At 34.9% G+C, this 72,089-nt stretch overlaps 3 protein-coding genes and 1 long non-coding RNA gene across 11 annotated transcripts; 1 reads left to right on the top strand and 3 right to left on the bottom strand.

Moving 5' to 3' along the window:
- Positions 1-8,050: 8,050 nt before the first annotated feature.
- Positions 8,051-10,555, bottom strand: LOC136213053 (uncharacterized). 3 transcript variants are annotated; one of them, XR_010680202.1, is made up of 4 exons: positions 10,417-10,473; positions 10,220-10,288; positions 9,339-9,392; positions 8,051-8,766 (listed from the first exon to the last, which is right to left on the bottom strand). It is a non-coding gene; the product is annotated as an uncharacterized lncRNA (long non-coding RNA). The 3 variants fall into 3 exon arrangements; XR_010680196.1 differs by having other exon boundaries at positions 10,220-10,555; XR_010680190.1 differs by having other exon boundaries at positions 8,051-8,757; positions 10,220-10,555.
- Positions 10,556-27,736: 17,181 nt separating this feature from the next.
- Positions 27,737-31,429, bottom strand: LOC136213037 (WAT1-related protein At5g47470). The gene is made up of 8 exons (XM_066002805.1): positions 30,850-31,429; positions 30,694-30,759; positions 29,850-29,966; positions 29,547-29,760; positions 28,467-28,628; positions 28,221-28,372; positions 28,046-28,143; positions 27,737-27,953 (listed from the first exon to the last, which is right to left on the bottom strand). Exons 1-8 carry the CDS (start codon positions 31,041-31,043, stop codon positions 27,895-27,897), a joined length of 1,062 nt encoding a protein of 353 aa, XP_065858877.1. The 5' UTR covers positions 31,044-31,429; the 3' UTR covers positions 27,737-27,894.
- A 25,875-nt stretch (positions 31,430-57,304) lies between these two features.
- On the top strand, positions 57,305-59,992 carry LOC136210511 (putative pentatricopeptide repeat-containing protein At5g47460). Its single transcript, XM_066001793.1, has one exon. The coding sequence runs from the start codon at positions 57,529-57,531 to the stop codon at positions 59,350-59,352; it is 1,824 nt and encodes a 607-aa protein (XP_065857865.1). The 5' UTR covers positions 57,305-57,528; the 3' UTR covers positions 59,353-59,992.
- Positions 59,993-60,589: 597 nt separating this feature from the next.
- Positions 60,590-63,070, bottom strand: LOC136210510 (protein NONRESPONDING TO OXYLIPINS 2, mitochondrial-like). 6 transcript variants are annotated; one of them, XR_010678097.1, is made up of 4 exons: positions 62,776-63,069; positions 62,516-62,689; positions 61,887-61,939; positions 60,590-60,903 (listed from the first exon to the last, which is right to left on the bottom strand). XR_010678097.1 is itself a non-coding variant. In XM_066001790.1 (4 exons), exons 1-3 carry the CDS (start codon positions 62,970-62,972, stop codon positions 61,197-61,199), a joined length of 333 nt encoding a protein of 110 aa, XP_065857862.1. In that variant the 5' UTR covers positions 62,973-63,070; the 3' UTR covers positions 60,590-60,903; positions 61,149-61,196. The 6 variants fall into 6 exon arrangements, 5 of the variants coding, with proteins under 5 accessions (XP_065857862.1, XP_065857863.1, XP_065857860.1 ...); XM_066001790.1 differs by lacking the exon at positions 61,887-61,939 and adding an exon at positions 61,149-61,216 and having other exon boundaries at positions 62,574-62,689; positions 62,776-63,070; XM_066001791.1 differs by having other exon boundaries at positions 62,574-62,689.
- Positions 63,071-72,089: the final 9,019 nt, after the last annotated feature.

The raw sequence follows: 72,089 nt of genomic DNA, 5'->3' as shown, positions 1-72,089 counted from the left end.
CATCACTGTCACTCCACGTGGCCACCATTGCCTTTTTGCTTCCATCCTTATCTTTCTTCAGATTAGGACAGCTTGACTTAATATGCCCAGTTTGATGGCATTCATAACATGTGACAGGCTTGGAGCTGTCCTTTTTGTATCTGGTGTCACTGGACTCAGCTTTATATCTGTCTCCTCTCTTGTATGGCCGCTTACTATTTCTTTCATTTCTTCTGAACAGCTTTTTCATTTTTCTAGTAAACATGGCCATTTCTTCATCATCAGTTGACTCACCTTCTGTGGAGTCAACTTTCATCACTAGTGATTTCTGTTTCTCATCCTCAGATTTTTCTTTAGCTTCAAAGTTTTTCATAGAGATTTCATTGGTCAGCAAGGAACCGATCAGCTCATCATATTTGTATGTGGTCAGGTCCTGAGCTTCCTCTACAGCTGTCTTCTTGGCTTGCCAGCTTTTGGGAAGACTTCGTAAGATCTTCTACACTTGTTCTTCTTCAGTGAAATTCTTACCGAGTCTTTTAAGCTCATTTATTATGTTGGTGAACCTGGCATTCATTGCCGAGATGTCCTCATTGTCAGTCATCTCGAATAGCTCATACAATCTCATGTGTTGGTTCACTTTGGATTCCTTGACCTTGCTGGTGCCTTCATAAGTTACTTCCAGCTTTTTCCAGATCTCCTGTGCTGACTCACAACCTGAAATCTTATTGTATTCTGCAGCATCTTGAGCACAGTGAAGCATATTGATAGCCGAAGCATTATTTTGTAATTTTCTGAGGTCATCCTCTGTCCACTCAGTTTCACTCTTGATAACTTTCTCATTATCAACAGTTTTATAAGGTATATGTGGACCTTGAACTATTGCAAGCCATGCACTCATGTTTGTGGCTTGAATAAAGTTCTTCATCCTATTCTTCCAGAATGTATAATTAGATCCAAAGAATAGGGGAGGTCTAGTGATTGATAATCCCTCACGGAGTATCTGTGTTGTTTGGTTTCCTGGGAGGAAACGAGTGCTATTCTCACCCATTTTCGGGATCAGCTCAAGATTGTTAGATCTTTGAGTAGTGAGCTTAGGCTCTGATACCACTTGTTGGTCCCTAGTGATTAGTTCCAAGGGGGGGGGGGTTAGGAACTAATGTAACTTTTTCGCTTTTAATTATGCTGACTTAATGTTATTTTAAGAGTTTGATAACTCAGTGTGTTGGTCAGCATGGGCGATTGATTAGTCAGACAGTTTTAGTTCTATGCTGACTAAGACTGCTTGACTTGAGAGTTGGGAATTGACACTTGAAAGGTCAGCTTCCAACTTAGCACTCAGATTTACTCAGTTTCAGTTTTAACAATTTATAAGTTGAGTAAATACAACAAGCAACACATGCACATATATATATATATATATATATATATATATATATATATATTGAGAGAAAGAGTTTAGAAGTTACTCAGAACGACTTATCCTGGTTCGGCCTCTCTGCCTACGTCCAGTCCCCAGTTCCTTCTGGGATTTTCAATCCAATACTGAGCTCTTTCAAGGTAGAGCACAAACCCTTTACAAGGCAGTGAGTATGCAAGAGTACGTCCTCTATTCGTCTACTCAGCTCCTACTAAGTACTACAGCCCATCACTTAGATTTTTCTACCACTGAATACTTATAGCCAAGTACTCAGCTCAACACTCTCAATATTCCTATTGATCACACACTTGTTCTTTTTCAACTAAAGAACACTTTAGATGATTACAAAACAATCAATCTAGCATTTACACAGAGAATAGAAAAGTTGGTGTAAGATCTTTTTGTATTTGAGTGCTTTCAAGATTTTCTCTCTTGTATTTTTCTTTTGTTACTTCGGCAAATGATCCAAGAACTACCATTGTCCTTTTATAGATGAAATTCTGAAGATTGGATCATTTGAGATTATTTAGCCGTTAAGTCCAAAACGGCTCTTTTAGCAGACAACTTCTGGTCAGCTTCAGTCTGTTCCGCCATTCCCTTCCTCTATTTTCTTCAGGCGTCAGGTTTTGTCTGCTTGCATCAGACTTGTCTTTTTGTGCAGTTGTCTTTTACCAATAATCCATTGACCCATGATTCTTGGAATTAGTCTTCTTTGTATTTTCGAGGCTTTAATTATTGGTGCAGAAGATTGGCAGACTTTGTCCTTTAGTAAACGGATCCTTCATGCTGTCCTGACTGTCACTCAGCTTCATTCGTTATCTTCGAATGTTCAACTTCCATGCTGAGTTCCTTCTTAGTCAGCTTCATTATGTTTGTATAAGTCTGAAGGAGTCTTCTAATTTAGTCAGCTTCGTTCTGGCAACTTTGAAGGAAGCTTCTGATGCTAAGTTCCACTCCACTCAGCTTCAATTCTTTCATGCTGAGTTCCATACAACTCAGCTTTAGGCTTGTGCTGACTTTTGACCTGTCTAACTTTATATATATTTTTGCACTCAATTTTGAACAAACACATTAGTACAATTAAATCAAAGCATTTAAATTTAATTGCCTCTTAATCATGGATGATTTTGTCAAATCAAAATCTTGTGGAAAGGTGTTTCAACAGTAGCCAGCTCCAGGAACCGTTGGTCGGTTTGCCTCTGCCGCTCATGGCTGGCCTGGATCTGCTCCGCGAGGTGCTCCCTCAGCTCCTCATACCTCCGGTCACTGGTTTCTATGGAATCTTACGGTTGTCGGGGTTGAACCATTGCCAAAAGAAGTTTCGGGTCAGGAAACGATCGGCTCTGATACCAACTGATACAGATTGAAAGCGATAAATGAAGGTTTTAATCGTAAACCAACAAAGAGTTTCTTCTCTAGCTAAACTAGAAGGAGTGAATCCCAATAACAAGGTATAAACCTCAGTTCTCGAAGAGAATAATGTTTGATTGATAAAAGTTGGTTTATCCTTACAAAAATGGGGGTTTAAATACTTCCCCTAAAGATAAGAGAAAGGACGGGGACTACCCCTACTAGGGTTACAATAAGGCTAACAGCAAAAGGGTAAAATAGGTAATACGCACCGACAATCAGTACAATGGTACAGGTACGGATTGTCAGGGTTGTTAGGTGAATTACTTCGGAAGGAAGTAAATAGAGATCCGCCTAGGGGAAATTGTGGATTCGCCTCCTTGTGTACTCCTAGATCCGCTCCGCTCGATGTCCTGGGGATCCGCCCTCCTAGGTACAACCTCCGTGGGTCTGATGTCTGAGGATCCGCCAGAGCGCGTGTGATCAGCGATCCCAGTTAGGATGTCCGCATCAAGAAATCCTTCTGATGGCGGGTGTCAAGCCACGCAACCAGCAGATGAACTATTTTCTACTACTGTATTTCCGATCTGCTGTTCTCTCGTACCAGTATGATTCCTCAAGACATTTGCTTCTGACCAATCATTAAGTACCGTGCAAGCATGAGCCACTATTTGATCTGTTGTGCGAATCTCATACTATCAAAGACGGATATTTCTAGCATGCCATAAACTCCAGAGGTGCATCAAAAATGTTTTCACAATTTAATTTAGTAAATATGAAGTTAATAGGACAAATGATTAGAATTTGACATATTAAAATAAAAAAAATTAAAGACACAATTCATAAAAATGAGAAGGATTATTTATCTTGAAATGTTTTTACCTAATTCTAAATGAACAAGTTCTAGATTATTATTTTCATGGAAGAAAAGAAACTTCATAATTATAAATTAATTAATCCTTAGTGATGTGCATATGAAACTTGTGTTTATGTTTTATCTTTTTCATAAATCGGAATTATTTAATTTTAAGCATGGCCTTGTTGGCCAGATCGAAGTTGGTAAAACTGAATACGTGGCTTACTTGTCCAAGTCAACTAACCAGGTTAGTTTGTTTGTTGTAGTTAAAGCTTAAAACTAAATTTGACAGTTGTCTTTTCCAAGGTAATCCCACGTGCCACGTGTTCAAACGGTATTTTCAGCTTCTTCTTTTTCTTTTCCTTCAATTTTATTTATTTTGTATGTCTCCTGTATCTTAGGAATAAATTTCACTTGTGCGCCTCCAATTAGACGTTTTTTACACTATGATACTTGTACTTCATAAAAGAGGCTGTTTGATACTATTATTAAAATTAAAATTAACATATTAACTGTATTAATTTTTAGTTCATTTGTGTTGAAATTATATTCAGGTTTAAATTGGTATCCGCCTATAACTAACATGGATCAGGTAAGATTTGAAAAGTAATTAGATTAAGAACGAAGTACGTATTAGATAAAATCAAAGCAAAATTCCCCTTAATATATGAGCATGAATTATGTATTTGGGGGTTAACAAACAAGAAGCTAGCCCAGGGTCGGTAGCACAGCCGAGAAGGTGACAGATTCTCTGCCCCTGCAAGGATGGAGTGACAAAAGTTTTGAGAATTCAAGAGCAGGTCACGACGAGACGAGCTGTTTATTATTACGATAGATGTCAAGTGAAAGTACAGTAATGTATGCAGCTGATATGGTGTATAATTAAGTTTGGGCCCAGATGGTTCTCAAAAGCCCATTTCCATACTTTTGGCCAGCCCACTCAGGGTCTCAAGGGTTTTTGATAGAAACAACAAGGATAAAGGCCTTGGACCTCAAACACATGCCAAAGCCACTTGGTGTGAGAATTTAGATTCCAAACCAATACGGTGATGACATATGTAACCAAGCTCAAGTTCAAATATTTATAAATAGGAGCCAAGTTCACGGTTGACCCGGCCGGTTCACACGATTCAGTCTAGTTTGTTCAGTCTCCTAATAACCAGTCTCAACCGGACCGGACACCTGACCGGTTTGCGGTCGAACCGACCGGTCCGGTTTTCACAACATTGCTAAAAATCATACATATGATCTATGCGTTCAATTAAATCGAAAGTAAAGATGGGACTAACAACCGATATCCACACGAATGAAAATGACGTATATATAGCGTGCTAGCACCACGTCGAATGTCAATAAAAGCCCCCAAATTCGAACTGCCTACTAGTATTTCTAAATATTTTTATATTAAAAAATAGTTAATCATAATTAAATATCAAATATTTAAATCTTATTATTTAGAAATTCAAATCTAAGTATAATTTATTTAAATTTGAAATTCTTATATTTTATTTAATTCAAAATACACAATCCAGATATTATGAATATGGATATTTTCTGTACATCTTAATTCAGTCTTTGTGTGTTACCTGTAGGTTCATATAATGTTGGCAGTAATGCAGATACCATTTTGTCCTACAAGTCATAAGCGGTCACTATCACGACATTATGATTATCCAATTTATAGGATGAAGATAATCCAATATAACTTATTTGATAATTTAGGTCATAATTCCTTTCTTTCATGATATCTAGATTGAACACAAAGCATGATCCTTGTCATACTTATCTTATTCATTCATATAGTTCTCGATATCAAAGTAGAATGTATAACAAATTAATTGATATCCATATAAATTTATTTGAGCACGACCATGCATTTTCCAATCTCACTCACGTCCACTATCTCAACATAGGAAGCTGACGGTTGGAAGCCGCACGATCAAGGACGTGGAGGAATTCGTGCTCATAAGCCTAAACTTGCACAACAATAGCATATGATGAGCAAACAAGCACTAATAGTCAATTTAATGAAAGTAAAGAGAAATGGGAACTTACAAAGACGATCCATAATCATATCATTTCCCTTTGGTTCTCTCGAGCACATAGGTCTATGGCATAATACATCTAAGCCGATCCAGATCTTCCCGAATCAAATGAGTTCACCTTATCCAGGCCGCTCCAAGCATAAAGGAAATTCATATTCATATCACCCGCTCTAGTAGGAAATAGGACACAACTCAACAAGCCCAGTAAAAATTCCTGAGCATACTGCTCCACTGCTAGAGGGGTGAGGATCACATACTTGTCTCGCCGCATCCAATAGTTCATAACAAAGATCACACTAATACAAGGTGAACTAGATACCATACATATGACATATGGTAGAATATCCAAGGAAGGATCGCTGATAGAGAATATGCAATTTATCACTAGCTTCCCACTAAACCTCAACCGAGTGATAACGGCAAAGGCACTAGGGGGTAATAGTGATCTCTCTGATAGGAAAATGGAAGGTGTGGATGGTGCCCATCCACCTCTCCACAATGGATAACAATACCCCTCTAAAAGTACGAGGAGTGATGTACCAAGAAGCTCAACTAGCCTGTTCATTCTTGTGGAATCTACTCTCGCCTTTATAGAAAAGGGAAAGTTGCGGTACCAATCTCATAGGGTGGTCAAATTCCTCGCACCCCTAGTCATAAACCGATCCTTCGTTTCAAAAGTCAAAAGCATTAAGGCACAATAATTATTCTAGTAAAACATGCATGTCTAATTTAATCTGGTGCACGTATTCATCAATTCACCATTCATATAAATTTTTAACCCCTAATTGTTCGATTTTCTGAAAATTCAATCATTCACTTCCTCGATTTCTCATCTAAAAAATTCATTCATTAATAATATTAGTTTCATCCTTTAGCACTCCATTTTCCACAAAAATAATACCGTAAAAAAATAATAATTCCCCTTCCTTCCAATAAATAATGCACCAAAATTCGGGAAATTTCACTTTTACATGTCATTTTAGTCTCCTAAATCCCTGAAAATTCTCCAAAAAAAAATTAAATCTAAAACCTGAGAATCTTATTGTTCCCAGCTTGAAACATCAGTAAAAAGAGGTGGGGTTGGTGCTTCAATATGATTAAATAAACATCCTTGAAAATGTTGGTTAACTAAGCTTTCCATAGCAAGAAATTTGATGGGGTGAGTTTTACGGGCACATTGTGTAAGTAGGGATGGCAACGGGTAGGATACCCGTGGGTAGTGCCAATCTTAAACCTTACCCTTTTATTTTTTAATTACCCGTACCCTTCCCATTACCCTAACGGGTATATGTTTTGCATCCCATACCCTTCCCATTTAATTTGCGGGTACCCGCGGGTACCCTTACCCGTTAAGAATCAATAAATAAAATAAAAAATATTACAAATTTAACAAAGTATAAATTTAATAAATCATCAATTTAAAAATTGAACAAATTGAACCTTAATCAATAAAAATAAAATAGTTTAGTGGTATCACTTAATGGTTAAAGAACAAAAGTTTAGTATTCAAATCTCACATCTTACATCCAAAACACAATAGTAATTTTTAATATATAAAAAATTTAAGACGGGTAATGGGTATCGGGTACCCTGGGGGGTCTTCCCATACCCGTCCCATTACCCTAACGGGTAATGATTTTGATCTCATACCCATCCCATACCCTTTTATACAGGGTACGGGTAGTCCTATTAGGGTCGGGTAGTGCCGGGTACCCGCGGGTAGAGTACCAGTTGCCATCCCTATGTGTGAGAGATTGGGTTAAGAGAATTGAACTGAGGACGAGGAGGAAGAAAAAGTTGACATAGTAGAGGATTGGATTGAGAAGGTTGACATTCTTTGGTGATTTACGCCCTAAAAGGCTATGATGTCATATAATAATAAATATAACTAAATATTCACACTATATATTAACATCAATGAATCTCCTATATAATCAATAGATGGCCGAACCTTCGAGAGAGACAATTCCTTGTCTAACTCTCGAATTCCAAATATATATTAACTAGAAAAAAAAGTTTGGTCTATACTGTTAGTCTAAGACACAGTCCTATACAAACTGCATAGTCCGACTGTAGTGACAATTACCACAAGACATACTATTAATCAAGGTGAGATATTTGACATAATCCTAATCGAATAGGGACTGTAGTGACCACTCAATTTCACTCATTTTCTCGATATGACCATTAAATTTCAAAACATAATACTAAAGTCATTCAATTTATACTTTCTAGTATTACTAGTAGAAGGCCCGTGCAATGCACGTATTGCATATTTTTTATTTAAAATAATTACATTTAAAGAATATATATTTTGAATTAATAAAATTCATAAAATATTTTTAAAATTATAATATATATATATATATATATATATATATATATATTTGTTGAGATCCATATTTAATAATTGTTTATTTTAATCTTTTAGACTTTCAAGTTCTATATTTTTCAAATATACCTATTTGATGTATACAATTGTGTTTACATGTATTCAGTAAATGAATTTGGTTTCTAGAGATTAAAATCATTTTAAAATTTAGATTTAATAAACTTAAACCTAAAGGACTAAATTCATTTGTTTATTCAAGGTCATTCATCCTACAAATTTTGAAGCTAATGTAAATGAATACCCATAACTTAGACAGATCTCCCAGGTTTTTGTGTTCAATAAGCATGAAGCATATTGAACTTTATTCTGAAATGAATAGTCTTAGTTAGATGAACCATATAATAAATTAATTTCACTGCATTGCATAAGGTTTGATCTAATTTACACGGGTTATTAAAAGTTAAAAAGCTAATTTAAAGGAAAATCAAAACCAATCAAGTGATTATGGGAAAAATGATAAACCACTTTATAGAATTCATAATGTAGCAATGATTAAAGAATATTATAGCTCCAAAATTCCATCAGTATATTTCAATTCTAAAAAGAGAAGCATTTGAGAAACTATAATATCTAAATTTGAATTTCAATCAATGATGAACAACTTGCCTTCAGGACTTAAGGCGTATGACCCATGTGTGCAGGTAGAAATGGTCTAGTGGAGGATCATTTGGTTTCAAGAACGAAATGATGAAAATGGCACTATGACCTGCCAGTTACACTGCAAAAACTGTTATTATAATTCAGAATATCTACAAAGGAAGAAAATTAGATTTAGATTGATCGCATTATAGCAGACACATGATTCTAAAATTCCACGTACATAATTTAAAATTGAAACCTAAACGGTATTAATATTAAGCACAACATTTATTACCATAAACTGAATACTTTAAGCTACAACTTACAAATGACACATATTTGCAGCTCGTAGTAACTTGGAAATTATGAGATTGGTAAAATCTCCAACTATATATCAATAACTCATTATGGTTCATGTGTCAATTTCGCTGTAAAAGGTTGCATGCTTTAGGAGCCTATAAGAGGCTGTATCTAAAAGTTGACCCTTGTCCCCTTCTCCATTAAGACCGAAACCAAACCGATTAGACTAAAAAACTGAACCAAATAGATTGAAAAACCGAATCAAAAAAAAAATTCATCAATTCGATCAGTTAATTCGGTCAGATTCGGTTTTTGAACACTTTTACTTGAGGGTTTCAGACCAACCCATAGTAGTAGAATGAATTAAAATGTACTTCCTATGTGGTATTGAAATTTAAAGGACATAAATTGGAAGCTCACCTCAAACTGTTGGCTCTCACCCCTAGGCATGAGATCTAAGATATTGCAAATCTGCTGTAAAAATGTAAAAAGAAGTGTAAGTTTTCACAAAAATTTGACCCTCATCCCTAATGTGAACTGTTAACCATAAGTTTCTACAAAAATTTGACCCTCATCTGTAACATAAATTGTTAACTTTAAGTTTCCGCAAAGCAAACATAGAATAAAGAACTTGAATTGAAGCCAAAAATAAAATCAAAGGAAAATAAAATAAAAACCTGAACAATTAGAAATAGGATTAAAATCAGGATACTAAAACTGGCGAGTTGAATTAGAAAAAAAAAGACAATGAAATAGAAAAGAGTTGTGAATACTTGGAAACAATAGGAATGCAAAATTAATTAGTAAGCAATATATGAACACCAAAGCAACATGTTCTACGATCGCATATTTCTACGATCCTGCACACATATCCTATATTGAAGATTTAAACCGGAGAAACAAAGATTAAATAAATAAATTCAAAACTAAAATTAACAAACTTTAATGGGAAAGGTCTTAAAAATCTACAAACAATAAAGAGGCATTTACCTTATAGCAGTCTTATCGGTGGTAGTTTCACAGTTTGATTACTCAAACCCCAGGAAAAGGCAGCAGCTAAATTCACATTATCACCATGTTTTCACTTCTCAATCAAACCATACGGTTCAACTACCACCATAATATAGCAATAACCAATTGCAAATTCACTTAATCACATTATATGAATCAAAAACCAAAGTTTGATCAAAATTAAACTTTCTAAACCATCCATAAGATGCAAATCTAAGGCAACAAATCTTTGATCTGAACATGCAGGACCAAAATAGATAATCAACGATTTAAATGGAATTGAAAAATACCTAGCAAAACCGATGTTGTTGATTCCATTGATTGTATTCTGCAATTAACCCAATTTGAATTAACTGCATCTTTAGATCGTTACATGTAGATAAAAGTTAATTAAACATTCATCCCAAAAAAAGATCGACAGAGAACATCACATGCAGGAATAAAATAATAAAAAAATCAAATGAATAAATAATTAAAGGATCTCAACTGAGGTAGGGAGAAGAATGTGAGTAGTTGATAAAGAGAAATGTAGAATATGGGTAAGAATGAGCGAGCGATTTTGAAGGAGGGGTTGAGATTACAGGTAAGTATCACAAAGATTGACTCTTTTTGAAATTTGAATTTCTTTTTTGTTAGTTTTTTCGAGTGGTTTTGGTTTGGTTAAAATAAAGGATTTTGCTTTTATTAACACAAAATCTCACATAATTACACATCAGCATTAGGATATCTCAGAGGATGACACATATGCTTTTTTTAGTTCCTGCTTTATATATAGTAATGATGATCACTAAACTTTAATTAACATTTCAAAATAATTATTAATGATCTTAAAATGAAAATGTTTAAGAATTAAAACTGTTTAGAACGTTAGTTACCATAAAATTATATTTTTTATTTTCTAAAATCACAATTTCTAGATCTTTCTCTCTCCAAAAATTCAATTTCTCCCTCATAATCGAACAATACCTAAGTGACATTAAAATATAAATTTTGAAGAATTAAAGTTATTTAAAATATTATAAATTTTTTTTGAGACCGCCAACGATCATTTTGAGCCGTTGATTGAAATTTAGTGGCCATAATATTAAAAATGTAAAATTGAATGATTCTTATATTGTCTTTTGAAGTTAAGTAACCATACTGTAAAAATGAGTAAATTTTAGAGGCCATGGTTGTAATTTACCCCCATAAATGAATATCAGTTACTATTATCATTCTTTTCTCGAATTGGTCATTGGAAAATTATATCATAAACGTCAGAATTTATTAGTAGAATTAAAATATTTAATATCTTAAAATACGACCATGATTGCTTATAATAGAATAGATATGTTAGAATGTAAAACCAAAAGTATATATATATATATTTCGTTATAAAAATAATTAAATGATAGCAATATTTTTTCATATAATTAGATTTTAATCATTTACATCAAATATTAACTAGTAATCCTCAATCATTTGAAAAAATAAAATAAAATAATAATAATAAATTCAGGTATTTGATGTTATAGTGAGTTCTCATCATTGCAGTAAAATAGTATAAAATTATGAGACTATATAACTCATGATTATTCAAATTTAATCAATTTCGTTAAAAAAAACAATTTGGAAGTTCCAAGTGATTAATAAATAAATCAACAATCATGCATATGCATACTTTATTTGAATTGGAATTTGGAGCTTCCTTTCAAAAAAAATAAAAAATGTAAATATCATTCATCTTTTCATATAATTCTTGGTAAAAAGTATCACGGGCTCACGGTGGACAAGGCCAGTCCTGAGCATAGGTTTGAATTATGGCCGTCCAAGGTCAAAAAGGTCTAAATTTTTATTTCTATTGTATATATAGTTTTTATTTTTTGTGTGTTATAAATGTAGTTATAATATTCATTTAGGCTTAAAATGAGACAAAATAATATGATATTTTAGGTATAAAACGGATCCAAATTTCTATTTTAAACTTTTAACTATATATATATTATATCAAAAGTCCATTATCTCTTATTTCACCCATGGTTGGTGGATTAAATCTTTCGTTGCGATTAATGACTTTTTTTATTTATATAATTTAAAGTTTATAATAATAATAAAATTCATCTTTTAACATAAAATTTGATTAACATATGGTTAACAAGCATTTGAAATTTATATTTTTAATAGTTTGAAAATAATTTTTTGTGTGTGATTTGGTTATACATATATTGTAAAAACATTACTTCAAAATGATAACACTCTTTTAACATAATTATATTTACAGCTAGTAGCGGATCTAGAGTGCCCTCTGCCTCCCTATCTCGTGGTTTTGTCACTGTTAAAAGGTCACTCCCATTTCCTAGTTGGTATTTCATTATTAGCTTTCAAACTTGCTTAAAGTGATATATTATTAACCTGATTTTATTTAAAGTAACATATTTGCGCTCTAAACTGTTTCATTAATTAATCCTTAGTGATGTATATATGAAACTTCTGTTTATGTTTTATCTTTTTCATTATTCAGAATTATTTAGTCTTAGGGGGTGTTTGTTTCAATTTTCTAGAACAACGTTTAACATTATACTCCAAACTGCAAAAAATGTAGTGTTTGGTTAGGTTTAAACAACAATAAGATTTAACATTTTTTATGGAAAAAACAACGGTTTGGAGCTTTTCGTAAAAATTTATTTGTATATATTTAATGTTGATAAAATTATCCTTCTAATTTTCAAACATATTTCTTCTTTAATATTGTTCATCTTTCTATAACATTATTGCCGAAAGAATAAGGTTTTACCCCATTAAATAAAATTATTATTTAGCTATTTAGATTATTTTATTAATTTGGGTTATATTTTTTTGAGGAAAATTCTAACCCTGTGTTTTGCCGATTTACAAATGGGCGTTTATGATTTTTTATTGCTAAAAAAGGAATAAGATCTTCCTGTTAGCAAAAACCAAGAACTTTTAGATTGACACTATCAGTTTTGACATGAAACTACGTTTTCGATTTCCCCATAAATGTTTTCGATTTAATAATGGCTCTCATCATTAAAATATTTCCCCATAAATGAGCCATAAAAGCGCAAGATTCCACATCAAATGGGAGACACACACGTCAGCAAGAATGCCAAAGCCAAGTGAAATAATTATAGCATAATGGGGACAATTCGAAAGGGTTAACTGTAAAAAAGGTCATCTTCTAAATATCTTTTACAAAAATAAATCTTCGAAGAATGTCTAAAAGTCAAGAAGGGGAGACATCTGATATCATTCAAAATGACATCACATGGATGATGTCAGCTCCACCCCCTTTGAGATTAAAAGGCACGTGCGAAGGAGCTTGCACAAAGGCTACAATCAGAGCTCCGGCCTCCGTAGACTGAGGAATCTTCTAGAATCCTACATGATAAAAGATTCCTCCCACGACTTAGATTCCTTGAGGGACACACACACACACACACACATATATATATATATATATATGAGAGATCAGGTGTGACACATTTCTTATGGTGTGACAATGACCAATTTTGTAATTAACCAGGGGAATGTGGTAAATTTGTAAATAAAAGGAAAGAGAAAATTGTTTTATTTCTTTTCTTTAAAATGCATTTTTCCGACTTTTCCAACCTCGTTTTTTAAAAACTTTTATACCGTTGGACTCGTCTTAATTAGACGGTCATTTTAAGATCCCAGAAGCTCATGTAAAAAAATTCCGGTGAATAGAATCCGGCGATTTATTTTTCTGTGAGAAAAAAATATCCAGAAAATTATTAAAAAATTCCAAAAAATGTAAAAAATAATTCTGAGAAACTTTAATTCTTGACTCAAAGTGAGATTCCTTACGGTTTAGTTCCAAATCAACGGAATTCGGCGATTAGGTGGGCGTTTTCCGACGAGAAAACGGAAAGTACCCAGAAAATTCCAAAAAATGTAAAACATTATTTTGAGAAACTTTAATTCTTGGGTCGAAGTAGGATTTATTACGGTTTAGTCCCAATAAAACAATTTTCTTAATTTTATCCATTTTACATGCTTCAATAATTTATTGGGTCAAAACCGTAAGAAATCTAGTTTTGAGCCAAAAATTAAAGTTTCTTAAAATGATGTTTTACATATTTTAGAATTTTTTGATAATTTTCTGGGCACTTTTTGGTCTTATCTTTCAGCAATATGTGTTGCAATATTTTGTTGAAACAATATAACAATTCGGTTGGAACAATATAAGTATTATGTTGGAACAATATAATTATTCTATTGGAAGAATATAAGAATTAAAATTATTTTCTAAATAATATAACTAATATAAATTTGAAGATACTATATTAAATACTAAGAAACAAAAATGAAATTTAAGACATAGATAATAAAATTGATTTCGAACAATTGGTAAACTGATTTATTATGTTGGAACAATATAAGTATTATGTTGGAATAATAGAACAATTTTGTTGGAAAAATTGGTACGCTGATTTATTCTGTTGGAACAATATAAGTATTATGTTGGAACAAATGGTACACTAATTTGGAACAATTTCGTACACTGTCGGAACAATGTAAGTATGACAAAAAATGTGCCCATAAAATTATCAAAAAATTCCAAAATATGTAAAACATTATTTTAAGAAACTTTAACTATTGGCTCAAATGAGATTCCTTACGTTTTTTACCCAACAAATTGTTGAAGCATGTAAAATGGATAAAATTAAGGAACAAGTTTTATTGGGACTAAACCATAAGAAATCCTGCTTCATCCCAAGAATTAAAGTTTCTCAGAATAATATTTTACATTTTCTAAAATTTTTTGAGAATTTTCTGGGCACTTTGTTTTTTGCCAGAAAACGCCCACCCAAATTCTATTCACCGGAATTTTTTTTACTTGACCTTCAGGGATCTTAAGATGACCGTCTAATTTAGACGAGTCTAATAGTATAAAAATTTTCAAAAAACGAGGTTAGAAATGTCGGGAAAATTTATTTTAAAGAAAAGAAATAAAACAATTTTTTTTATCATCTCTTTCATTTTATTTACAAATTTGTCACCTTGCCCTTTTCAATTATTATCAAAACTACGTAGTTTTGTTATGTCACACAATAAGTTCCTTGTCACAACCTAACAGCTTGTATATATATATATATAGATACTGCTTACTAGGGGGTTCAAACCTAGGACATGTTCATCCACACTTCATGTTGTTTACCACTGAGCCAATTGCTCTTTTTATATATTATTTCGCGCGCTGATTAATATACCATCTCTCTTTTAGCTTCTATTGTTTTTTTTGTTTAATATTTGACGCATGCACTTATTAATATCGATTAAATATGCATAATAATGAATTATTAATAGAAAAAAGGAAATGTGCATAATAATGAATTATTAATAGAAAAAAAGAGAAATGTGTATAATAATGAATTATTAATAAAAAAAAAATTCAAGAACATGCTCTAATTTCTTATTTATTTAATTCCTTTATATTTTTGTAATTTATGTTACATAGGAAAATATATTTTTTAAAACATACGTTAGGACATATATTTTAACTTTTAAAACACGAACTATGAAGTTTAGAACGTACGACATATTTTTTAGAACATATGTTATGTTTTTTAGAACATGTGTTATGTTTTTTCGAACATGAGTTATTAATTATATTATAGAACAAATGAAAAAACGATCCAGATATCTACTGATTTTTTAGAACATTATACTTAATTTTTAGAACACAAACTATATATTTTTTAAAACATACGTTATAACATATATTTTAACATTTAAAACACGAACTATGAAGTTAGAACGTACGACATATTTTTTAGAACATACGTTATGTTTTTTAGAACACGTGTTATGTTTTTTCGAACATGAGTTATAAATTATATTATAGAACAAGTGAAAAAACGATCGAAATATCTACTGATTTTTTTAGAACATTATACTTAATTTTTGGAACACAAACTATATATTTTTTAAAACAAACGTTAGAACATATATTTTAACTTTTAAAACACGAACTATGAAATTTAGAACGTACGACATATTTTTTAGAACATACGTTATGTTTTTTAGAACACGTGTTATGTTTTTTCGAACATGAGTTATAAATTATATTATAGAACAAATGAAAAACCGATCGAGATATCTACTGATTTTTTTAGAACATTATACTTAATTTTTGGAACACAAAATATAAACTTTAGAACATGCGTTATGTTTTTTAGAACATACATTATGTTATTTAGAATATGAGTGTTATAAATTATATTATAGAACAAATGTAAAAATAGTCCATATATTTACTATTTTTTTAAACATTATACTTAATTTTTAGAACACAAATTATAAAGTTTAGAATATATGTAACAATATTTAGAACATCGTCCTTAACATTTTAAAATATAAATTACAAAAATATAGAGGAATTAAATAAATAAGAAATTAGAGCATGTTTTTGCATTTTTTTCTATTAATAATTCATTATTATGCATATTTCTTTTTTTATTAATAATTTATTATTATGCACATTTAATTGATATTAATAAGTGCATGCATCAAATATTAAACAATGGAAGCTAAAAGGGCCGTAATATATTAAGCAGCGCGACACATAGTACACAAGAAAGACAATTGGCTTACTAGTAAACAACATGGAGTATAGATGAATAGGTCTTAGGTTCGAACCACCTAGTAAGCAGCAACATTTTTTTTAAATTTCCTTACCCAAAACTACGTAGTTTTGGGTGGTTCTCACCTAGGAAAGGGTTCTCACAAGAGCCCTCTCCTAGGGAGGGATCAAGTGAGAACCCTCCCTTAGGTGAAGATACTTTGTTAGGTAAGAACACTCAAAACTACATCGTTTTGAGTATAAAAATCAATTAAAATCAATAAAAAACACTCACTGCTACTTGTGGGATTCAAACTTGGACTCTCCTATCAACACTCCACCCTACTTACCACTAAGACAATTACTTCTCTTATTCATTATATCACGCGAGCTGCTTAATATAACATTGTACTAGTAGCTTCTATTGTTTAATATTTGATGCATGCACTTATTAATATCGATTAAATATGCATAATAATGAATTATTAATGGAAAAAAAAGAAATGTGCAAAATAATGAATTATTAATAGAAAAAAAAAGAAATGTGCATAATAATGAATTATTAATAGAATGAAAAATGAGAAAAACACGAAAAACTTGAAAAAAATGCAATAAAAAAGACGAAAAACAAAAAAAATCATGATGGAAATATTTCATCATGTTTTTCGAGTTTTTCGTTTTTCGTATTTTCAAGTTTTAATGTTTTTTTCATTTTTAATGTTTTCTAGTTTTTTTTTTGTTTTATCGTTTAATAAGAATTGTGCATAATAAGTATTAATAACAAAATGAAAGAGTTAGTCGTAATGAGGATTCATGTTTATTATTTATGTAATGCTCATTACATAAATTTGTAAAGAAAACTTGAGTGATGTATTTGTGATTCTAAAATCTAAGAACATGCTCTAATTTCTTATCTATTTAATTCCTTTATATTTTTTTGTAATTTATGCTATATAAGAAAATATATTTTTTAAAACATACGTTAGAACATATATTTTAACTTTTAAAACACGGACTATGAAGTTTAGAACGTACGACATATTTTTTAGAACATACGATATGTTTTTTAGAACATGTGTTATGTTTTTTCGAACATAAGTTATAAATTATATTATAGAACAAATGAAAAAACGATCCAGATATCTACTGATTTTTTTAGAACATTATACTTAATTTTTGGAACACAAACTATATATTTTTTTTAAAAAACGTTAGAATATATATTTTAACTTTTAAAACACGAACTATGAAGTTTAGAACATACGACATATTTTTTAGAACATAAGTTATGTTTTTTAGAACATGTGTTATGTTTTTTCGAACATGAGTTATAAATTATATTATAGAACAAATGAAAAAAACGATCGAGATATCTACTAATTTTTTTTATAACATTATACTTAATTTTTGGAACACAAAATATAAACTTTAGAACATACGTTATGTTTTTTAGAACATACGTTATGTTATTTAGAGTATGAGTTATAAATTATATTATAGAACAAATGCAAAAATGATCCATATATTTACTATTTTTTTAAAACATTATGGAGTGTAAAATTAATCCAATGGTGAAAACACACAAAGTAAGGCTTACTTTGTCAAAAACAAAGTAAGCATAGCATTTACCATGTAACAATATTTAGAACATCGTCCTTAACATTTTAAAATATAAATTACAAAAATATAGAGGAATTAAATAAATAAGAAATTAGAGCATGTTCTTGAATTTTTTTTTCTATTAATAATTCATTATTATGCACATTTCTTTTTATTCCTATTAATAATTTATTATTATGCATATTTAATCGATATTAATAAGTGCATGTATCAAATATTAAACAATAGAAGCTAAAAGGGCAATGATATATTAAGCAGCGCGCGGCACAATATACAAGAAAACTAATTAGCTCAGTGGTAAGCAGTGTGAAGTGTAGTTGAGAAGTCCAAGGTTCAAACCCCTTTATAAGCAGTAACCAGCAGTGATTTTTTTTAATTTTCCTACTCAAAACTACGTAGTTTTGAGTGTTCTCACCATAAGGAAGTGTCCTCACCTAAAAAAGGGTTCTCACAAGAGCCCTCCCCTATATATACATATATATATATATGTATATATATATATATAAAAACATGATATGGTATGTTAACTACTATCTCACAACTAGTTCATACCCTTCAAGCCGATCCAAATCACAAACTGACTTGGTCATCGGAGCGGGTTCCTCGAACTCCGACCCCGTTTAACCTGCGCTATTGTTTTACAGGTTATTAACGACGTCGGGTTACTGAGGCAATTTGAACACGTAAATAATATCAGGTAACCAGTTATCACTATCTAAGCCGGGTTTGTATTTGAATTTGACTAAAGGTATTTTGGGCTCATAAACTATCCAAAACATGAAAATTTATATACTTGTCTCTTGATTTATCAATATGCCATGAAATTTAGACAGAACTTCTTAATAATTTTAAATTCAAATAAAAAAATAGATATAACAAGGTTTTAGCCGGTGATCTATCTAAAATGTGTCTTTTACGGGATCATGGACTTCCACATTAAATGGTGATCATTATACACATTTTGACACGTCTAGTATGAGCGTACACATGTTATAAGGAATTGTAATTTTAGAAACAAATACTCAACATTAATTACAAGATTAGCCCTTTTGCTACATAAAATATAGGAGATTAGCCACAGCCCACACAAGGACATTGTCATTAATTAGTAGTTACTAATTAATTAACTCACAAGTGGAATAGAAAAGGGCAAAAATAACATAGCAGACAAACAATGTATATGCATAAAATAACTTGCTTAAGGATGGAGGGACATTGTGTAATGGCAAACCAATTTTTTTTTTTGAAAAAAATAGAGAATTAAGATGAAACCAAAAGTAAGTGTTTCAGCAGACACAGAAACAAGCAAGCAAAGAATAATTGCACATAAAATTTTGATCCACTTATGTTTCATCTTTCTTAAGCACATGTTTCACATACTGTCTCTAGGCCTATTTACCTTTCACATGTTATGTTCTTTAGCATTAAAGTTACCCTAATTCCTTTTATTATTTTTTTGCCTTATGGGGAGGGAATCAAATTTGTCTAAAAAATTATTGGAGAATATTAATATTACCTTTATCATATACAATAAAATGGTTTCATATTGACTTTATAGTACAAAATCCTAGTTGGGATTTATCTATATACACTAAGAAAAAAGAAAATCGCAAACAAAAAAAAAATTGTAAAAAATACTAAATTTGAATTGCAACTTGCAGAAAAACTCAAATTTAGCTTATAAAGAACCATGTTGGAAGCTTTGTAGATAAATGATCAATATTATCACAAGTCTCTCAATTCACTTCAACTAATAGATTAAAAACGGTTAGAAATACATATCACATCAATTGTCAAGTATGCCACCTTTAAATTATGGGCTAATTATAACATTGGCTCAATCTAGAGGTACGTTTATATTTTTGAATCATTACAACACATCTTATCAAACTCGATACGTTCATTGTTAACTTTTTCAAAATACTCTTACTATATAGTTCTAACCACTAACTACGGACAAAAGTGTTATGTGAAGCAATTGCGGAATCCTCTCAAAGCGATAACACCTGCGAACAAACTGCTATGATTTTGGTTGCGATTTTCGACGGATTTTTGCTTCAAATTCAATGGCAAAAGTCGGAAAGAATGTGCATCTAATAACATGAAATCACATCATGTTTAGAGTTTAGGGTTTATTAGGGTTACGAGTTGGGGTTTAGTTTTTGGTATGATTTAAGGTCTTACTAGAGTTAGAGTTATGTTTAGTAGAATGTTTATGCATTGGACACTTATTTGGGATCTATTTGCGTGATTAAATGTGTTAAAAATTCTCTTATTTCAATAACTTGATAGTTTTACAGTCATGAAAAACCTTCTGCGATGGACACAACTGCAAAGGAAATTCATATACGTCGTTTGTATTTCCTTCACAATTGCTTCCACTGTGAAAGGTTTTTCATAACTGCAAAAGCAATTGAATGAGTGAGTAAAAGAAGGCTAAACAATGGAGAAAAAGAAGAAAGAAAGAAAGAGAAATAACTATGTTCAAATAATCCTCACTAAGCTTAGTATCACAACATGCTTTGAAGAGAATATATTGAATGTCTGCATGAGGCACACCACACTCATGATGGCCTATAAAAATCGACCATATGAAGCTTGACATCCAACCAATAGTACGATTGCCCTCCGGATAGATAGATGTGATAAAAATAATCTCATAGTCTTTTTCCTAATACTTGCAACTCTCTTTGATGATCCAAGCAAAAGGGTGTGAATTAATTACTTATATCCACAAATTTTGAATTTTTTTGCATTAAAAAAGTATGAGACTTAACAGTAGCAAAATTCTTATTAACACCATGAAGAACTTGATAATGTATTCTTGCTCTTGATAGTCTTTAATTTTCTTATAGCAAATTAAATGGTGTCATCAACAAACAAATCTTGTTCTTTAGCAAATAAAATGGTGTCATCAAAATTGTGCTGGAATGGGTCAAGTCCTATGGTTGGGGGGTCATGTGGCTTGAGTTGGATGCGAAAGCAATAGTTGATACATTTCATCCTTCTCGCTTGTCGTGGTCTAGCTAGGGAGTGTGAGATTGGTCGAGTTAGCCATGTAAAGTGGTTAGTTAAGGTTGCGTATGATTGGCCTAGTCTCAGGGGCATAGACAGGGCCGCCGAAACCACATTGACTGCAGGTAGTTTCAGTTCCCCTGTCTAAAAAAAAAATCAGCCGGGTGTTGAATTAGCCTGTCACACCCGACCCTAGACGACCTCAATCGGCATCGGGCGTGAAATAGAAAGATCACAATCAATACTCAGGAGTCTCCAAATTATCCAAATATCATAATATCATATTATACTACAATTGAAATACCAAAATTCTAACCATAATTCTAACAATAAGCAGCCAACTTCCAAACCTCGCCTAATCGGTCGGCAACCTTCTCTATATCCTATACTTTCTCACCTAAAAACATTAAAACATTTAAAAATGTGAGACAAAAATCTCAGTAAGAAACTATCAGCTATAAAAAAACCAACTTGACTTAACATAGCTACATATATACATTTATAAAGGGATTTAAGCAAAACCTTATAAAATATACTCAAAACTTAAGTTCATATAACTTTATATATATAATGCATCTTATCAAAACGAATCAAAACAAATAAACGTTTTATCAAACCAATTCATAATCAAATAAATGTTTTATCAAACCAACTCATATTCAATTAAACGTAAAACTTATATCAAAATCAATCATAACCGAAAACATAATCCAAATGAACTTAAAACATTGTATCCATCCTCGAGTTTCTCCCCTTAAGTATCAATTCATAACCACAAATATAGTCGAGACGTCTCTTAACACTGCCTATCCCATATGGTCTTACCCAACACTTCGCTGTCATACCCAATAGGTCTTCAGACTGTGTACACATGCCATGTCCCTCACTGAACATGGTCTTCAAATATAAAACTACCGATCCGGATAACTCTCGATGGATATAAAATCATAAAATCATAACGTACTCAAATTTCATTTCACAATCAAATTCCAAACTATTTCATAACCATAAATCATTTGGCTTCAAATAGCTCTTTTGTAAAAATAACCACAGTTATTCAAAATATCAATCCTTAATCAATAAAAATTCCAAAGTTAATCAATCAAATTAAGCCTTAAATCAACATAATCAAGTAAAATCTGAAATTCACATAAAAGCATAGTCCATAGCTTCATTTGAACCATAATTTCACAATAAAAAGCAAAATCATGAAAAATCCCAATTTTATAAAATTCCTGCATAACCCTAAAATATCAATTTCTGAAACTTCTTTGATTATATATATATATATATATATCTATATATATAAAACTCAAAATATAGTTGATAGTTACTTACTTTGGTCACTAATTGAAGAAAACACACCCGTTCAATTCTCCTCTAAATATTGTCTAAGACATTTCCCTTCAAACACTGCCGAAACTCAAAAACTCTTCGATTAGGACTTAGATCTATATATATAAGGATGCTATGGTTTAAATTTCGAGTGATTCGGATGGTCAAATCTCCGTAAATCAAAGAAACAGTGGAGAAACGGTTCAGGAACGATAAAAATGACGAAGAGGCGAGAAAGATAAGAAAAAGAAAAAAAAACTGAGATGATGAGAATGATCATCACGCAATTAATTTGGAACATAGATCCAAATCTGGAAAAAATCCAGTTTGATCCTCCATCTTTATATAATCTTTTTAAAATTACTCTAAACTTTTAATTTACACATAAAACCATCGAATTAACTCCAAACTTTTTCTATAGCACCAAATTAACTTCACACACCTAATAATTATAATATATACTTATATCAAAATATAAATTTTAGAAATTTAGACATGGACGTGACATAGCCCCTCCAAAATAGTCCATTACGTTTTAGGCTTGTCCAAGATTCAAAAATTTAGAGTGCGTTTGGTATGACGTAATGCAATGTAATGTAATCAAAGTTGCAATGTAATCAAAGTTGTAATGTAATGGAATGGAATAATCATTCCATTACCATGTTTGGTAAAAAAAATGATGAAATGTAATTACCATTACAATACTTATGTTTGCTTAGTTAAACGTAATCGCAAAATATTATTTACATAATTAAAATCAACAAAAAAAACATGAAAATCGCGAAATTAGTATATAATTTTCCGTGTTTTCATAGTATTTTTTTACATTTTTCTCGTTTTTTTCGTTTTCCATTTTCACCGTTTTTTTCTATTTTCTCATTTTCTTATTTTTCCTGTTTTTTTTTCTTTTTTTTCGTTTTTAGGTTTTCTAGTTTTTGCGTTTTTGAGAATGATGAGAAATGAGATTTGACAAATGAGAGATTAGATAGAACTTTAAAGCTAAAAATTATGATTACTTGTTGGATGTAATGAGAATTCAATCCATTTTTTTTTATGTAATGGGGATTACAATAGTTGTTAAACAAAATTTAATCTATGGATTTCTCATTCCATTACAACAAAATTTTAAAGTGCAACCAAACATAATAATGACCCTTCAATGTAATGAGCATTCCATTACAAAGCCCATTACATCTTACCAAACGGGCCCTTAATATTTTGGATCTATTTGGTACTCCTAAATCCTTTTTTTTTGTTAGTCTTCTTTAAATCTAAATTTACTGTTAAGCCTCCCTAAATCCAAATTTCTAATTTTTTTTTTTTGTTTTTGCCATGTTAGATCTCCTTAAATCCAAATTATTAATTTTTTTTGGCCTGATAGGCCCTCTGAAATAAAAATTTTTAATTTTTTTTACTTGTTCAGCCCTCCCTAAATCCAATTTTTGTTATATGTTAGGACTATTAAACGAAATCTAGCTTAATTTTGAGAAATTGTACATTAATACTTAAAAATTGGTTCTTGGTCATTCAAATTATAACACGCATATATACAAAAAAGATTGAGCAAATTCGATTTAACATTTTTTTTTTTTGCGAACGCACGTGTAAAATTGACCCCCAACTGAGTAATCCTGTATTCGCAACTATCTAATTCGACTGTTTTGGATTCAACGCCTCATTTTATGAGATTTGTTGCTGTTTCCGATTTTGTTCATTTTTCTTGATATAAACTTTCTTTTTCTTAATAAATAAATAATACTAATAATCATAATAATGATAAAAAGAGCCAAAATCAAATTATTAGAGGTGAGGTATAATTGTCAACAAGTTGCTTGATAATCTCTTGTTCTGTTTTATTAATATTTTGTTTTTGTTTCATATTTATTGTTTATTCCTAACTAAATCCTATCTAGTCAAGTAGTAATTGTAACCTTTCCTAATTATGTGGTTTGATATATTTGCAAATAAAATCTCATGATTCAAAACTTTACAAACAGAAATTTGTGTTTTATATCATGAGAAGTAAGAGAAAACAATTAATTTCTCGGTCAGGAAGTAACTCGCGGCACACTTCCGTAGTTTCCATAATTAGTCAAGAGAAAAGCTTTGTTTTTTTGCCGTGTAGTGTCATATCGGAGAATTCCGTTACATTGAAGGAAAGTAAGTCAAAAGTCCTCCATCTCGTTCGACAACAAGGAAAAATGTACAATTGATCTTACTAATCTAATAGTCTAATTTTAAACTAGGCTAACTTCACTCCTTTCACATTTAAAGTAGTTGCGGGTATCAAAGGTCTGGTGACAGTGAGGTATTGTAAAGCTTCCACACTCAAGTCCTATAAAGGGCAACTCAACCTAGGGTATGTCTGCCGTCTACAGCCAGAATGCGAGGAAGGAGTGAGATTGATTAAGCAGCATTGTCTCGTTTCCCTTAAATTTTAATGAATTTGAACGAAATTGTATTGAGAAGCAATTTGTATGGAAGTTATGACGCGTCTATTTGTATTAAGGGTCCTGGATATGTAACTGCTCATGACACCATCGTACCACACTGTTACAAATTAATGAAGAAGAGTTTTTGGTAAAAAAAAAGTCAAAAGTTATATTTGTCAATTCAATTTTCTTTTTATATTTTATTATTTAGCGTTTATTTTATTTTATATATTCAATTTTCTTCGTGCTGGCGTTCCACGACTACCAGATAGCTTAATATCTCACTTTCTTAATATAATTGTTTTTAGTGGCGGGTCTAGCCCAAAACCCGGGGAGGCGCCGTCCCCCAAACTGCAGCCTTCACTCTACAGTATCAATAATTTCAACCTTGATAGCCCCTCTAATTTTGGTTTACATTAGTGTACATGTAGTATTATTTTAATATTTTTCAAATTGTTGAGTTGATTTAAGATGTATATTTTAATGTAAAGGTTATGAGTTCAAATCCTATGATGCTATTTTTTTTAATAAAGATTATATTTTTTTTTTGAAATGGTGCATACACACCTTCTCGAGTTTCATCTAAAGATAAACCCAAAACAAATATCTTAACCTTATCACTCAATATATATCAAACATTAAAAGAATGAAGCCAACTCTTTGGAATCCAATTGCTTAAAACACGCATTGAATGAACTATGTCTTATCTATTATCGAAAAAACGGAGTCTTTGCATTATGCTTATGTAGAAAAACGCAACTCCTCTTAATGCAATGAAATTATTAAATAGACCATTCAACTTTATCGATTTGTAACCATACTAAAAAATATTTCATTGTGTATTAACAATGTAAAATACTGACTCATGTTTGTAAAATTTAAAACACATGATTGTATTTATAAATGGGCTAACCACATTTTTTTTTTGTATTTTATCCAAAATTTTAATATATATATTCTTCAATTATACTAAAATGGATATAAAAGAAATAATTGAAAATGGGAAAGAGATTTAGGAAATATCTCTAAAGATGGGCTCAGCAATGGATATGATAGCCATGGATGGTGGAGGGCCCAAAATCATATACAAAAGGATAGCAATTGTGTTCAGCCTAAACTGTTTTTCTTAAAATATAATATCTTCTTTTCTTATAAAATATATATAATATCTTCAAAATCCTCCAACTTAAAATGGAATTTGGGGGGTTTTTAAATATTAAAAAAAATGATAAGGAGCAAAAAAAAATCAATTGCAATTATACCCTAATCTCTAAAAGCAATTTTACCGTTAACGTTTGTAAGTTGGATCAATTTCAAAAGTTATTAAATATACATATTTTATTCTCATATTGTATATTAGTTGGTTCTGGAAAAAAAATTATGTTATTAAAATTTTATAATGGAATTAGAGATTAATATTTTTAAATTCGATAAAATATTTAAAGTTTTTTTTATCCAACTTATACAAAACATATTATAATTTTTAATATCTTATGATATGTTAATGATGAGTGATAAAAAAAAAACGTATGTATGCAACAAAGATGATAAAATCCATGACTGAGAAGACATAATTAATGAATTAATTCATAAATTGACCCAATTTGTGAACGTTGGATTAAAATTGCTCTCGATCTTGATTACCAATGTTAAGAGTAAAAGTTGCACAATGTTAGATGTTAGGAGTAAAATTATCATAACTATTAATGTTAGAGTAGAACTTACCCCTAGAAAAATATGTATTTACCCTTATTGATTAATTTCTTTCAATAAAAAAATCCAAATAGTTCCTTTTTTGCAAAATCAATTTAAACTTTTGAGACTAATGGAATTAAGTTATTAAATGTAATTTTATTTTGAAATGAACAATCAAGGTTTTTTTGGAGTTGATATTTTAATAAATTTAGTTTAAAACTAAAAATTGAATTTGACAACTTAGTTTCTTCAAACTCAAGTAAAACAAAAATGATTTTGAACTATGGATGGATGGGTAGAATGTTAGATAAAATCATTTAAAGTAATGAATTTATATGTTTCTAACAACTAACAACTCTTAAAACTAACACAAGAACCTTACAATAGAACCAAGACAAATTGTAAAAAGGCTAAAATTAAATAGATAAAATACTAAAATTATATACTAATATTTATACATTTGACCTACCTAATTCAAGTTTATTATCTTTTTTTTTATATATGTTTTAAGTATTTGAACTCAAAATTATTGTACACGAATTATTTGACAAAAAGTTTTAAAAGAGCACAACGGTATTCATTATTGGCAAAAAGCAACTTGAGCCCTTCTTTTTTTTTTTCATTAAACCCTTGATCTTTTATCCGAACACATTAAATCTCTAATGTTTTATTTTCTATCACATTAAACTCCTAATGACCATAAAAGTCAGCTTTGAAGATAAAATTAGGTTAATAGAGTATTATTCATTTCAATTGTATTTGAAATTTTAATTTTTAACAGTCCGAAATAATATTTAAAATATATATTATGACCATAGAAAAACTTGTAAAAAATTTATTTTCAACTATAAAAACTATAATTTCAAATACAGATGAAATAAATAACATTTTTAAAACTGAATTAAATATTCACAATTGACTAATTTGACAACGTTATAAAAATAAATGAACATGAATTTAATGTTTCCAAATAAAACATCAAGAACTTAATACACTAAAAAATGAAAGACTGAGGACCGGAGAATGATTATGGCTTTATTATTAACATATAATTTTAAAACCCTAAAAACTCCTCTTTCAATTTAATAAAATGGAAATACTCATAAGCAATATAAAACAGCAATACACATATAATTTTTTTTTTTCTGTCATTAAACATAACTTGAATTATATTATACCCTTCCCCAATAAATATTTATTTTTTGTATACAGAGTTGTAATTAATTAGGGAACATAATGATGATTAAGGAGTAAATTGAAATTTTGGAAGTATTGAAAGTACGTATTAATCCAAGCTTGTGTCCATCAGTTGTGTGTATTGATCACTACCTTCTTTCTTTCTGCCTAATGAAAAACATAAATTACAATTAATTTAATTTAATTATTACATCCTATCCTTTGTCAACTTAACAGAGGTTTCTTCGATTCCAACTCACTTAAACTTTCCAATGTATCTCCATGTCCGAATTTCTCTTTTCCCTTTGCCCATAGCACGAAATATAATCCAGTAAACATCAGTACCATACCCGCTAAGCTGCATTCATTAACATTTAATTATAAATTAATTAGCCTAAACTATAATTTAATTACCCAAAATTAATGAAAAATTACCTTCCGATTTTAATAGTGTCGCCTAAAGTGACAATTGAGAGAATAACAGAGACGACAGTTGAAATTGGGCTAAACATGGATACAAGAACTGGTCCTCTTTTTTTCATTGCCCATCCATTGAAGCTTACACATGCTCCACCTACTCCACCTGCCTATATTTTTTTTGTCATTTTACAGTAATTAATTAATTATTTGAGATTATAACATGATTAACGAAAATTTTGAATTGGTTATTGGATTAATTACCATTAAAGAGTAGGCGATTAGTTTTCCGACACTTATTAGCGGCCAAGTAATTTCAAATGTGTAATCAACGAACCACTGGACAATTGCGGTTATGATGACGCCGATTAATGATGTTATTGCACATAGAGATGTTGGTGCTGGAAAATCACCCAATGTTGAAGCCTGTCATGTAATGTCACACATTATGTCGCTAAAAATTAACAAAATCAACAAGTTAACATATCCCGCATCAATAAATACTAGATATGTTTGTGGGTTTGGCCTAATCGGGCCGACCCCTAAAAATTATTCAAGTAGGGGGGTCATGGAGATTCCATCGAATCCCGATTCCGGGGAAAAAATATCAAAGGTTACGCTGGCGGAAATATTCGTCGCTAAACATTAGCTAATTTTGTAATTACGAGAATCTATGACAAATTTGACATTATAAAAGAAAGGCATAACACTCGTTTTAACACCTAAATTAAAACTTCAAAGTCAATTAGAACTTTAAACTATCAAAATCATCAATGAAGTCCCTGAACTAAGCAAAAATCATCAATTGAGTCCTTATAATATTTTAAAATCAGAAACTATAACTATTTGACATGAATTGTAATGATCTTTGTGTTGACTCAAGATGGATTTGGGGAAGAAAGTTTTAATCTGTTCAACCGAATGATTTTCGATAATACTCAGTTGATGATTTTTACTTAAGATGATGACGCAATTGATGATTTTTCCTTAGTTTACGGATCTGATTGATGATTATTTTTTAGTTTAAGGACCTGATTGATGATTTTGATAGTTTAAGGTTCTAATTAACTTTCAAGCTTTAGTTTAAGGATCCAAATGGATAATATGCCTAAAAGAAATAGACGATGAACACTTCCGTCGCGGATATTTAATCCTAAAAAAATCTATCTTTTTACTAAATTTTTCTATTGGTTCTGGCAGGTACACAAGCGCGTGAACAAGTGTAAAACATATATATATATATATATATATATATATATATATATATATATATATCTATAACGTGTTTTGGAATGGAAAGTGTGATAATGATAAAGTTATAAATTTGTTTCATCGATTAGATACCTGCAAGACAACGTTGGATGAAAGAACAAAAACAGCAGCAACGAGATACAAGCAACCTATGACCTTTTGCTTGTCAAAACTGTAATCTTTATCTTGCTGATCAATTCTGTTCGAACTGTGCATTAGGCTCATCGTAATCGCACCTGCTACGCATAATAATGTTCCCATTATCTTCACTTTGCTGTATACGCAACTTAGGTTCACCTTTTCTAACCTACATCATCACATAAATATTTTAGACATAATTGATTTTTAGGAAGTATGACGTGACAATTAAATAGCAAGTCAAATATATAATTTTACCTGACTGTCCATGCGATGAGGAAAATAAATCCAGGAGCAAGGTTTGGCATTGCTGTTGCTAGTGCTGGTGAAGTTAGCTTAATCCCTTTTAAGAAAAAGGACTGAAATAAAGTCACCCTGCCAAAACATATAAAATTTACAAAATATTAAGTATTAACTAGAAAATTTACAAAAATACTAATTTATAGGAGTCCTTCAGATAAAGAGTCAATTTAGTCCCTCAACTAAGTTTTGAAGGATCAATTTGACTAAAACAGAACTTTATGAATCCATTTGCTAATTTAACCATCAAATTGACAAAGACATGCATCACTCGTTGATACCTAAAGTTTATTTTGGATGAAATTGATTTTGTAGAGTTCAAATTAATTGTTCATCCTAGTCCTTACAAATTGAATTTTTTTTAAAGATAATCATGAACCATTAATTCAATTAACAACTAATTAAGACGGAACTATCTCATAATAAGATCAAGATCAAAGAAATTTCTCGCTATAAATATTTTAAAAAATAAAATAAAATAGAGGGACTAGAAATATGCTAATCCTATATAAATTTTTATCATCTTTAACTTACAACCAACAGAATTTATAAGCAACTCCTATTTTTAATCATACCAATAAAAGTTAAACATCTTATAGGCAAAATACATGTTCGAGGCTTTGATCATTTCGATTTTAATGGATAAGTTTTTTATATATTAAGCTATTAATCTTTTAATTCTTGTCACAATAAACCTCTAATGAATTGAAAAATCAATTTTGAATATAAAACGCGATTGGAGCCTCTAAGATGAATTATTTCCCAGAAACATAGTAAAAGAAGAATTAATTGAATTGCTTACCCCATAAAAGAAATAAAAACAAGCTGTATGACCAACTTCAAAGTAAGTTCCTTAGGCCATTTGCTTCTGCAGAAATTCATCAGAAAATCTTAGAAAAACATGAATAAATTTCCAAAAATTGAAGACCGAAACATAAAAAAAATAAAAAAGGGGTACCTTTCAAATAAAATGGCAACAGGAGTGGTAATAAGAAAGGTAGCAAGAGTAGTGAAAATAACAATAGTATAAGGTGTAAAACCAAGAGACATTAAATAACTCAGAAAAACTGAATTTCCTGCATATACAAATTGAACAGCTACTAACCCTCCTATTATCCCCAAATCTTCCATCTCCTCCTTATATCTATACATTTATTCAATCTCTTCCCCCCACCCTTTTTCTTTTCTTTCAAAAGGGCCACACAAGAAATTAATTAATCCTCAATTCCTTATCTTCCCCCCTTTTTATCCTCGTTATGCAATCATCATTTTCACCATTTTTCAGTTATGAAACACCAGAATTCTGGGCTGCAATGTAATGTAATGATAAATAAAAAGCAAAAGAAAAAAGAAAAAATAACAGATAACAATTTGGAAACGAATTTTGAAAAAGTTAGATAGGTTTGTTCCAAATTGAGAAATGAAAAAGAAGAGTGGGGTTTAGAAATTGAAGAACAGATAGATGAGCTAATGTTCAATATGAAAAAAAAGGATTCTTGTCTACCAGTCTTGTTTCTCTAACAATAGATCATTTGTTTGTCCTTTTTAAGATATAATTTGTTGAGTTTTAATGATATTTTGGATTGTGTCTAGCTATCCACCCACCCTTCCATCTCTCTATATTTTCTCAACCATCTTTCTTTCCCTAGATTTTTTTGTCTTTTTTCTTTTTTTCTCTTAACCTCGTTTTCAATGCTTTTATTTCTTTTCAAATTAAGGTAATTCTTCAATTTTCACATTTGTTTTGGCCATTAGTATAAACTAGTAGAATACATGTGTGTTGCACGAATCATATATAATATATAATTATGATTTTTATTGGGAGAAGTATCAAATTCATGAATAACAAATTAAAACGAATGATTATAATTTGATTCTAAAAGTGATATGAGATTACATATAACATATCTCTGTATTGTTGGGATATCTCCCCAAATCCCACATTGGTTAAAAGTGTTGTAAAGGGATGCGTTAATCCCATATTGCTTAGAAATAAGAAAGTCAAGGGGATTCCCTTATAAATAAGCTTTAGGCCTTTAGTTGATGTATTCCACATTCTCACGGCTAGTTAACTAGGAGGTGTAACTTAGGTTTTGAGTTTGTGTGAGAGAACGAGGGTTTTTTTACTACAGTTTTGTCCGTCCAAAAATTGTAATCCTTTGATAGTGGAGATTTAAGAGGCCTACGGGTCCCGTGGTTTTTATCTCTTGTTGAAAAGGTTTCTACGCTAAAATTGTTATATGCCTTTATTGCTTTTTTCTATTATTTCTTTGTGTGGGTGTGTATTTATTTGTTTAGCCCCAACATGTATTACATACACATCAATATCAACCTATTTAAAAAGTTATATCAAAAGACAATAAATGAAAGGGATATGACGACCAAATTAAATAATTTTTATTTAAAATAAATAAAAATTACAATTAATACATTTAAGAATTCAAGATAGAAGTGAATATATGCAGATGTTAAAAAAATTTAACTTGTTATCATTTATGATGCACATAAAAATGTTGTAAAAACTTAATTACTAAACCACTAATTTACTAATGTATGAAGGTCTTTTATTCTCCTTCAAACAATACCAACTTGATACATTAGTTCTTGAAATACTAATAATTTTGTACAAACCATAATATAATGGTTAATAACTATAAAAGGCAGTGTTGCAAAAACAATTGTCTCAAGAGTATAATGTTTCAATATGTCTTTAATTATTTTCTTCAATATGTTTCCAATTTCAATGAACCACTATTGTGTGAAACTTTATATCAATTCGTACCAAAAATGCATAAAAAAAACTCAACTCATATAAGCTAGATAAACCCAAATTAAAAAAACTAGTGGACTTCACTAGAGTCTGAATTTGGAAAATTAATATAACTCCAATTAAACCTAACAATTGAGTTCATATAAAGTTGAAAATTCAAATTTTAGTTAGAGTTAACAATCAAAATGATTACACCTAGCTGTTAGAGATAATGTTCCTATTATCTCTGTAAATAGATTCTTATCTAGTTAGAGTTTCAATTTGTCTATAACCCTAGCTAGGTAGAGTTCTAATACGATTATACTTGTGTATTGTATTCCTATACAAACTACTATTGGCTCACTATAAATACAAGGCCTCTGAGCCATAATCACTAAGGTGATTCAAACCATTTATTGTGTTATTACTTATCTCTCTCTATCTCCATAATCTTCTCATATATCAAACTATACATTCAACATGGTATCAGTAGTATCAACTTCCGCATCCTCTGAATCCTCTGATCATCCTCAATCACCCACTTATTCCCAATACAAAGCCGCTGCCGCCGCAACAGCCGCCGCTGCCGCAACAGCCGCCGCCGTGCACATCGCATCTACCGGCGCTTCAACCTCCGCGGCTGCCCAAAACACGAACGACGCCTTCGGAGGATCGTTCGCATCGTCGGGATGGCGGTTCACCTCGCCGTTTGTCACCGGCGACTCCGACTTCCTTGCCGCACCAACAGCCGCGGCAGTTGCACCTCCACAGCGCACAGTCGGTGATTCCTTCCCACCGGAGGTTCGCGCAGCTCTCGAAGCTTATCAGGCGGCCAGCGCACGGGCGGCCAATGCCCAGGCGCATCCTGCGCCAACCTCCTCCGCGTTGGTTGCCCTGGCGCAACTTGCGTCTGCCGCACAAGCGCCCCCCCGCACCTTCTGCCGCGGCTCCTGCGCCCTTCGCCTCTGCTACCGCTGCCCAGGCGCCCCTTGCGTCTGACGTCCTTGCGCAGCCCGCGCCAATTACATCCGCGACAGCAGCTCATGATCAGCGGTTTGTGCAAACCGCGATGCTACCAACATCGACAACGTCCGCCACTGACGCTGCGGTGCTAGTCGTAATTGCGGCATATCAGGCGGCTGTTCCGCCTCCACGGAATCAACAACTTCTGGTTTAGCAGCCATCTATTCAATCGCAACAATCCTCGGCACCTCCAACTCTAGTTTCTCCATCAGTTCTTGCTGCCCTAGCAGCGTATCAGGCAGCTGAAGCCAGTAACAAACATCAGGTTATTTCTGAATCTAATACTTCACCGTTTTGTTACAATACTCAATTAACCCGTGATCCCTCACCATCTTTCTTCTCAAATTCGTTTCACAATACTGTTGATGCACCGTCAAATAATGTTAGACACAATTTTATTTCCTCCTCCATCCCTCCTACTACAAACAATCATGTCCATCCAGAACCTGTTTCCACTCATGTTGAACAACCAAGACAACCACCCACAAATATCAACATTAACATCAAATTAACCCCGCACAACTATAAAGCATGGAGAATGTCCATGGAATCTACCCTTCAAACCTATCATCTTCTTTCCCACATTCTTAGTTCAACACCACCTCCACCTAAATTTATTTCTAGAACAGGTTTTGTGACATCTACTGCGGATTTAATCATAAATCCATCTTTTTCTCAATGGGATGATGTAGAAAATGTGGTTAGGACTTTGCTCCTAAATTCCATCACCGAAGAGGTGTTTCCTGATATTGCCTATCTCAAATACTCACATGATATTTGGCTAGCTTTGGAGGATGCCTACGGGCTTATTATAGGTAGCAAGCAGTTTCAGATGGGAGTCGAACTGCATGAGCTTGAGCAAGGGAGAATGTCAGTCACTGCGTATATGCAAAAAGTGAAGTCCATCCTTGATGATCTGGCTGCCTCGGGGAATCCTTACCCTCGACATCTACTACCGTCAGTTCTTTATAAGGGTTTAGGAGAAGAGTATCGCTCCACTGTCCAGAATCTTGTAACTCAGCGCGGTACAAACATCAACTATCAAGAGATTTTGCACAGTTTGAAAACAATTGAGGGAATGATTCAATCAACCAGAAAGACAACTCTGCTTCAACCCGATGGTGTATCAGCACATCGGGAGGCCAATGTGTCCACCATGGAAACAAATCAATCAAAGAAGCAGAATCCAAAGAAGAGAAGAAGTGGCAAGTGCTACAATTGTGGTGATCCAAGTCACTGGGCTGATAAGTGCAAAAGACCAAAGAACAATTCAAGAGCACACTACAATCCTGGACCACAAGCACACATGGCATGGCAACAACCACCAAATCCATTCATGGGTCCTAATCAGCCGTGGTATCCAGACACAGGAGCAACTAATCACATGACGGCAAATCCGACTCAACTTCATCAAATGCAGCCATATCCAGGATATGATACAGTTCAGTTTGGAAATGGTCAAGGTTTGCAAACTTCTCACTTTGGAAATTCAAATATCAATAATTTGAAAATTAATGATGCCCTACTTGTTCCTAAGCTTACCAAATCCTTACTATCTGTTCAAAAATTTACCCGTCACAACTCATGTTTCTTTGAATTTTGGCCTAACCATTTTCTTGTGAAGGACCAAACAACTGGAGAAATCCTGTTACGGGGCCCGAGTAAAGATGGGCTTTATGTGCTTACACCCAACCTGAAGCAGGCGCTAGTCGGAGAGAAGGTGTCTTTTGAAAGGTGGCATGCACGGCTTGGACATTGTCAGAATCAGACAGTCAGCTCAGTTCTCAAAGGAAACAATCTATCCTCTTCAAAATCAGTTAGCAATTGTTCTTTTTGTCCATTAAGCAAGCTTGCTAGAAGCCCTTTACCCTCTATTAGTCGCTCTAGCACATTTATTTTTGAGAACTTACATCTGGATGTTTGGGGGCCAGCTCCAGTTATTTCTTGTCTTGGTCACCGTTATTTTTTAATAATCATTGATGAATTCACTAGATTTGGATGGGTTTTCTGTTTAAAGAATAAGAGTGATGTTTTTTCAATCTTTTGTGATTTTTATGCCATGATCTCTAATCAGTATAGTGCAAGGGTTAAGAATATTTACTCAGATCTTGGGGGAGAGTTCCAAAAACTACAACCTTTTTTCAAACGACATGGCATTATACACAAAATTGCATGCCCTCACACTCATGCACAAAATGGTATAGCTGAGAGAAAAATTAGACATGTCGTTGACACCTGCCTTACTTTTTTAGCCAATGCATCTTTACCTCTCAAATTCTGGAACTATGTCATGATACACAGCATTAGGCTAATCAACTACTTACCCACCAAAATATTGAACAACAATTCACCCTACTTCTTGTTCTACAAGAAACAGCCTGCCTATAAGGCATTACGCATCTTTGGCAGTGGTATCTATCCTCTTCTTCGTCCATACAACCAGCACAAATTTGATTTTCGTTCCAAGCTATGTGTCTACCTTGGTCCATCAGAAAATCATTCTGGGGATATTTGTCTTGAGTATGCCACCGGACGTATATACATCTGCAAATTTGTACAGCACAATGAAGAAGTATTTCCTGCATCAGCAGTCACTACATCATCACCTTCATCTAGCAACTCGGGGGTAAGCACATCGTGTCAACTACCATCTTTACTCGGCCCGTATCCAGGTAATTTCTCTAATCCCAATCCTATATTATCTACTTCTAACTTGGTTCCATACTCCCAACCCATCACACCTGTCCACTCTGGACCTCATCCTGGTACCCCAATTACTCCCCCTAACTCTGAAGCCACAAACACTGCTCCACTAGCTCCACGTCAATGTTTGTCACCAGTGGTCACAACTGCATCAACATTTGTTCCTCAGAATGATCTTAGCACACCAGTTGATGATGTGAACATCACCACACCGGAAATACAGAATGCAGTACCTCATAAAGAGAACATCATGCCACAAACAGAGTCTCCTCCTCCTGAAACTGCACCACCTGCTCCTGAAACTGCACCACCTGCTCCTGTTCCAACTGCAAGGCCCAGACCTCGCAATGCACCGCTAATTGGTCCACATCAACATTATATACAGCTTCGACAGTCGTCTCTTCACTCAAGAGGATGGTTTGAGGGACTTCTAACTACACATCCAAATGGCACAGTGGATCCCACATGCTTCAGTAAAGCCAACAGACAACCCGAATGGCGTACAACAATGTCTGAAGAGATTCAAGCTCTTCTGGACAATGGCACCTGGCAACTTGTACCGAGACCACATGATCAGCATGTCATCACCTCCAGGTGGCTCTTTCATACAAAGAAGAAGTCTGATGGAACCATTGATCGTCACAAAGTCCATTTGGTAGCACGGGGATTCACTCAAAAAGTTGGGATTGACTACAAAGAAACATTCAGTCCAGTAATCAAAGCTACAACCATTAGGTCTGTCTTTGCCATTGCAGCAGCAAACAACTGGTTCATCAATCAGCTGGATGTCTCTAATGCATTTCTTCATGGAAACTTATCAGAGACAATCTATATGGAACAACCGCAGGGTTTTCGGGATAGTGACCGACCAGATCATGTCTGTCTTCTCAAAAAGAGTCTTTATGGATTAAAGCAAGCACCGCGAGAATGGTTCACACGCCTTCGAACATTCCTCCTCTCCCTTGGGTACAAAATGTCACAGGCTGACAACTCTCTGTTCATCAGACGCACCGACACTGAAAAGACTTACATTCTGTGCTATGTTGATGATATACTCATAATAGGTAACCACCCTGCACACATCACCAACACTATTGCAGCCATTGAACATGAGTTTCCCATTCGCAACCTTGGCAAGGCAGAATACTTTCTCGGAATTGAGATCAAATATGAGAAGGATGGCATTCACATGTGTCAGGCTAAGTATGTGGCTGACATCCTAGACAGAGTAAAGATGATTGACTCCAAGCCCACACTAACGCCCATGGCCACCACACCAACACTTTCAAAGGAGCTAGGCATCAGCTTAACCTCTGGAGATGAATATCGAAGCATTGTGGGAGCACTTCAATATTTAACATTCACTCGTCCTGACATTGCGTTTGTAGTTAACAAATTATGTCAGTTTCTGCACTGTCCGACTGATGAGCACTGGAAAGGAGTTAAGAGGGTCTTACGCTATATTCAGGGCACATCAGACTTTGGCATAGTCATGTCCATCAAACCAATACAGCACATCCATTGTTACTCAGATAGTGATTGTGGAGGGTGTCCTGATGATCGACGATCCACGGGTGCCTTCTGTGTCTACCTTGGATCCAGCATTGTATCATGGCAGACCCACAAGCAACCCACAATAGCCAGATCCTCAACAGAAAGTGAATATAAGGCAGTGGCAAATGCCACAGCAGAACTCCTATGGTTCAAATATCTTCTCTCGGATCTCGGATTTCCCTTACCCACCCCGGTTCAGCTATGGTGTGATAATGTTGGAGCAATTTATCTCACCTCCAATCCAGTCTTTCATGCCCGTACGAAGCACATTGAGCTAGATTATCATTTTGTTCGTGAACAAGTTCACAGAGGTTTTCTCAGTGTCAGATTTATTCCCACCGATGATCAGGTTGCAGACATACTCACCAAGCCGCTAGCTCCGGCTCACTTCACGATGCTACGCTCTCGCCTCTTTGTTCGTGCCCGCCATCAGCTTGAGGGGGGGTGTTAGAGATAATGTTCCTATTATCTCTGTAAATAGATTCTTATCTAGTTAGAGTTTCAATTTGTCTATAACCCTAGCTAGGTAGAGTTCTAATACGATTATACTTGTGTATTGATTCCTATACAAACTACTATTGGCTCACTATAAATACAAGGCCTCTGAGCCATAATCACTAAGGTGATTCAAACCATTTATTGTGTTATTACTTATCTCTCTCTATCTCCATAATCTTCCCATATATCAAACTATACATTCAACACTAGCAACATATATGCTAAAAAAGAATGCAAATATACAAAATCTTTATTTTAGTTATTTTGAGAAAAATAAATAAATAAACAAGAAAAGATAGATAAGGTAGCGAGAGGTGTGAAACAACACAATTGAGAACAAAATAACTACTATATATGAAAAAAATCGAATAATTACCTTCGGAAATATAACGATTTCCTATATTTTTGACACATTTGTTTTTCCAATTTCAGTTATCTATGCCTCTTCTATTTCCATCGGATATATTCAATTTGAGATATCAAAGTATGAATTCTTTCGATTCTTAAAGGAAATGTTTTTAGTACAGTTTATCGACGCTCCTAAATAAATCTGAATCTCTTTATTAAAGTAAGAACAAAATTATAACACTATATTATTTTGAAATAAGAATAAAATTATAAGATTATATTATAAGAGTATGAATAACAAAACTAATATATAATCAAAATTAAATGTTGATGAGAACTTTGATTTTTGATAGGCAATATATATAAGGTAAAAAGCATATTAGGCCCCTGATCTTTCATTTTTTGGTTCATTAAGCTCTTGATTTTTTATTTGGATACATTAAGCCCTTGATCATTTATTTTTGGTCTCATTAAGCCCTTGATGACCATAAAATTCGGCTAACATACTGTTATTCATTGCATCTGCATTCAAAATTTGTATTTTTTTCACTGTTTGAAAGCAGTTTTGGATGTGTAATATGGCTGTAGGAAAACTGTAAAAACCTTAATTCAAACTGTTAAAATATTTTTTTTGTAATAATTTCAAATACAGATGAAGTTAATAATGTATTTTTAACAGAATTGGATGTTCATAACTTACTAATTTGGTCATAAAGGGCTTAATGAGACCAGAAATAAATGATCAGGGGGTTAATGTATCCAAATAAAAGATCAAGGGCTTAATGAACCAAAAAATGAAAGATCAGGGGTCCAATGATGCTTTTTGCTTATATATGTTTATTTGACTTTTGGATTTGCGCACAATGCGCTTACATTATATAAAGAAGAAAGAAAAATCTCTACCCCACCCGGATTTGATTCGAACCCATGACCTCTCTGGTTATAGGTAAGCTCCCAACCACTAGGCTAAGACCTTCACCATTTTTTATTGCTTTAGTTAATGGACTATTAATTGACAATAAATAATGTGTTAATCTAGAGTATTATTAACTCATTTATTCTCTTTGCTCTTAGGATGTCAACTCATCCAAAAAACCTCTAAAACACTTCTTCTGAATATTCTCCGCTTCTACTAGTATATATAGTATAGACGATTTGTTTTGAGATTGATGTAATTTGACTATCGGACCAGTTTATTAAAAAGAATCAATACAACCGAAAACCGACATACCAAGATATTTTTTTTGTATATGCTTATATAATATTTACTCTTACATTTTTATAATTTTGCTTAGTTGTTAAAAATATTTACTACCAATATATTACTATTTTATTTCACATTTATTTTATTTATTATATATTTTTAAATAATTTTTAACTTATTTATAATGAATTTCTATTAACCATCGATTAGTAATCGAACCGATAAATTTTGGTTCGGTTATCAAACTTAATCAGTTTTCATTTTGAAACCCAATTTTATTTGGTTAGTAATCACTAAACCAATTCTCACCAATTCTCGTTGAGGAACGGTCTGAGAACTGCAAGGATGCTCTCTAAATTAATTGAATCAATAAAGAGGCTTGACCTATAATTTTTGTTTAAGTAGTCATTATATACTACTTGAAACAAAATTCTAGGTCTATTTAGAAAGGTGGAGCAGCCTAAATGGATTAAATGAGGGAGGATTTAATTGGTTTTAATCTTAAATTAGCACAATCATCTTCTTTCCTAATTTAAGTAGAATTAGATAAATATTTAATCTGATTAAATTTAAATAAGGCTTAACATACTCTAATTTACATATATAGTTTTATTAAATATTAATCCAATTAGAACATCTGCAATGGAGTATAATGCAAAGCTCATTATACCTCATTCCATCATACTCTCTTGTTGGAGAGAGTATGATGAAAAATATTATCCATCAACCGGTTTATAGGTATCAACCGGTTGATGGAGTTGCTTTTGCTGCCATCTGTTGTTGATGGTAACAAAAGCATTTATTATTTATTTATTTATTTATTTATTAAATCAGATTATAATAAAACTTCTTTTAAATTCCTTAAATTATTTACTTTTCTACATAAATACCCAATTCGTTTTTATAAAAGAAATTACATTTATTTTTTTCTAAACCCAATTTATTAGTGACAGTTAATTATATAAATGATTTTTTTATTAATTATATAACTTAATTTTTTATAAAAAAGTATATATATTATTTTATTAGAAAATTAATTGTAAAGTGTATTATTAAAATATGAGGAGTAAACACTGAATTAGGTAAAAATGTAGAGACTAATAAATTATTTATCCTATTAAAAAATTAGTAAAAAGTTTTGATTGAGTGGTTGTAGAGTATAACCATTGGAGAATAATAGTATAATGAGATAAAGTTTAATGGATTGATGATGTGTCATGTCTATTGAGTGGTTGCGTAGTATAACCATTGAAGATGCTCTTAGTATGTACTCAAACATTAATATATATATATATATATATATATATATATATATATATTATTAAGTATAATAAACTAATAGATATATTTTATCGGATAAAATATAATCTGATTATATTAACTGAATCCTTATTGATTTGGGCTTTTTCTCGGACCTGACTTTAATCTAATTAAATCAGCCTCTAATACATATCTCACTGTAATCAATAGCTCCGGAATTATAATTAATATAATCATTATACTTATTCTGAGTTTACTCTAACTTGATTTGGTCAAATTTTCTATGTATGTGATCTTGTAGATTGATTCAAACCTGGTAGTGAGCCTGAATCCATCATTCGGATCAAAAATCATAGGTGTTACTCTAGCGAAGGACTATGATTACCAAAACTGAATGAATATCTCATACGAACGTAACAAGAACCTAATAGGAACCTTATGTATTCCTTTGCCAACGAATATTTATGTTGAGCATGAGGCACGGTTGATGCGCGTTTTGTTGAAATACCTTTCCACATAATTTTGATTTGACAAAATTGTTTAAATATAAATTATAACACATATCCTAAACACACTAAATTTAAATGCTTTGATTTATTCTACTAATGTGTTTGTTCAATGTTGAGTATAAATGTTATAAGTCATAAGGATTGGAAGGCCCAAGCCCAATACGGAAACCAAGGCCCAAGTCAAATAACTCAGTACACTCGGCCCGCGTATGTCAAGACGCTGCCGTTTTTGTTCAAAACGCAACTCAGCAATCGGAAGGATCTAGAAGACCTTCGGGAACAACTTCAAGATGAAGCTGCTGAGTGTCTCGACAAAGCGTACAAGACAGCAGCTGGCAAAGGAAAACTTCCAGACAAAGTGTTTCCTCTTTTGCCAAAGTTCAGACGACACAGTATGCTGTCCAGTTGACTTTACCATAAAAGGAGAGACCATCTGCTGTGCTGACCGAGGACAGAAGATACACGATTATGATTGGCCGAGAGCTCTGTGCAAGTCAGGATGACAACGACATATAGCCGTTTCCCTCCAACGGTTATTTTGAAATTCGAAATGACCGAGTGACCAGACGTCTCTATAAATAGTGCCATCACAAGCTTCACAACACACAGAACTTGATCAAGCCATTACGCTGACCAAATCTCTACAAGTTCTGCAAGCAAGAAGCAAAGCAAATTTCTTACACTACATTTTCATATTTGTGTAAAAGTCTAGAGTGATTGTAAATCGTCTAAAGTGTCTTAGCACATCTTTGTATTAGGACAAAAACACTTATCATTTCTAGAAATAGAAAGGAGAGGCTGAGTACTCGGTTTTAAGTACTCAGCGGAGAGATTAGGATTGAGTAGAAGTATAGAGGAAGGTACTCTTGTCATACTCAATTGCTGATATTGTAAAAGGTTTGAGGCTCTACCTTTAAAGAGCTCAGTAGAGGATTCGAAATCTCGGAAGTGTTCCGGGGACAGGACGTAGGCTTAGAAGAAGCCGAACCTGGATAAATCTGCTGAGTGAAGTATTTCTAAACCTTAACTCCTAATTTATATTGCTTGCTTTAAATAATCAAAACTGACCAAGTAAAGAGGTCAAGTTGAGTTATGCGCGTTGAACGTCTGAGTTCAGGAATAGACTCCAAGTGCTATCTCCTGACTCAAGCTGAGGAACTGACCTAGTCACCTGTTGACTAAGCCAGTATCTTGCTATTTACTCAGCGCCGCTGTTCAAACCTTTTTCTTTAGAGAAAGAAGTCTGCCTAAATTGCAAAAAAAGTTTAAATAGTTCCTAACCCCCCCCTTGGAACTATACTTGCAACTAAACAAGAACTTAAACTTAAAATCATCCTTAAATAATGCACTAACCACTCAGAATATCAAACGCCTGACATTCTAAATACTGAGTGATTAATCCGTTAGCATAAAAGCCAAGCACGCGTATAACCTAGGATGACGTATTCGCCGTAATGTGTCATAAATGCCAGGATCCTTGTCGGTACATGATCCCAAGGCAAAACTGACACATGGATTTGGTTAAGATCCACACCGTTCAACTTGTCTATAAATTATGGGCATTTCCCCATTTTTTACTCTTTACGCTTAACAAATTCTTAAGGCTAAGAAATTACTCAAATTTCTCTCTCTCAAATACCTCTATTCTCTCCATCTTAAAAGAATGACTAAGCTATCCTTCAACGTCTCCGGTGCCGGCCACCAAAAGTCCAGCTCCGATGAACCTTCACGAAACCCTTCTACGCCGAGTAAGGGTAAAACTGGCCAAACCTCTGGCCAAAGGAAAGTTGTTAAGATCAGGACCTACTCAAAGGTCTTCGACAATGTACGAGAATGGAAGGTAGAACCCTTCAGATGGGTTTCAGAGCACTTTGTACAGAACTAACAGCCATTTGCTGAGTGGATTTTCAAGAATGAATGGACTGGGCTGTTCTCGGTCAGGGATGAGACATATCCTGACCTAGTGAGGGAATTTTACCACAACCTCAAGGTTGCCAGTGACTCCGCCGACTACCTGAGCACTGAAGTAAAAGGGAAAACCATCTTCATCAACCCTTTGTACATAGGAAATCTCCTCCAGCTCAAAACCGAGGGAGTAAGGCTGAGAAAGTCAGGAGATCAGGACAAGACCGACTACGTCCATACCTTCTGCAAACCTGAGGGTCACTCAGGAGAGATCTCAGCATCTTCGATGGGACAGCATCAGAAGATGGCTCACTACCTGCTGAGCTATTTCATTTACCCAAAGATCAACTGCACTACATCAGCAACCAACTTTGAACAGTGCTTCATATGGCACATGCTGACGTACACCCCCATCAACATGCCAGTTTTCTTAGTTGCTGGGTTCTTGCGCAGCACGGGTACAATAAGGTTGGGATCAATCATCACCAGGATCCTCATCGACCACAAGATTGACCTCGAAGGTGAGGAATCTTTCAGAGGAACCGAAATCACAGCTGCCTCGCTGAGGGCACTTAAATTTGGACAGCCTTTGAAGAAAGGAAAAGCTGCTGCTGCTGGCCAAGCTGATCAGACTGAGGAGACTATTGCCGAGCCTAAGAAAGGGCGAAGAACTAAGGCCCCAGTTTCTCGCAAGAGAAAATCTGCTGAGGCACCTAATGCTGTGTCTCCAGCAAAGAGGCAGAGGTCAGCTGGAAAGTCAGCTGAGAAGAGAAGCAGGCAAGATGAGCCTGACACTGAGGAAGCTGCTGAGCTACCTCAGAAGAAGCAGAAGTCTTCAACACTGGCACCTCTCGACGTCATGCCGATAGATTTTATTGTACCGGGTGATTCTCATTTCACTCAATGCCAAGGTACTGATGCTGAGGAACCTGAGGTCCAGTTAGATGACCACTTCATCTCCCAAGTTGAGGAAGAACTTGATGGAGATAATACTGAGGAAGAAGAAGAAGACGATGAAACCAGCGGTCAGGATGACGGTGAGGAGTCTGAAGAGTATGACAGTGAAATTGAAGCTGAGGACGCTAACACTGGGTTAGCTGGTGGAGCTGTGCAGACTGACACTGAGTTAGCTGCTGGAGTTGAGCAAGTGGATCAAGCTGACCAGACCCATACTGAGGAAAAAGAACCTACTCACTCAGAAGAACCTGCTCATCATACCTCTCCACCACGTAGAAGGCGAAAGCTGGTTAAGGCCAGTGAGAAAATGGTCAGTGAACCCCCTTTGCAATCACCATCTATTCCTGAACTTGTCCTCTCCAAGACAACAAAGGATCCTTCTACCGTCCAATTAAAATTTTTCAAACGGCCCTCAACTTCCTCTACTACAACGCCGTTGGAAAAACAAGCCTCTGTTTCTTCTCAACAGGAACATGTCGAGCATCATACTTCCACTACTTCAACCAGTCAGGTTGAACCGACCACTGCTCATGCTGTCTCCTCAAGCATGGTGCTGACTCCCCATCCTTCTGCCGTCAGCACAGACAGTGTTCGAGTTAACACCTCTACAACCAATCTCTCTGCCGATCACACAACAATTCCTCCATCTCAAGTGCAGATTGAGCAAACTCATCCTGTCACTGACCAGGGTACTCCTTTCACACCCTTCTCTTCTGGTCATACGGATATACATAGGGATGCCTCTGAGTCCGGCAAGAAGCTCATCGAATCAGTGCAAGCTCTCATCCAAGATCTTCAACAGTCTGCTTCACCTGCTGCTGGATCCTCATTCATAGAGACAACTCAGCTCTCCCAAGTCACTCTACTTCTCAACGAAGTCAAGGGACTCAAGGACCTGCTGAATGTCGTCTTATCATTTCAAGCCCAGCAAGCAAAGCAAGACTCACTTGCCAAGTTGGAAGAGATTCAACTGTCCATAATTCAACATCTGAACTCGCTACATCAGCAAGTCCAGAAGTTATCTGCTGTGAACACTGACTACGCCACTTCCTCAGAACTGAAGATGCTTTTTGCTCAGCTGCATACTGAGCAACTCAAGACAAATGAGCAAATGGTGTCCTATAGTCAGTGCTCAGTTGAGCAAATCAGTGAGGCTGTCAGGCTACTTAACTTGAACAAGCAAGAAATGGATACTGACGCGTTGAAGCAGAATGAATTGCTGTCCCTCGCACAACAATCCTTTAACCATATCCGTCATAATAATATTCAACGACATCACTATGACTCAGCACTTCTGAAGACATTCCACCAAGTCTTCGCTGGCCTCTCTGAAGCTCTCATCTGGCAAGCCAAAGCTCAAGCCTTCAGTGTAAATATGCTCAGTGCTGCTGATCTTTATATACCAGTAGAAGTCTCAGCTGATGGGGTTGCCATTTTTTATGGCGTGAACGAAAGTGCTGACAAACTAAAAGAGCTTTCACAAGAACTTTCTCGTGCTGTCTTAACCGATGCGTTCAAGCTCCCTGAAGTTGACAAAACGGGGGAGAAAGCGCAAGCTGCCAGAGCTCAGCATGAGCGACGTCAGTACGAGCGAAGTCAGTCACAGGGCAAGAAAAAGAAATAGATAGACTAGCATGCTTAAGCCACATCTGTGTAACCCATTTTGTCTAGTTTACTTCTTTTGTCTATGTACTTGCTGACTTCTCTCAATATATATATCATACTTTATTTCCTGATTTCAATACTTAGTTATGACATATGCTTTTATAGTACTGAGTTACTTTGTATCTTCATCAGCCATACTTAACACTTATAATATTTATTGACTAAATGATATGCTGATAACATGTTTGACATCATACTATGATCTTATGAAACATTCTGATAAAGAACTCATTGAACAATAATTTGCTCAGCGCGCTCTGTATATCTAAAACTTCCGCTTAACACTGAGTAAATAGAATATGTAATATAGCTGACCTACACCTAAAAACTGACCTTAGACTCACTCATTTAAATTCTTAAATGATGCAATTAAAACTAAGTCAGTAGTGCAACCCTTACGGGGGAGTTTGCTAAATGATATAAGGTCAACTATCATGGGGGAGCTCATACTGAGTGCCTTGCTGAATAGTTTTGCCAACATCAAAATGGGGGAGTTTGTTGAAATACCTTTCCACATAATTTTGATTTGACAAAATTGTTTAAATATAAATTATAACACATATCCTAAACACACTAAGTTTAAATGCTTTGATTTATTCTACTAATGTGTTTGTTCAATGTTGAGTATAAATGTTATAAGTCATAAGGATTGGAAGGCCCAAGCCCAATACGGAAACCAAGGCCCAAGTCAAATAACTCAGTACACTCGGCCCGCGTATGTCAAGACGCTGCCGTTTTTGTTCAAAACGCAACTCAGCAATCGGAAGGATCTAGAAGACCTTCGGGAACAACTTCAAGATGAAGCTGCTGAGTAGTCTCGACAAAGCGTACAAGACAGCAGTTGGCAAAGGAAAACTTCCAGACAAAGTGTTTCCTCTTTTGGCAAAGTTCAGACGACACAGTATGCTGTCCAGTTGACTTTACCATAAAAGGAGAGACCATCTGTTGTGCTGACTGAGGACAGAAGATACACGATTATGATTGGCCGAGAGCTCTGTGCAAGTCAGGATGACAACGACATATAGCCGTTTCCCTCCAACGGTTATTTTGAAATTCGAAATGACCGAATGACCAGACGTCTCTATAAATAGTGCCATCACAAGCTTCACAACACACAGAACTTGATCAAGCCATTACGCTGACCAAATCTCTACAAGTTCTGCAAGCAAGAAGCAAAGCAAATTTCTTACACTACATTTTCATATTTGTGTAAAAGTCTAGAGTGATTGTAAATCGTCTAAAGTGTCTTAGCACATCTTTGTATTAGGACAAAAACACTTATCATTTCTAGAAATAGAAAGGAGAGGCTGAGTACTCGGTTTTAAGTACTCAGCGGAGAGATTAGGATTGAGTAGAAGTATAGAGGAAGGTACTCTTGTCATACTCAATTGCTGATATTGTAAAAGGTTTGAGGCTCTACCTTTAAAGAGCTCAGTAGAGGATTCGAAATCTCGGAAGTGTTCCGGGGACAGGACGTAGGCTTAGAAGAAGCCGAACCTGGATAAATCTGCTGAGTGAAGTATTTCTAAACCTTAACTCCTAATTTATATTGCTTGCTTTAAATAATCAAAACTGACCAAGTAAAGAGGTCAAGTTGAGTTGTGCGCGTTGAACGTCTAAGTTCAGGAATAGACTCCAAGTGCTATCTCCTGACTCAAGCTGAAGAACTAACCTAGTCACCTGTTGACTAAGCCAGTATCTTGCTGTTTACTCAGCGCCGCTGTTCAAACCTTTTTCTTTAGAGAAAGAAGTCTGCCTAAATTGCAAAAAAAGTTTAAATAGTTCCTAACCCCCCCCTTTGGAACTACACTTGCAACTAAATAAGGGACCAACAAGTTTTACGTATACGTGCATGTGAAGGCAAGTGTACCTTAGTTGTGTATCAAGTAATAGAGTGAAAGTAGAGTATCGTTCCCACGAGGATGGTGATTATAAGTACTAATTTTTTTGCTCACTAACCATTATTTAAACAATCGAAATGTAGAGTTTGGTGGGCACCAAGTTAAGACTTAATAAACAAGTGAAATAAAAATTAGACAAAATTAGATAAGAGAATACTTATAATGAAAGAAACTAAGGCTTCTAGCTTCACTTAACCTCTTTGCTTGGTAATAACACTTAACCCCTTTTAAGTTGTTTTATCCTTTTTAAGATAACGATTTTTCTTATTAACTAATAGTTCTCGGGATTGGTTCTAAACTCCCGACTAATTACTTTCCCTTGGTCCGACTCAAGTAATTAATCAAGAGAAGAATGAAGTTTTATTAATCTAAACCTTTTTAACCTACTTTACCTTGGTCCGGCTAAAGTGATTACTTAAGATTCAAGAAAAACTGCTCGAGTAATTAGTTCTAAACTTTCGATTAATTACTTTCCCTTGGTCTGACTCAAGTAATTAATCCAAAGAAGCATTAATTTTTCTTAGTTCCAAACCTTCGATTTATTACTTTCCCTTGGTCTGGCTCAAGTAATAAATCTAAGATTTGCAATAAGATTCATGAAAAAACCTTGGAAAACCAATAAGCCACACTAAATGGTCATTAGGTCCAACTTATGAATTTCGATTAATCAATTTAATCACGGTCAATATAAACGATTAATTATATTCAAGCAGAGAGTTGGCCCATCTCCTACAAGCATTAAGAATCATAAGTTAGTTCTTAAAAATGATAAACACAACTTAAATAGGTTAAACGTAATTATCACATAATTAAGGTTAAGATCCGCTTTTAGCTTTAGTTAAGGAGGTTTTAGCCCATGGTTAGATTAAAACACACCTTAAAAAGATAGATAATGGAGTTCATAGTAATAAAAGAGATTAAAGTTTAAAAGAAATCATAATGACGATTGTCGAATGAACTTCTTCGATAACTTAAAACTTACTTTTATTGAATGAACTCTTGCACAAACAACAACTTGAACAACAACAACAACAACAAAGCCTTAGTCCCGAAATGATTCGGGGTCGGCTAACATGAACCATCATATAAAACCGTGAAAATCAAGTCGTGTCAGCGACACAGATTCGCTCCCTCCACTCCGTCCTATCCACTACCATATTTTCCTCAATTCCCAATAAACTCATATCACTCTCGATCACCCTCCTCCAAGTTTGCTTAGGTCTTCTCCTACCCCTCACCACTACATCCCTTTGCCACTCTTCGGTTCTCCTAACCGGCGCATCAAGCGCTCTACGTCTTACATGGCCAAACCACCTTAGTCGGTTTTCTCTCATTTTATTCTCAATAGATGTGACCCCTACTTTTGTCCTAATTATTTCATTACGCACCCGGTCCTTTCTCGTGTGACCACACATCCATCTCAACATACGCATCTCCGCCACCGACATCTTATGGATGTGGCAGTGTTTCACTGCCCAACACTCCGTACCATATAACAATGCTGGTCTAATTGCCGTCCGGTAAAATTTTCCCTTCAATCTATTAGGCATGCCGGGATCACAAAGGAAACCCGTAGCACTCTTCCACTTCGACCAACCAGCTTTAATCCTATGAGCAACATCTCCATCTACTTCTCCATCCGTTTGGATAATAGATCCTAAATACAATAACAAAAATTACAATAACAAAAATTACAACAACACAAAAAATTGATTTTTGAAGAGAAAAAAAATCAGCAAAATAACATTATAGAGGGAGAAATTAAGCCTAAGCTTGGTGTGTCTTCAAATGGCACCCAATGTCTCCTTTTATAGTAAAATGGCACACATAATTCCAAAGACCAAGTCTCCTTATGGCCTTCCACTCCCTTATCTTCTGAATTTAGCATTTAAGAGATCATGGTGGAAGATTTTAATAATTTAGGAGTTGAAATTTGTAAAGGTGTGAAAGGAATCTTAGGCTTCAATATATTCATCAACTTTGGATAATTTTCTGGGCCTGATACAATTCGAATTTGGGGATGATTATTATTAGTCATTTTTTCATCTTTCTCTTATCTTTCCAACGCATTTTGAATCGCCTCAGTCCGAGTCCGTATGAGGGAGATAAGTTGAAAATACGAAAATATGTCAAATCTGTCCTAGTGTGAACAATTGGAATTTTATCTTACAGCACCTATCCACGACGAAGTGTATGTTGATGTCACTAAAACTCCTTTTTTCTGGTCCCTTTTACTCCCGAGTTGTCGCCTTAAGTCCCGACTTGGTTATTTGTGCCAAAAACCTTGCGAAAGTGCTTAAAAACACACAAAGTGGCTTAGATACATAAAATGGAAAAAATATACAAAAACCATTATTAAAATTTATTAAAATGATACAAAATAACTAGTAATTAAATACTAAAAATGCTACAAATTACGACGATAACAACGGTCCTATCACATGCATATGTCGTTAAAGCATATTTTGACTCTCCAGTAAACTGATAAGTTTTAAATGAGTAGTAACCATACTACTGTTGGTCCGTTATAACGTTACAAGTATAGTTCCAAGGGGGGGGGGGTTAGGAACTATTTAAACTTTTTAAATATTTAGGGCAGACTTCTTTTCTCAAGAGAAAAGGTTTTAACAGCGGCGCTGAGTAATCAGTAAGATACTGGCTTAGTCAACTGGTGACTAGGTCAGTTTCTTGACTTGAGTCAGGAGATAGCACTTAAAGTCTATTCCTGAGCTCAGATGTTCGATGCGCACAACTCACCGAACTGACTAGAGTCGTCTTAACCGATGCCTTTAGGATTCCTCCTCCCGATGCTGACAAAACGGGGGAGAAAGCACAAGCGAGAACACAGCATGCGTCTAGTCAGTCCAAACAGAAGAAAAAGAAATAGATATAGGCTAGCTCAGTATAGGCTAAGTATTTATGCCTGTCTTTAGGAAGACTCTTGAGTATCTTTTTGACTTGTTCTTCCTTAGTGAAGATCTTCCCAAGTCTCTTGAGCTCATTTATGATGTTGGTAAATCTTGTATCCATGTCAGATATCCCCTCATCATTGTTCATCTCGAAAAGCTCGTACAGTCTCATCTGCTGGTTCACCTTGGACTCCTTTACTTTATTGGTTCCTTCGTAGGTGACCTCCAGCTTCTTCCAGATCTCTTGCGCCGACTCACAACCTGAGATTTTATTATATTCTGCACCATCGAGCGCACAGTGAAGCATATTAATAGCCGAAGCGTGATTTTGAAGCTTCTTGAGATCATCCTCTGTCCATTTGGCCTCAGCTTTTACAACTGTTTGGCCAGCCACAACTTCGACAGGTACAAATGGGCCTTGCACTATAGATAGCCAGGCACTCATATTTGTAGCCTGAATGAAATTTTTCATCCTATTCTTCCAGAAGTTATAGTTAGACCCGAAGAATAGGGGAGGCCGAGTGATGGACAGCCCCTCAGGCAATATCTGAGTTGTTTGGTTTCCTGGGAGAAACCGAGTACTGTTTTCGCCCATAGTGTGGATCAGCTCAAGGTTGTTAAACCTTTTACAGTGAGCTTTTAGGCTCTGATACCACTTGTTGGTCCCTTATAACGTTACAAGTATAGTTCCAAGGGGGGGTTAGGAACTATTTAAACTTTTTAAATATTTAGGGCAGACTTCTTTTCTCAAGAGAAAAGGTTTTAACAGCGGCGCTGAGTAATCAGTAAGATACTGGCTTAGTCAACTGGTGACTAGGTCAGTTTCTTGACTTGAGTCAAGAGATAGCACTTAAAGTCTATTCTTGAGCTCAGATGTTCGATGCGCACAACTCAGATTGACCTCTTTACTTGGTCAGTTTTTGGTTATTTAAGCAAGCAATATATATAAGGAGTTTAAGGTAAGAAATACGTTACTCAACAGATTTATCCAGGTTCGGCTTCTTCTAAGCCTACGTCCTGTCCCCGGAACACGTTCCGAGATTTCGAATCCTCTACTGAGCTCTTTAAAGGTAGAGCCTCAAACCTTTTACAATCTTAGCAACTGAGTATAACAAGAGTACCTTCCTCTATACCTCTACTCAATCCTAATCTCTCGCTGAGTACTATAACCGAGTACTCAGCCTCTCCTTTCTAATTTCTAGAAATGATAAGTGTTTGTCCTAAACAATGATTGCTAAGACACCTTAGATGATTGAATAATCACTCTAGACTTTTACACAAATATATGAACTGTAGTGTAAGATTTGCTTTGCTTTTTGCTTGCAGAACTTGTGTAGAAATTTGGTCAGCGTAATGGCTTGATCAAGTTCTGTGTGTAATGAAGCTTCTGATGGCACTATTTATAGAGACGTCTTGAGGCATTGGTCATTTCGAATTTCGAAATAACCATTGGAGGGAAACGGCTTCCTGTCGTTGTCATCCTGACTTGCTCAGAGCTCTCGGCCAATCAGATTTGTGTATCTTCTGTCCTTGGTCAGCTTTTGGTCAGCTCGGCAGAATGTCTCTCCTTTTATGGTAAAGTTAACTCGACAGCATACTGTGTCGTCTGAACTTTACCCAAAGTAGAAATACTTTGTCTGGAAGTTTTCCTTAGCCAGCTGCTGTCTTGTACGTTTTGTCGAACCAACTCAACAGCTTCGTTCCGAAGTTGTTCCCTGAAGGTCTTCTAGATCCTTCTCTTGCTGAGTTGCGTTTTGGTACACAGCGACATCGTTTTGATAAACGCGGGCCGAGTTGTATTGAACTGTTTGACTTGGGCTTTGACTGTTGTATTGGGCTTGGGCCTTTTAATCCTTATGTCTTATAAACAATTTAACTCAACATTGAACAAACACATTAGTAGAATAAATCAAAGCATTTAAACTTAGTGTGTTTAGAATATGTTTTCAATTATACTTAAACAATTTTGTCAAATCAAAATTATGTGGAAAGGTGTTTCAACAACTACCTCATTTGAGTACGGTCATACACTTCTCAGGTTCACAAATCAAGTGGCATAGGATATCCTCTCCAACATTAGCGAGCAGCAATCCTCTCACTTTACTCATGGTTACTCAGTATGATTCAGAATATACCTAACTAACCCCTATTTGGCATTTAGTATAGACCTGTCAGGCAATAATAAAGTATGTTGTGTCTCATGTAGGTCTCTTAGTGACTTCGGGTTAAGTAGTCCATTATAAACGTTACACGAGTTACACCTATGACACATGACTATGTGGTGTTCTTGTAAGTGGGTCGATATAGAGCTTACTATTTCATAAGCCCCCATTTTCGTAGTTTGACATTCCATGTCTGTGACCGGTGAAACACAATCACTACCAAAGCATATACTAGTCTTTAGTTCATTATCGTTCCCACGATAACAACAGACTATGGATGCTTCAATATAGTATTTAATCACACAACAGTTTCACTTGCCCAGGTCATCAACCATCCAAACATTTGTAGCTCACTATATTAGGATACTCTATGAAGTGAATTTGCACAAGTAAACAGCACAATAGATTACTTCCTTTTATTAATGATAAAATGTCAAAAATAGTGTCGCACCTGACTCAAAATGGCATCGGGTATGAAGAGAAAACAAGATAACTCGCACCTATCAGTCTAAAATGCGAACATATTTTCTAATAGATAAAAATTTATTTAATTATTTGGCTTGGACTTGATAATTCTATCAAGCTTCCTACGTATCCCGAACGTCTACTAGAAAGTTTCCCAAAATTTTCGGTGTCGTGACCTTTTCCTTTGTAAAATTCACAATACATCTTGTTATGATAATGACTAGAGCTTTTACGCTTCATGGGATATTGGATCTGATGTTTGTTCTTTTCCATCCAATATAATATTCCTTTTCGAGGAGAATTTAGTGGTGCAAAATCGTATTCCACTTGCTCGCATGGCCTTCTTTAGTCTCTATCTCTTTTGTTCTTAGAACACTTTGTAGTATTTACCAGACCCAACCTATCTTTTAGCAAAGGATTGAAGCGGTGCCCATCCCATTTCACAAAGTTCCTGACCCGTCGCATTAGGTTTGGGAACATTGTGGGTCGTCAGGTTATGAGATCTTTGGATAGTTTTATACTTTGATAGCATAACGGCATCAGCTCCTCCCACATTAAGGTGCAGAAATTGGATTGCCACCTTCTGGAATCTTTTAACCCATTCTTGAAGATTTTCATTCGGTTCTTGAACCAAATAGTAAAAATCTTACATGCTCTTGCTCTTCGGTATTGATGTAACAAAGTATTGAGAGAATTCATTCGCCATTTGGTTGAAATTATGAATAGATCTGGGCAAGATATGTTCATACCAGTATGTTGTGGCATCCTTGAGTGTGGTGGGAAAGAGCATGCACATGGCAACATCTGTAGTCATCATAGTTTCTAAGGACTTTAGAAAGTTTTTCACATGGACTGTGGGTTCTCCTAGTGCATTATACTCCTTAGGTGAAGGATATTTGAATCCTCTTGATATAGGCCTTGTCAATATGTCTGCACAGTGAGGTGAGATGGTATTCTTCACTTCAGGGATCTTAGAATCGATGACAGCGTCAGCCATGGTGCTCTAGAGCTCCTTACAAATAAGATTTTACATTTCCTCTTTGTCAAAAGAAGCATCATTCTCCCTAGGCCCTTGAGTAGATTGTTGCTCTTTAGGATGTCGTCAATTCTTAGATCTTGGATATGAATCTTTCCTTCAATCTTTATTTTGGTCTTGTTATCAAGATCCAACTGAGTAATACTTGGTGGGCTTTCTTTGCTTGGGAGATGATGATTCATCATAGAAATCTCGACAATGTCTGTAAGGTGGTTTTTGGGAGAAGGAGTGTATGACTTTTCAGATCTTCCACTATGATGATCCCTAGAAGGTGTCCTAGAATGATGGAATCTTTGGTGAGAAGGGTTGGCTCTCTTCCTCTAGATCTACCCCTTGTGCCTTCCTACTAAGAATCTGGTGACAACTCTCTCCTCAATTGGCACTTGTTGGCCTCCTTTGCCTCATTCAGCTCCTCTCTAACGATTTCCATTTTGATGACAAATGATGTTGGATGATGTAGGGATCATAAGATTGTTAAAATGAGTTATGGCTTTGATTGTTCAATCCACACTCACCACACAAACTTGATGTATGGTAATTTGAGGTGAGCTTTCTAAGATGCTTACAGTGCCTGAGATAAGACATAAAAATGATCTTTAAAAAAAAGACATAAAAATGATCAAAAAGAGGTCGAAGACCCCACTCTGATGCCTATGTCAGTTGAAGCAGAAATGATACTGAAAAGTATATAGTTGAAATAAGCAAGAATAAGGTTATTGTGTACGTTTTATTTATAGGAGGATTTGACTGTGTGCCCTAAATAAGAGGGAGCCCGCATGACTTCTGCTTAATAGAGGAAATCTACTATCAGCCTGAAACAGTTGTACCTGCTATAATTGTGGTCTCATCAATCAAGGCGCAAGACCCGAGGAGAATGTGCATTGCCCTAGGATCTTTCTTGAGTGGTCCATGTTATACATGGAGGTTACAGTTTAGGGAGAGAACACCTTATTAGGCCACGTGTAATATGATTAATCGTGTATGATATCAAATAACATAAATGAATAGTGGCAGTATGAACAAAAAGTATATGCACGACTAGTGATAAAATAAAATATGTTAGAAAATAGCAAAATTTATGAGTTTTTATATTCGGTTTTGAAATTTTTGAGCTATAAAGAAAACAAGATAAAACATGTTAACCAAACTGACATTTGTAAAGCACAATGACAAACATGTAGCAATGCACAAATACGTATTTGTGTCTAGTAATTTACAGAAAATGTACATGTAAATGACTCAACAAATAAGGTATGGGAAATATGTGGAAAAAAATTAGTATCTTGATTCTCCATGTGATTTCTTGAAGCAATTGAATATCCGCTAAGCATTTGTACATTTAAGGAGAAAATGATCAAGAATGGAAATGTTTTATTTCAATATTATCAAACATAAAACTCACAATACTGACAATGAAGATTGGTCTGAGTAATAAAGAGTTAATATCTCTACTTATCAAGTTTAAAGTTCGATTTCACATTCAACAAAATTTAATCTTTATTAATACTTAATATGTAAATGGTATGTGGTTTACCTCCAACTTAAGAGCGGGTATGATTATCCTTACCTAGAGTGTGTTAGGAAATGTATGAAATCAGTATTTAAAGCGTCGGTCCAGTCTATTCTTTTACATTTGAAACCAGTATTTTAAACACTGATTTCATACAATATTAGGTTGGAAAAAGAATATAACCGAGCTTTACTTAAGAAATATTCTTAGAAAATATATTATGATTGAGTACCCACCAATATAAAATCGTCCACTCTATAGAAGTGAACCACGTCAGACGATTCAAGTATCGTAACAGATCGCTTAAGATCAAGCTATTACAACACCTCACCACCAATCTCATTCATAACGAAATAATAACTTTAATCATAATGATTCCCGCTCGGGACCAACACAACAGGGCCTGTTAATAGAGAAGTTTGTATACACTTCAGCCAGTGTAGCATCCAAATATTGTAATGGTTATTGATGTAGACCTCGATTTGGTATAAGAAACACTATTGGGGGAGTGGACTTGTCACTAGGTATGTCGACATTCTACCATCTCTAGTAGTTGCCTCCCTAATACTACGGGATGGGACCTCTAGGATGTAATATTGCTGCTTATATATGAATAAGATCATCGTGTATTGTTCATTCTTGTGTGTCTTATATGTTGCTCATGCTTGTGTATGAGTGTAATGGTTGTCTACATGTCGTCTTAAACTTTATGGGGCCCCTATGCTAAATTTTTCGTAAACCCTTAATAATTAATAGAATTTTGTATTAAGGTTATAAATTTTGAATAGTTGAATATCTAAATCACATACGCACTCAATGTAATGAAAAAGTGTAAATAAATCTTATTACATTATGTTATTATTTTTTTTATTTAAGCTAATATCTATATTTGACTAAGCACATCTTAAATTTTAAGGCCTTTATAATTTTGAGACCATGTGTCGCTCCTTGCACACTCTCATCTACTCCCCTATGTATGCTTCTATATCCCATATATATAACTTATGTCTAACTCCTAGGTGTGCAAACTTATGTCTAACCCCTAGGTGTGGTTATTGCCGATAAGGTGATCTAATCCTCTTTGCTAGCTTACTTCGGAAAAAACAAGTAAACACGCCAAGGACCTCTTCGACTGGCCTGTGACATTTGGTATCAGAGATAATGAGACAATCCCGGAGGCATTCAATTCAATAATTAGCTCACGTCTCATAGTTTTTTTTTTTTTATCATTGTTGTGTCGATTCTCATCATATCTCTAATTTCATGCTTGATCAGGCATATGCAGTGCAATGATAGATTCGTACTTGAAAATAAAGCTATGCAAAGACCTCTCTTGAAGAAACTGCAAAACCAGAATCATCATGCGTATAAATTTCTATCACAAAACATAAGCAGCGACCTTTCTTCACTAAACAACCATGTCGATCAATGCTCTCAAAATATTGAATCTTGGTCCACCATCGTTTCTATGCTTGTCCATGACGGCCCCAATCGAGAGTTGGCACTGTACAAGGCCTCTCAATCGCTCAACTCTCCCACAAAACCTGATGGCTACTCTCTGGTTCACATACTTCGAGCTTCTACGGATCTAGGATTCCATTCTTATTGCCTACAGCTCCACAATTTCATTCTTAAATCTGGGTTTGTCTCCAATGCCTTCGTTTCCGCTGCTTTGATTAGATTCTATACAATTGAAGGATCAATAAATGATGCACACAAACTGTTTGTTGAAATTCCTCAACCAAATGTAATTTCATGGAATACCTTGATCTCTGCCTACTTGCGTTCAGGGAAGTTCAGGAAATCGTTGGAGCTGTTTCTTCAATTAGATAGGTCTGATACTTGTTCGGATTCATACTCATTCACAGCCGCTTTGTCTGCTTGTGGCCAGACCAGCATGTTAGGGTTTGGCAAGTCAATTCACTGCAAGATTGTGAAATATGGCCTGGATTATAGCGTTATTGTTGGGAATTGTTTGATTGATATGTATGGGAAATGTGATTCTGTTGAGGAGGCAATATGTGTTTTTGATGAAATGATCAATAAGGACATAATTTCATGGAATTCAGTAATAGCAGCAAGTGCTAGAAATGGAAGACTTGAATCGGCTTACTGTTTTTTCTCTCAGTTGCCGGAGCCTGATACCATCTCATATAACCAAATGATCAATGGCATTGCTCAGTTTGGCAATGTAGAGGATGCTGTTATGGTTTTGTCGCGTATGCCCAACCCGAATTCATCTTCCTGGAACTCAATCATCACAGCATATGTGAATAGAAATCAAGTAGAGAAGGCCTTGGAGTATTTTGTTAAAATGCATTCAAGCAATGTTGAATCAAACGAGTATACTTATTCAGTACTTTTAAGTGGTGTTGCTGGTATTGCTGCTTTAAAATGGGGAATGTTGATCCACTGCTGTGCAATAAAAGGCGGGTTCGACACTTCTGTAGTCGTAGGGAGTGCTCTGATTGACATGTATTTCAAATGTGGACAAGTGAAGAACGCTGAATCGATTTTTCAGTCATTGCCTAGGAAGAATTTGGTAACATGGAACGCGATGATCTCAGGCTATGCTCACAATGGTGATTTAAACAACGTGATCGAGCATTTTGAGAAGCTGAAAATGGTCGAAGATTTGAAGCCTGATTGGGTAACATTTCTTAATGTAATCGTTGCATGTTCCGGATCAGAGGTGCCATTGGAGAAGGTAATTGAGTACTTTGAATCAATGGTTAATGATTATGGGGTTGAACCAACAATTGAGCACTGCTGTTCGATGGTTCGACTTATGGGGCAGAAAGGGCAGGCATTGGAGGCAACAAAGATGATATATGAACTAGCATTTGGGTCATGTGGAGTTGTTTGGAGGGCATTGCTTGGTGCTTGTGGAACTTGTAGGAATTTGAAGGTAGCTAAGATTGCAGCAGCAAAGGTCATTCAGTTAGAGGGGGATGATGATTATGTTTATGTGATGATGTCTAACATACTGGCGTCTTACGGAAGATGGAGGGAGGTGAGCAAAGTGAGAAAGATTATGCATGATAGAGGGATGAGAAAAGAAGTTGGTTGTAGTTGGATTGAGGTGCAAAGGACTGCTCCATAGTGTACCGATCCTGTCCGAGGTGGAAAACCTAAACAAGGAGTGGGATGCCAATAGGAGCATGAATGAATCGAATTTTACATCAGAAATGGAAAGGAAGACACTGAACTATATCCACTGTAAACTGAGTTTTAGCATTTGACATGTAGGAAAAAGGATTCCTAAATGATTTTACACAACATTCTTTTGGGTTTGGCCTTGCAGCTTCTGTTGGCAACAGGAGTAGAGCCAAGAAAAGATCTCTGGAGGTACTGAAGGAGAGGACAAACTAAAGAAGTCATGACTAGAGGTGTTAAAACGGCCTCTCTCCATGACCGGACACAAGTGTCGCTGGCGGACTAGAGGCTCGAAACTACCCCATTACCCCTTCCTCCACCCTTGGTTGGAAAAGACAATTAGCTCTTCTCTACCTGTGTTTACACAGTTGAAGTTGCTCTCGGATAAAATTATTCAGATGTGGTGGAATCCAATCTCAATGGTCATTCATTGAGTAGCCTGCCTGATCACACAAGCGAGCCCCTAGTGTTTAATTTATTAGCCATGATGTTTGTAAATAGAGTTGAGTTGCCCCAGAAAGGTGAACTTGGGTTGTATTAAATAGTTATAAACAGATATTTTTCAATCCTGAACAGATGTTATTACCGTAGCATTTGAAGTTATTACTGTAGTATTTGAAGTGAAAAAATAAACAAACGAAAAGGACACTAAAGCTGATACCTTAAAGTATATTTTAGAAGTAAAAAAAAAAAAAAAAATTAATTTTGAGGTTCAAAGAAAATCACTGATTTGTTTTTGGACAAAAAAAATCTGATTCAACATGGTAAAAAATTAAGCAAAAAAACAGATAAGATACTCATTTGAATGCACACGAGAATATTTATCAATTGACCAATGTGATTAGTAAAATTCGATTATGACATTTAGACTTGAACTTTGACATAAGTTAGCGAATTATTGCATACACACGTATTTTTCTAATATGCCTTTACATAAACAATCAAATGTATCAACTAACCTTTACGTAAGCAATCAAATGAGCCAACTAGAAAGACAATCAAATGTGCCAACTAAAAAGACTAATTGCATCACAATAGGAATTGAAAAACCAATTTGGCAAATTAATGCTTAATACAATCACCAAATTTTTGTACTTTAGCTATTTATCCCAATGATATTCCATCTTGCTTCAATAGCAAAACCTGAATCCTCTAAATGCACAAATTGAAATCAAACGGTCTAATGCTGAATTTGAAAATAAAATTTAATAAATTCCAATCCCCAGCGAGCCCTTCTCTAGTATTTGACATTTGCTTAATGTTTTACCCCATTGTGAATATTATTGAGAGAGTAAATTAATATCAGTAAGTTGTTACATCTCATAAGAAATGTCCTAGCTATTAAAGAAGAATCAAAATCAGCTGTGAAGTTCAGCAACATTTATAAATTGACAAAAAAAATTCACAAAAAGAGAAGCTACTAGGCCTTCTTCTCCCTTCATATAATGTCACAGTGATTTTCTTCTGACATATCACCTTGGAACTGACAGACCAAGCTCTGAAGAAATCAAAAGTGTAAATCATGGGATCAGAGAACAGAGACAAATTGGAAATGTACTCTACAAGTGTATATGAGGTATCATATCAGCATTCCAGTATAAGTTAACAGCTGATTTCCTTTCTTCTCTAAGTTTTTACTTTTAACAATCTATGATTTTCATCTAGGAATAACATTTACAGTGGAAAAGCTTAGCAACAATATCATCCAAAGTAATTTTTCACATCGTTGCAAGTCAGTCATACATAGTACGGTTGAGGACAGGATCCACCTCCAAAAACAGCACAAATGTTTCACGTACCATCAATTCCATCTGGGAAAAGGAGCAGTCAAGTTACCATCTATTCTCAATTACTAATAAATATATTGGTTGATGTAAAGTTCAAGCCAAAATGTTTGTGATTTAAGGAAAAAGGGCCACATGGTTACTGCCCAAATCTATTGTTCTACTCTGAACTTTCAATTTTTATTCATATCTCAAAGCACAGGTGAGATGAACTTTTTCCACTATGCAGCACAACTTGTCAAATTTTGAGAAGCTCACAACCATATAAAAAAAAGCAAGACCAAAAAATCACCATAACTTTCTGAAATCAATCAGTGAAATTCAATTAAATTAGATTTCTTCTATCCTTGTTACCGAGCATTAAGTAATTTTTCTGGATATATTCTGTTGTTTAATTGTTGACAGTGAAATGGCTCAAACACATTTCAGACATATCAGTGTCAGAAAACCAATGAATCTAAGACATAAAACAAGAATTTAGGGATCAAAATGCAACATCACATCAGCACAATAAATGTATTTCCATTAAACTGAAAGAATTCCTCACGAGTTGATAAGGGCCACCTCAAATTCTAAAACAAATTATAGTTCAGCAGTCTTGTAATCATATCAATGGCACCATATAAGAGAAATCCCCATTCTGATATAACCAAACATTTTTTTGGAATTACTAACAAAGCATTTAACAGTTTCATACTTGATAAAGGTGCAGTGGGCATAATTGACAGGTCCCCAGTTTAATTTATGTGCCTGCAGGAACCAAATATTCCAGTCAGATGGTGTTAAACCTGATTAAAACTCTCCTCCCCACCTAAGCACCCCAGTGAATTTTTAACCCCAAAATGAATGAACCATATAAGATCCATCAAATATAAAACAATCTCAACAAAGGAACTTCATTTGTCAAGTTGACTCCCAATGTCTAAGACTAAGACCCTGACTAAAATGTTGAATAGTAAATGTAGCCTTCCATTACTTCAAAAGCTATAAAAACAAGCAAAAATCCTATCAAGGCTTTCGAATTTCAGTCTAAATTCTCCTACTTCAAAATTCCTATTATGACCATATTCTCTTTCTGTACTCCCATTATTGCATTAAAGATCCCACTTTCTGAATTTGACATCCAATGAAACAAAATACTCACATGACCGAAAAACAAAGAGGAATGAGATTCAATCTTTAACAGAATCAGGCAACAAATAAGCATTTTCAAACAGGTAAAGGAACAAATTCAGACAGTGTAACTAAAAATTGAACAACTGGAACCAAAATTCAGGAACGGGAAACTTGTATGGTCAATTTAGGAGAAGCAAAAAAGCTACTCACACTCAAAAACAGAGTATTAAAAGCTATTAGAGGCCGGGGGAGGTGCAGCAAAGTGTACCCTGTGAGAGCGCTCGGCAACTCGATGTTGTCGTCAAGCAAGAAGTCATCCTGGCCACCGCCACTGCGCTATGCAGCGGAAGCAACGATTGCGCGCATCCCAGCTCAGACGGAGTCCTAAAGGAGAAAATTGAATTCATATGTAGAAAATTGAAGTACACTTGCACCAATTCGTAAACAAATATGCAAGTAGATGTATATACCTGGATGAGAAGCGACGAGGAGAGGAAAGAGATGGACTGGAAGGGGAAGAGAAGCGAGGAGCGGAAGGGGAAGGGGAAGGGGAAGGGGAAGAAGTGGGAGATTTGCCAATTGCAGATTTTACAGTGTTAGATTTGAAAGCAGATTTAATGGAAGAGAAGGATGATCTGGACATGAATCTGGTGCAAGAAGAGGCCATGATTATGACAGGAGAAAGACGCAGATCTAGAAATCAGCCAGAAAAATGTTTTGCGGAAAAAAGGTTCAAGGGTTTAGGGTTTTTAGGCCAAGTTGGAATTTGATGAATATTGAAGGGTAAATTACATCCTTGGCCAGTGAACTTTATTCATGCTTTTCATAGTGTCTCCACTAATCTTCAAAACTTAATATAAAAATCACTTAATTTTACATATGGTCATTAAACTTCAAGCAACGCCTCAAAATAACACATAACAGTCTCAAAATTAGAAAAATAAAAATTGATAATCAATTTTAATTCTTCAAAATTTTTATTTTAAGGTCATCTACATATTGTTTGGTTATGAGAGAAAGTGAATTTTTAGATAGAAATAGTTCTAGAAATTGTGTCCTCCCAAAGGTGCTACCTCCCAAACTTATCTTCCTAGGGTTGCAGGCAACGTTATCCAACTGGGCCTTCGAGATTGATTGTATGGGTTCCATGGTCTTTGTTGTTTTTCTTATTTTCCTGGCATACTCTTAACTCAAATCTGAGTCTATAATGTGTCTCTTACTCCCTTTCCTCTGACATACTCAACTCACACTTCTCCGTATCGTCCATTCATCACTTTATGTCTAGTATTAGATTTTTGCATTCTTTCGGCCTCTGAGCTCATCTCTGCCTCATACCCACTGGAAAACTCCCTAATTTCTTTCCTTCTAATCTTTTCCTTATGTCTGGGTTCCACCATTGGATGCTTGCCCCCTTCCATCTTTCGATTCAGTCTGCTGATCTCCTGATTGCCCAAGAACATTTTCTGCTCTAGCACCGATCTCTAATTTTTTGGAAATCCGACCTCGATTCTAGTTCTACCCTCATATTGGGCCTAAATCTATTCCAAATCAAAATCCTCCCACGTATTGTTGTTCATCATGCATAGGAAAAGGAAAAAATGGATTATAACTAGAAGGAGGATTACTTGGGGATGATGCCTTCAAATATCCTCCATAAGGGTAGTACATGTACGGATTTATATACGGAATCATTTGGGACTGATTCATTGCCTGCATTTTTTATCCATTCTCCCCCCGTCACAGGGCAACTAGCCCTGGCTTGATGATTGTTCTTTCTTATTCATCTATTTTTGCTCCTTTCTTTGCTTTTTTTGTTTTGTTTTGTCACCTCTATTATTTTTGAAAGAGTATTGACTATTCCCCCCCCCCCCTCCAAATTGATATTTTGATTTATCAACACTCCTCTTTGCCCGCCTTCGATTCTTGCTCTAGATCTCTTTTCTCTACATTCCCATGTTTCAGCAAATATGATTCGTGATGGGAGATTGATTCTGAATACGTCCAAACTCGCTGTATTTTTATTATTTACATTTGTAGTGACAAATCCCGATGCAAGCTTTGTCACCTCTCCCGATTTCGACCACATTTCTTCCATGGCTGATAGTAAGGTGTTGGCATCTTTAAGGTCTTGTGTCTCCTTGCAATCCCCTCAGAAACTGCTCTGTGGATTCTCTAATTCCATCTTTAGGTGAGTCATAAGAGTTTGCATGGCTCGTGATGTCCTCGACTGCCCCTTCTATTGACAACTTTCTTTTTCCTCTAGTTGAATCTCCCTCCTTCATGTTCGTCACTGGAACGATGTATCCATTTCTAAATCTCAGTCCAAACTCACTAGACCAATTGATATATAACATAAATTTAAGAATGGGTTCCGATTTGTACCAAAACTTTAAGAATAGACTCTGAGTACAATATCCTCACATTTTTCCCTCAATGCTGAGCAATCTGCAAAACAAAATAGTTGTCGACTCACTGACGTAAGCACTCCAACGTTCAAGTTAGTACAATATTCAGATGTAGAAAGTAAAGTAAAAAGTATAGGCAAATCTTTATCATTCTTGCGGTTACCTTTTATATAAGCAATATAGCTCCTTTTTATAACTGTTTTCTGTTATCGACTTTATATGTGGTTGACTGTTATTGAGACGTGTTTTTTCTCCGATACAAGCTTTTAAGCGTGAAGGCATCTTGATATTTTGAATAGGATTGATGTGGTCACCTCTTATCGGGTCCTCTTGGAACTATATTGTCGATGACCTTTTGCTTTACTTGGGGCACATTCGGCCGGCTCTCCACCTTTGAGACCTTAAGTTCAAGCCTAATAACAACTTTATCAAGTTAAATTATTATCACTTTGTATTAGTTCGAAAATTGGATTTTTCCTAGGGACAGAAAGTAAGAGTGTGAGAAGAATGATTTTTAATGGTTGCTTAAAGAAGAAATTATTAGAAATCTAGATCTTCCATGTCAAATGAAAGACCATCTGCATATTTTTTTACATACGAAATAGATACTGACTCTTCATAAAACCTTGACCCGCTTTATATATGTAAAAAAATGTGTGGACATGGAGGATTTGGACTGCGCAATAATTTGTACTTCTAATAATTTTTATAAAGAAAAGATGATATGCGAGGTAATAGATATATCATATATGCTATAAAAAAAATAGTTATGCTTAGGCTTAATTGAGCAATTGCCTAGGAAACATAGATAACTCACATTATTTTAGCCTTTATAGACAATAATCAACAAAACAAGATAAAATCGAGTACTAACATAAACACAAAACTTTAATTAGGAACTAATATACTTAAAAGGATGTTTGACAAAAACTCAAATCGAAAAATCGGATAAACTATAACAAAAACGAAAGGTCAATGTATGGGTTCTTTGTAAATTCCTTTTTTCCCAAAGTACTTGTTGTCCGTGTACTTTGACAAACTAAAGGCTCGTTTATTTTATCTGTTGTTTGTTGTTGCTGTTTGCTGTTTGAAAATGTTGTCTTTCCAAAAAGTATGGATTTTCTGCTTTTATAAAAAGCTACTTTTCAACTACAAAATGCAAACATGAAGTTTTTAACCAAACACTTACAACTTTTTTTTTTAAAGTAAAAATGCAATCTGGAAGTCAAAAAGGAGCAACCAAACACCCACTAAATTGGAAAACTGGTATACGGTTTTATTCTGATTAAAACAAAATAATTAAACCAGAGTCTATTCTAAAAAATATCCTGAGAATAGGCATTATTCTCTGGGATTTAAAAAAAAAAATCCTTTATCTATATAACAAACAGGGGCGGAACCAGGGGGGTTGGCCGGGGCTCGAGCCCCGGCTGGCCGCCCGAGAATTGAGAAAAAAAAAATAGTAATGGTGTCTCGTAATATTTTGGAGAGAAATATATTGACTCTATGTAGTATTATTTCAATATATAAAGGTAGATGAGATGGTTAAGCATGCTTGCTTTTATTTGAGAGGTCATGTGTTCAATTCCCTTTAACCTCATTTTTTTTAAAAGTTTTTATTTATTTTAATTTTATTTTTTTATAATTATAAAAACATGTTACCATTATTAATTAATTTAAATTGACTCTTTATTTTTATTTTTATTTTCATAACACTTTTGAATTCATTTTTAATATGTCTTTACCAATAAGTTTTTATTTATTTTAATTTTATTTTTTTATAATTATAAAAACATGTTACCAGAGGTCACGGGTTCGAGTCTTAGGAGCGGCCTCTTGCCAATTAAATTGGCAAGGGAAGGCTTGCCCCCAATACACCCTTGTGGTGGGACCCCTCCCCGGACCCTCGCTCAGCGGGGACGCGTAATGCGACCGGGCCGCCCTATAAAAACATGTTACCATTATTAATTAATTTAAATTGACTCTTTATTTTTATTTTTATTTTCATAACACTTTTGAATTCATTTTTAATATCTCTTTACCAATAATAATAAAAAATAAACATATTTAATATTCATTTTTATTATGTCTTTACCATTAAAAAAAAGTAAACATGTTTAATTTTCTATTAGTTCAATGCTAGTTTCTAAAAAAAAATGATAACATTTTTAGAGTTTTAATGCGTTGGAGGCTAAAATTTTTTTGCCGAGCCCTAACGGGCTGGACTTTGAAAATATACCGTCAACTGCACAGTTAATTTCGATTTTTTTTTTACGTTTTGAAATTTATTTTATGGATATGTTTGAGCCCCGGGTCATCCGGGGTCCTAGTTCCGCCACTGATAACAAAGGAAGAATTAAAAAAGTTGTGTAATAGTCACACACAAGTTGTGAGGGGAGATTTGAATTGGTTTGGTACTATCTATTCTATGTTGTCTTTGTTTTTAAGAATACCTCTCTAAGATGCTGTTTTTTGGGTTTGGGTCAGCATAGACTTGTGAGGGACGTGACTTGACTATACCCACAATACGGCAACAACATACCAATTTGACAAAACACTACTTCTAATTAAGCTTTCTTGACCCATCCATCTAAGGAAAGGAAGACTTATTTGCACATATTTTCAATAAATATATATCACCTAGGGTTATTAGATTATTACTAGCGTGTATAACTTCTGATATGATTTACAGCAGAAGTACAGATCACCACAATATTCGTATTACCAGTCACGCTTCTGTTGGTCCCTTATAACGTGACAAGTTAGTTCCAAGGGGGGGATAGGAACTATTTAAAATTTTGTCCGTTAAGCCTGACTTCTTTTTTTATGAAAAGGTTTACATAGCGTCACTAAGTAGTTTCAAGACACAAGCTTAGTCAACTTGTGACTAAGTCTGCTTCTTTACTTGAGTCAGGAAATAGCACTTAGAGTCTATTCCTGAACTCAGCTTCTTAGTAAACTTAACTCAGCGCGAGTTCTTTACTTAGTTAGTTTTATAGCAAGCAATATATATTAAAGGAGTTTAAGGGTTAGAAAGATATTACTCAGCAGATTTATCCTAGTTCGACCTCTCCGCCTACGTCCAGTCCCCGAAACTCGTTCCGAGCTTTTTGAATTCTCTACTGAGCTCTTTAAAGGTAGAGCACGAAACCTTTTACAAATAGAAGCTGAGTATAACAAGAGTACCTTCCTCTATACCTCTACTCACTCCTATATCTACCGCTGAGTACTATAACCGAGTACTCAGCCTCTCCTTTCTATTCTTCTAGAAATGATAAAGTGTTTGTCCTAAACAACGATTGCTAAGACACTTTAGATGATTGAAATCACTCTAGACTTTTACACAAAGATTAAGAATTGGTGTAAGGTATTTGCTTTGCTTTTCTCACAGAAACTTCAAGTATGAATTTGGTCAGCGTTTCGACTAATTGAAGATCTGCATCGATTGAAGCAAATGGATGGCCTTTATATAGTGACACTTGAGGCACCTGGTTATTTCGAATTTCGAAATAACCGTTGGAGGGAAACGGCTTCCTATCGTTGTCACTCTGGGCGTGCTCAGCGTCGTTGGCCATTAGGATTCTTGCATCTTCTGTCTTCGTCAGTCCACGGCAGAATGTTTCGGCATTTAAGGAAAAGTCCACGAGACAGCTTCATGCGCCTTCTGAACTTTTCCTAAAGTAGAAATACTTTGTCTAGAAGTTGAACGTTGTCTGCCGCTGTTCAGACTGCATTGTCGTCCAACTCAGCAGCTTCCACTTGAAGCTTTTGCTTCGAAGGCTTCTCGATCCTTCTTTCGCTGAGTCGTCGTTTTGCTTGATACGGCTTCGTTTTGAACTCTTAGGCCGAATGGTCTTGATGTGTTGACTTGGGCTTGACTTCCACTTTAAGGGCCTTTGGGCTTTTTAATCTTAATGTCTTGTAAACAATTAAAACCCAACATTGAACAAACACATTAGTGTAATAAATCAAAGCATTTAAATTTAATGTGTTTAGAATATTTTTATCATTACTTAAATAATTTTGTCAAATCAAAATCATGTGGAAAGGTGTTTCAACAAACTCCCCTGTTGGCAAAAATATTCAGTTGAAGAACTCAGTGTTGAGCTCCCCCATGATAGTTGACCTTATTTTATCAAATAACTCCCCTGTAAGGGTTGAGCTACTGACTTAGTTTTACTCTAAACATTTCAATATTTAATCGAGTAAGTCTAAGGTCAGTTTTCAGAAATAGGTCAGCCCATGGAACATATTCTATTTAACTCAGTTTTACGCGTAAGGTTTAAATATCAGAGAGCGCTGAGTAAGCTTTGTTCAATGAGTTTTAGTTAAGTGGACATATAAGAAGTGGTCAACATATTTGATCAACACAGCAGACATATCATTAATCAATATAGATAGTGTAGCACAGTTGATTTAATGAAGATGCGTTTTAACAAATTATAACAATCACTTAAGTAAGCATCACATAAGAATAGACAGTATGAAAGAGATGCATATAATTTGTTTTAAATTTAAAATCAGCACAACAAAGTTCACAAAAAGAATACAGATATTAAGGGGCAAAAAGCTAGCTATTCTAGTCAATACAAGTGAAGCTATTTCTTCTTGTAATTAATTTGAACAGCTTGTTCTATAGCTTTGCCTTTACCCTTGACTGTCTGCTGACTTACTGAAGCTTCTTCAGTTCGTTGAGTTTTTGGGGCTTGTTCTTTCTCCCCCGTTTTGCTAGCATCTTGTTTGGGAATGAAGGTTTCTTCAATGGCAACTTGAGTGAGGCGTCTAGAGTATGCCTTTAGCTTTCTTGTGCTTTCATTCATTCCGTCAAAGATTGGAACACCCTCATCCACAATAGCTCGAGGAATCCTAACATCAGCAGCACTCAGCATACTCAGAACATATGCTTGAGACTTTCCAATCTAGTGTATGGTTTCAGTGAGCATTGCAAAAGCTTGATGAAACATCTTTAGCAAAGATGAATCAAAATACTCACGCTGAGCGTTGGTATGGCGCACGTGGTTGAAAGTTACTCGAGAGTACTTGAGGATCTCGTTTGTTTTGAGCTGGTCAGTGTCCATCTCTTGCTTGCTTAAGTTCAGCAGACATATAGCCTCGCTAATTTGCTCAATGGAGCATTGGGAGGAGGAAGAAAGTTGGTGATTTGTTTTCTCTTGCTCAGTATGAAGCTGGCTGAAGAGATGATGTACTTCAGCAGAAGTGGCATATGCTGAGTTCGCAGCTGACAATTGATGAATCTGCCCTTGCAGTGAGTTCATGTGGTTTACCATGGTCAACTGGAGTTCAGCCAGCTTTGTGATAGAGTCCTGCCTGGGCTGTTGAGATTGTAATGATGTCATGACACTCAGAAAATCCTTCAGACCTTTGATCTCAGATAGAAGCTGAGTGACAGACGAAAGCTGAGTTGGCTCAATAATAACTGACCCAACGGCATTAGTACTTGTTTGTTGGATGTCCTGGATAAGAGCTTGAGCTGAGTCAACAATTCTTTGACCAGACTCAGAGGCATTGAGATAGCTAAAGGATCCATCATGTGTTGGCCCAGATGCCGGAGGAGGAGTAGAACCGAATGAAGGCGGTGTTTGGTTCTGCTCATCATTTGAAGTGCCAGCATTATCAGTTGCTGGTCTTGAGTTAGGATTTCCAGTAGAAACTGACTGGATTGGATTCTGCACTTGGAGTTGTGGAAGTTGAGGATCGGCAGAGTGTGTTACTTGTTCAGGGTCAGGCTGAAGCTGACTAGATTGTGGAAGCTGAGTAAGTTCAGTGTTCACCTGAGCAGGTAATTCCTTAGCTTGCTCAACGTGTTGAGGAGCGGAATCTTCGAGCACTTGCTCGGTATCATTTTGGCTGGGGAAAGCAGTTAAGTCGGCATGTTCCTTCGGCTGAGAAACAGAGGCTTGATTTTCTTGTTGCTCTGGTTGAGACTCAGGAGGGTTGGAGAAGAACCTAAGGTGTATATCTGTAAGGTCAGAGATCTCATCCCTCAGCGATGAGTCGCCCATGAGGTCAATGACGGGTGCTCGATATGCTTTCTTCTTTCTCAGTCTCTTTAGCTTTAGAGGAGTAGGATCACAAGGAATGGACTCAATAGAGTCAGTAGGTGATGCTTCCCTTTGATCAGCGGGAGCATTTGCTGTGTGCTCAGTTTCTTCTTCGTCAACCAACTCAGTGTTGATTGGTTCAAGGTGCTCATCGTCTGCTATTTCCTCAGTGTCATCCTGACCACTTTCTTCTTCATCAGACTCATCATCCAGTTCTTCTTCCTTAAACTGTTCATCCAGTTCTTCTTCCTCGACAAACTGACCACCCAATTGGTCTTGTTCTTCCTGGTCATCTAACTGTTGCTCAGCGTCAATGCCTTGACTCTGTGCATAATGTGAGTTAGGAGGAACGACGACATCAGTCGGAAGTGCATCTATAGGTCTTAACTCAAAATTGATCTTCTTCTTCTTCCTTAATGGTTGCTCATCAACCTCTCTTTCTTCTGCCTCAGGCTCAGCTTGCCTAGGTCTTTTCTCAGCTGACCTAGATCCACCCTGACTTTGCTGAATTTGAGGCTTAGTTCCTCCGCATACAAATTTGAGCTTCTTAGGTGTAGAGGCAGCTCCTTTAGAGGTGCTTTGCATAACTTTCCTCTTCCTTTGAGTTCTTCCCTTTCGAGTCACTGCCCCCTCAGCGTTCGGGACAGCTTCCCCTTTTCCTTTCTTCGGCACAATTGGTTGATCATATGCCAAACCGAATAGGGCAGCACCTGTAATCTCGGTTCCCCAAGTGTGGATTTCCGCAACCATGTCCATATTGTGATCCTTGAGGATTCGGATGATAAAAGAACCTAACCTAAGGGTTCCTGTACTTCGTAGAAACCCACCGATTATAAAGACGGGCATGTTTATCGGTGTGTAGGTCAGCATGTGCCATATAAAACACTGCTCAAAATTGGTTGCTGAGTTGGTGCAATTGATTTTAGGGAAAAGGAAATTGGTCAGTATGTAATGGGCCATCTTTTGATGCTGACCCATGGAGGTACTCGAGATTTCACCTACATGACCAGCAGGTTTACAGAAGGTCTGAACGTAGTTGGTTTTATCTTGGTCACTTGATTTACGAAGTATAGCTCCTTCGTTTTTCAGTTTGAACAGTGAGGCAAGATATGCAGGGTTGATAAAGATGTCCTTCCCTCGAACATTAGAAGCCAGGTAGTTCCGGTTATCATCGGTGACCTTTAGGTTGGCGTAGAATTCTCTTACCAGGTCAGGGTAAGTAGTATCACGAACTGAGAACAGCTCGGCCCAACCATTATTCTTGATCCATTCACAAAAGGGTTGCTCGGCGTCCACGAATCCCCTTGAAAACCATCA

The sequence above is a fragment of the Euphorbia lathyris genome, chromosome 1, assembly GCF_963576675.1.
Source record: "Euphorbia lathyris chromosome 1, ddEupLath1.1, whole genome shotgun sequence".
In the NCBI taxonomy this organism is placed as follows: domain Eukaryota; kingdom Viridiplantae; phylum Streptophyta; class Magnoliopsida; order Malpighiales; family Euphorbiaceae; genus Euphorbia; species Euphorbia lathyris.
The sequence above is the reverse complement of the archived record's forward strand: the minus strand, read 5'-3'. Positions and strand labels throughout refer to the sequence as shown.

What these genes read in the sequence shown, in the direction of transcription:
- LOC136213037 (XM_066002805.1), bottom strand. Translation starts at nt 31,043, where the DNA reads ATGTATAGATATAAGGAGGAGATGGAAGATTTGGGGATAATAGGAGGG. An exon ending in GTTTTTATTTCTTTTATGGG is followed by an intron (nt 29,967 to 30,693) that starts GTAAGCAATTCA and finishes ATGTTTTGGCAG; the next exon opens with GGTGACTTTATTTCAGTCCT. An exon ending in TAATCGCCTACTCTTTAATG is followed by an intron (nt 28,373 to 28,466) that starts GTAATTAATCCA and finishes AAAAAAATATAG; the next exon opens with GCAGGTGGAGTAGGTGGAGC.
- LOC136210511 (XM_066001793.1), top strand. Translation starts at nt 57,529, where the DNA reads ATGCAGTGCAATGATAGATTCGTACTTGAAAATAAAGCTATGCAAAGA.
- LOC136210510 (XM_066001788.1), bottom strand. Translation starts at nt 62,972, where the DNA reads ATGGCCTCTTCTTGCACCAGATTCATGTCCAGATCATCCTTCTCTTCC. An exon ending in CCTCGTCGCTTCTCATCCAG is followed by an intron (nt 62,690 to 62,775) that starts GTATATACATCT and finishes TTTCTCCTTTAG; the next exon opens with GACTCCGTCTGAGCTGGGAT. An exon ending in TTGCCGAGCGCTCTCACAGG is followed by an intron (nt 60,904 to 62,573) that starts GTACACTTTGCT and finishes TGATTTCTTCAG; the next exon opens with AGCTTGGTCTGTCAGTTCCA.